This window comes from Ascaphus truei, chromosome 4, assembly GCF_040206685.1.
Source record: "Ascaphus truei isolate aAscTru1 chromosome 4, aAscTru1.hap1, whole genome shotgun sequence".
NCBI classification, from domain to species: domain Eukaryota; kingdom Metazoa; phylum Chordata; class Amphibia; order Anura; family Ascaphidae; genus Ascaphus; species Ascaphus truei.
In genome coordinates, this window is record NC_134486.1 from 303,393,361 (window position 1) to 303,465,449 (window position 72,089).

Here is a 72,089-nt window from a genome sequence, read left to right on the forward strand (position 1 = left end):
CACATTCCCACACCCTCCCAATAGAATACCAGTGCTGGCCCAAGTGGGAAGCCCTAGTGATGCTATTGGATTTTCTTGTTCCCACTAGTCATTTTTATTATAATATTGCCCTCATCGTTCTCAATTAGACAATGGTCCCTAGTTGGTATGCAGTGCAGCCACCTCCTCTTTGTCAGGGAAGTTTAAAGATGTAATCATTAGGATGGCACTTAAAGCAGAACTCCCCAGGCCTGTCACTGCTTTTACGTGAGTCTCGCTGGTTTCTGATATACATGCTCCCACTGACATCAATTAAATCTCACTGATAAAAACTCGTAGATTTCACATACAAAATAAAAAAATATTTAGCCAAATAGACACGTGTGCATGCGTGCGTTTGTGTGTGTGTGTGTGTGTGTGTCTATTGGGGGAGAGGTGGGTATTCTGTGTTTGGAGAGTATTAAGTGTGATGGAGAGTATTATGTGTGATGGAGAGAGGGTGATGTGATCAGGATGGGTTTCATGACACATTAAAGTGCCCTTTTTATTCATTTTTTCACTTTGGGTCCTTCCTGCTCCATTTGGTTCATGCGCTCCTCTCATTCTTTTCACTTCTGGTAAATCATCATTGGAAGCAGCACAGCCTGTCAGCCATCCAAGGATATGTGAGTACTTGCATTCATTCAAGGGAACCTGCCAATGAGACTGATTGTGGGTGGGCTTGTACTACCTACCATCTGTCTTCAGGAGGATAGTACCCATTCTGGTTGTTATATATCACTACCATTATTACTCATACGGATACCTTGGGAATGTGGTTTTGGCAATATTATATTTTATTTTTCCTGGCATAGAGCGCTTTTGCCAATTTTTCTATCTGGTTTCTGATATACATGCTCCTACAGGCATCAATTACGTCTCAATGATAAAAACTCGCAGATTTCCCATACAAAATAAAAAAATATTTAGCCAATAGACACGTGTGCGTGCATGCGTGCGTGCGTGCGTGCGTGTGCGTGCATGCGTTTGTGTCTGTGTGTGTGTTGGGGGAGAGGTGGGTATTCTGTGTTTGGAGAGTATTATGTGTGATGGAGAGTATTATGTGTGATGGAGAGAGGTGAATGTGATGTGGGGAGGTTGGTATTGTGGGGGAGGGTGTATATTGTGTGTGTAAGAGATGGGGGTATTGTGTATCTGGGATGGAGGGGGTATTATGTATGTGGGTGGAGGGTATTGTGTGTGTGTGGAGAGTACTATGTCTGAAGGGGGAGGGAGGTGTCTCACAAGGCAGCCAACACTGGGGGTCGGTGGGGGGGGGGGGGGGTTGGTGGGGTGTGGGAAGGCCCAGTGGAAACTGTAGTCCTGGGCCCTGGGAAAGCTGTCTGCGGCCTTGCCCCCCCTAAAAAGGCTGTCCACAGGTCCATTGAAGGTAGCATAGGGATTTAACATGACATGGAGAGAGATTCTATTTTTTGTAAAGAACCAGGTATACAATATGTGAAAAGATACCTGTGAGCAAAACTGAACACTCCTGCGATACTTTGGAAATATGATAATTGGCATACTGTATGCAAAGTATTGTGCGCACTCATCATTATACACCATAATAACCCACATTAGTGTTGATCATATTCAGTGGTCTCTGTTCATAAACCAAATGACTTACTGTATATACCCCCCCCCCCCCCCTGTGAACAAAACAACACACCTGGGACTGGGAAATATTCAAATTGGCATATGCAAAGTATATTACAATTATGTAAATTACCATATTTCCTAGGAACAGTATCTAGCGTGTGTTCAGTTTTGTTCACACATATCTCCACGCGTATTGTATAAAGGAGTGTTTGGGGGGGAAAATAAGTCATTTAGTAGTTTATAAAAATATAACTCATAGGAAACCTATATTTGATGAAGCAGAGTGTCTCTGAACCCCATTAATTTCAGCTGGGGGGGCTGCTTCCAGAGATACTTAGTTCTGTAGGGGTATATTATATGTTGATACCTTAACCAAGCTACACACAAAACGATGCTGGGAGATCTTTGCAGTAGGGGTGTCTCCTGGTATTGCTTGCATGTATGTATTTATAGGAGTGCAGAAACTATTTTTTGGGTGTGGGTGCTGTACATACACAATCACACACATATATATATATATATATATATATATATATATATATATATATATATATATATATATATATATATATATATATATATATATATATATATATATATAGCAACATTGTGGCGAGCTCATATTGGCCCAAGCAGCACACTTGTGGTACTAGGTGGTGAGTAGATTTTTTGGGTGATTTGTCGACGTGTGTGTGTGTGTGTGTGTGTGTGTGTGTGTGTGTGTGTGTGTGTGTGTGTGTGTGTGTGTGTGTGTGTGTGTGTGTGTGTGTGTGTGTGTGTGTGTGTGTGTGTGTGTGTGTGTGTGTGTGTGTGTGTGTGTGTGTGTGTGTGTGTGTGTGTGTGTGTGTTGCAGAATAAATGAGTTCTCCAGTATTCGGTGATACCTTTTTTATTGGACTATTGTATACTGATATACAAGTATATATTCTGCAGCACCCCTACTTCCAGTCCCTATATGTATTGAGCATTTATCCCGTATTGAATCTGTGCAACTATTGAATCAGGATACCATGTTTTTATTTTAGCTTGTAAATCTCACTCAATGCTACATTACTTTAAATGATTACTTAGTATACACGTAGCTCACTGAAATAGATGAAGAAGCTACATTGTGGACACTATATCAAGTGTCAGCTTGGCGTCAGAGAACTACAGAGGGTTGGATGGGCTGCGTGCATAATCCTGAATCCAACGACTGAGAGAAGTCCAGCAACCATTGGATGTCCCTGTCTCCTCCCTTCACCTCGCATAGAGATAACATAGGGTGGGTGAGGGGGAGTGGGTGCCGCAGAGAGAATGGAGGGAGTGCTGAGCATGGAGCTGTCACTCCTCCGTGGTGCTGATTAGCTAAGAGCCCAGCTCTGACTGCACCAGGCGTTTGTGCAAGTAGCCAACTCCGCCGCATCCTCCTGATTAACCATTTCTGATATCTGGGGATGGAAGGAGTCACACAGACTCACGGCTGAAGAGGGAGCTGCTGCGTGAGGAGAGGGGGGGAGGTAAAGATAAACACAGATACGCCATGCTGCGGCCTGGGGCTGCTTTTTGCTGCACACAACACTTGCTACCATCTTGCTTCTTGCACCCTCTCCTTGCAAAACGTTTCCTAGGCCCATTGAACCTCAACGGCTGCTTATAATATACCACCAGACTACAAGAGAGAGTATTAATAACCACAGCGCATAGGATCCTCTTTGGAAAACGATCTGAGGATTATTTTGCTCCTTTGGTCAGCATGATATACAACTTTCCAGCTCAGCAGAAGCCAGTGTGGGGCGTTAGGCCTCTGATCTCCTCCCTCAGCCTGCTCTGCCTGCTCCTGTGCTGTGCTATAGGGGGCTGCAGGAGGGTGTCCTTGGGCTCCCCTGCCCCTCAGCTGACAGATCTCAGGTCTCAGATCTCCGGGGTGGAGGAGCTGCTGGAGGAGTTCCGCAAACAGCTGCAGCAGCAAAGGCATCAACAGGACCTGGGGGAGCAGGGGCAACAGGAACAAAGGCTGCATCAGCACCCAGATCAGGGGCAGGAGGCTGAGGAGGGCTGGGGAAGCATGCATAGGCACAGACCGCTGCAAGAGAATGAAGGCCAACGGGATGCGATGCAAAAGCAGCCACCGGAAGGTACAGATGAAGAGGAGGCCATGCAAAAGCAACTGCAAGACGTTGGTGTGAGGCCCGGGGGTGATGTGGTTGGGGATGATTTGTGCAAATTTAACCTGCTGGAAGACTACATTATCCGTACCAAGGATTCGCTGGAGTCCGGTGCCACCTTCCTGAAGGCCCCGGGCGAGGTGTCCAGCTGGAAGCAGTGCCTGGAGGTGTGCTGCTCCGAGCCTGGCTGCTCTGCGGCCGTGGTGGAGAGATCTGGCCGGGGGTTGAGCTGTTACCTGTTTGACTGCACGCACCGGGGGCGCAACGTGTGCAAGTTCTCCCTGCACAGGGGCTACAGCAGCTACACCCTGTCCGGGCGCAATGCAACCACAGGCTGGGCTGGGGGGAGCCCCCTGCAGACGCTGGCAGGAGCAGCAGACCAGGGTAAGAGACATACGGAGGTTTATTTACTGTGATTTCCCGGTTGTAAAAACAGCACCATGTTTATCAAAGAAAAGGAATCAGATTGAAAACAATTAAGATAACCCCCCCTTAGTATACACGTAGCTCACTGAAATAGATGAAGAAGCTACATTGTGGACACTATATCAAGTGTCAGCTTGGCGTCAGAGAACTACAGAGGGTTGGATGGGCTGCGTGCATAATCCTGAATCCAACGACTGAGAGAAGTCCAGCAACCATTGGATGTCCCTGTCTCCTCCCTTCACCTCGCATAGAGATAACATAGGGTGGGTGAGGGGGAGTGGGTGCCGCAGAGAGAATGGAGGGAGTGCTGAGCATGGAGCTGTCACTCCTCCGTGGTGCTGATTAGCTAAGAGCCCAGCTCTGACTGCACCAGGCGTTTGTGCAAGTAGCCAACTCCGCCGCATCCTCCTGATTAACCATTTCTGATATCTGGGGATGGAAGGAGTCACACAGACTCACGGCTGAAGAGGGAGCTGCTGCGTGAGGAGAGGGGGGGAGGTAAAGATAAACACAGATACGCCATGCTGCGGCCTGGGGCTGCTTTTTGCTGCACACAACACTTGCTACCATCTTGCTTCTTGCACCCTCTCCTTGCAAAACGTTTCCTAGGCCCATTGAACCTCAACGGCTGCTTATAATATACCACCAGACTACAAGAGAGAGTATTAATAACCACAGCGCATAGGATCCTCTTTGGAAAACGATCTGAGGATTATTTTGCTCCTTTGGTCAGCATGATATACAACTTTCCAGCTCAGCAGAAGCCAGTGTGGGGCGTTAGGCCTCTGATCTCCTCCCTCAGCCTGCTCTGCCTGCTCCTGTGCTGTGCTATAGGGGGCTGCAGGAGGGTGTCCTTGGGCTCCCCTGCCCCTCAGCTGACAGATCTCAGGTCTCAGATCTCCGGGGTGGAGGAGCTGCTGGAGGAGTTCCGCAAACAGCTGCAGCAGCAAAGGCATCAACAGGACCTGGGGGAGCAGGGGCAACAGGAACAAAGGCTGCATCAGCACCCAGATCAGGGGCAGGAGGCTGAGGAGGGCTGGGGAAGCATGCATAGGCACAGACCGCTGCAAGAGAATGAAGGCCAACGGGATGCGATGCAAAAGCAGCCACCGGAAGGTACAGATGAAGAGGAGGCCATGCAAAAGCAACTGCAAGACGTTGGTGTGAGGCCCGGGGGTGATGTGGTTGGGGATGATTTGTGCAAATTTAACCTGCTGGAAGACTACATTATCCGTACCAAGGATTCGCTGGAGTCCGGTGCCACCTTCCTGAAGGCCCCGGGCGAGGTGTCCAGCTGGAAGCAGTGCCTGGAGGTGTGCTGCTCCGAGCCTGGCTGCTCTGCGGCCGTGGTGGAGAGATCTGGCCGGGGGTTGAGCTGTTACCTGTTTGACTGCACGCACCGGGGGCGCAACGTGTGCAAGTTCTCCCTGCACAGGGGCTACAGCAGCTACACCCTGTCCGGGCGCAATGCAACCACAGGCTGGGCTGGGGGGAGCCCCCTGCAGACGCTGGCAGGAGCAGCAGACCAGGGTAAGAGACATACGGAGGTTTATTTACTGTGATTTCCCGGTTGTAAAAACAGCACCATGTTTATCAAAGAAAAGGAATCAGATTGAAAACAATTAAGATAACCCCCCCCCCCCCCTCTATTTCATTTGCTTCCAGAGGGGCGAATCAATGCGGTGCTAGCCACTTTGTCAGTGAAGAGGTTAATAAATCTGGTACAGTTATTTTTCGCTGGTTTCCCCCAGTTTTGCAGCCGATTGACTTTAGTACAATAACCCCACAGCGTCCTCATTATCTCTGTTAAATATTAACTTCTTCAGTGTCCTGGAAAAGTGCAGCTCATGCCTTTGATGGTCCTACACTTCCCATGGCACTGAAGGCGTTTCTGTGCATCATGAGAAGACTGTAACACATTAGTAAATGTAATCATTTATTATCAAAGGAAACTGGAGGAATGAGGTGCCCTCGCTTGATCAGATGAAGAGAGGAATGCATCAGGGCTGGGAGGTCTGCCCTTAGAAGGGAGACAATATCATTATATAGAAAACAGCTTTCCTAAAGAAAGTACCGACACACCACAGGTCTTGCAAAAATATAAACAATATAAATATTTATTCAGGTGGTTCAGTGCAATGTTTGTGTCTAGGCTGAGGCCATGCTAGGTGACATCACGCGTACCTGCCGCAGAAGCGATTTCAGGCCTAGGGGAGTCGCGACCGGGAGGCGTGGCCGTGATGTCACAGCTGTTTTGCCAACATTGGGCCGAAACACTCAGGTGACCCGGCCGTCGCGCGACAAAATCAAATTATTTTGTTGCGCGAAAAATCGGCCGTGCCATAGCGCTCTATCACGTGAACCGACGCGCACACTATGGCCGTCCTCATTGGTGAACAGCCTTTTGTTCGCGCCACGCGCACCGTCGCGCTCAGCATGGACGCGGCCTAAATCAGACCACTGTCAAGATTAAAATAACCACCAGCAATGATACTTATATACACATAGTGAACTAACAGACATATTCCGGGTGAGGTCTGCGTGCCTAATTGGCATTTGTTTGGTGTTATCATAAAAAGATGCTTGTCAATAACTAAATTAAACCTGGAAGTTGAGCTAACCAACTCCACTGTGAATCAATTGTGTTAGTGTAACAAATAACTGTTACACTGATGTTAAGATACATGTGAAAGTGTAACATAAATAAACATACTTGTACAAATAAACGTAAAATGTTAAATCTATTAAGTGTCGCAGACTATGTGTAATATCTACATTAATATATTAAATCCCCATGTGCTGATGAAATGACTTCACAAAGGAAATGCTGACAAGCAGCAAAAATCAAACCACAGGGGTTCACAATAGTTGCTGGTATATCATATCTGTCTCAATGTCACCATATCAGGATTTACTTAACTCAATTTCTCACATAAACACACCCTGTACGACCTATTATTTATACACTTCCTAAAATCCATAAATCACTTACTAATCCCCCAGGACATGCTATTATTTTGGCACTCGGTCCACACAACCCCTTTCACAATTTTTAGATTTTTGGGTGTAGCTTTTGGTGTCCAAACTCACCAGCTATTTAGAAGACACAACAGATTTTCTTCATTCTATCAGTCACATTTGCAATATCACACCCAGCACTTTACTGGTCACTATGGATGTCATTAATGTATACGCAGTAATTCCGCATACTGGGGGTTTGAAAGCTGTGGCTGATGTTTTGTTGCAATCAATAGAATATAATGGGCCACCTGTACAATTCATGCTGGAATGACACAATCTGTTTCTAACATGTAATTATTTCACATTTGAAAAACTTTTTCACTTACAGTTTACAGGCACAGCAATGGGGTTTGAATGTAGCCACTGCGTTTGGTAATTTATACACAGGGAACTGAGATATAACATATTTTGAATTCAGAACAATTTAGCCAATACGTTACAATAGATTCATAGATCTATTTTATTCTGTGGTCAGGTATGGAAGGTCAACTGATGGACTTCTATGATTCATTAAATACATTGTCCGGATCTGTTAGATTCCCTATTAACCATAGTAGTAATATTATTAACTATCTAGATGTCCTGGTCACTAAATTTGACACAAATTTGGACACTCCTTTTGGCATCAAGCTTTAAGAAAGGCTTAACTTTTTCACAATTAATCAGGGTTGCTAGAATCATTAGCAAACCAGATCAAAAGATTGAAAAGATGCATATTGTGGCAGACACATTTTTATCTAGGGGCTATAGGCAGAAAGATGTAAGTAACAATTACTAAGAGCACTTAAATTGGATTGAGAGACATTGTTATTAAGACAGACTAACGTGACAAACACCAGACTCCCTGTTACCAAATAATCAGAGATTTCAAAAGACCTTAAAAGATCATTTTTTTAAAAATGGCACATCCTTTATATAGATAGGAAATTTGGGCCATCTACTCAACAAAATACTATTATTGCATATCGGCATAACAAAAGTCTACGAGACCTCCTAATCAAAAGGGATTCAATTGAGAAATATGCAAGTTACTCACCATACAATAGGTTGAGTCCTCTCAGAAATGGCTGTTTCGGTTGTAGAAATTGCATGACCTGCATGAATGGTCTTATTGGAGGGACACAGTTCAAACAACCACACTCTGGCAAATCTCTAAAGCTCAAACATCATCTAACATGCCACAATACATCCTTTATCTATTTGATCATCTGTCAATGTGGACTTAGCTATGTTGGGAAAACTGATTGGACATTTTGTGAATGGATGAATGAACCCTGGTCAAGTATTTGGTTGGCACTCTACAGAGGAGCCATTGATAAACCATTGGCAAGTTACTTTTTTTTTACCAAGGGACACCAGCTAGCATCCTTATGATACATGATTATCAACCATGTGCCTATCCCTAATAGAGGAGGTGACATGAAAAAACAATTATTACAGAGAGAAGCCACGTAGATTTTTGATTTAGATACCGTAATTCTGCGGGGACTGAACAAAGATGGGAAATTGAATTGTTTTCTTTAATTATCTTCTTTATATTGTTTCTTCTAGATGTTGATTGATAGACACAAGTTGTAGTCTCTTACCAAGTCCAGAATATACCTTGCCATAGTAAGTCACCGGAAAGATATCGTGGCATATGATGCACAGTTGACAATCTATCTGCAGCCACTCATCATATTATATTTTGTTGCTGTCCTAGACCAACAACATTGGGCACGTGACTTAAGGCACCATATTTTGGTGAAGAAAAGTTCTGTCCATATGGGTTACATTCTAATATGAAACGGAAGGTACTTGTTCTTCTAGTACTGTCCGAAAACCCTGAATAAAGGGCTTTGTGACAAAGTATTGCACATTGGTAACACAAGAAAGTAAGACCAATAGTGCTTAAATCTGACACGGTAACTAACCAAACGCCTACTCCAACTTAGAGGTACCATAGCCATGGGTCTATCCTTTAGTATAATAAAGATGGTTTTTCATTGATTACACTTTTTGATTGCTTTACTGGAGAGCTGAGCATCGCCTTCCTCTCTACATATCTTACCTTTTTGGCTGGAGCACGTCTATTCACACGAACCGGGATCCTGGCTGTTTTCCCTCACCTCAGTGTCTGAGCAGCTAAGTGTCCATTTGCTGCTGTTCCGGAGCCTGCGTGTGGTAGCAGGAATAGTGGAGGTTGCGGGTTGGTTAGGTTTAACACACTCCGGTCTCTCACTTCACTTGTGGGGGATCCGAGTAGTTGTTCTTCTTTTCCTCCGTCATATTCACTCCCCACCTGTGTTTATGTCCCACACCTTCATGATATTTATTTATTTATTTATTTATAAAATATTTTACCAGGAAGTAATACATTGAGAGTTACCTCTCGTTTTCAAGTATGTCCTGGGCACAGAGTAAAACAAATAATACATGGTTACAAATACAGTTACATAAATGAACAAGGTATACATTTATATACAAGACATTGCATGCACAGTTAAAGAAAATATATATTATGAGCGTATGAAACAGTTACAGACCAGATTAAAGTGTGAGACAGCCTTAGATTTGAAAGAACTTAAGCTGGTGGTGGATATGAGAGTCTCTGGTAGGTTGTTCCAGTTTTGGGGTGCACGGAAGGAGAAGGAGGAACGTCCGGATACTTTGTTGAGTCTTGGGACCATGAATAGTCTTTTGGAGTCTGATCTCAGGTGATAGGTACTGCATGTGGTAGGGGTGAGGAGCTTGTTCAGGTAGCTGGGTAGCTTGCCCAGAAAGTATTTGAGGGTGAGACAGGAAAGGTGAACTTTGCGCCTAGACTCTAGTGATGACCAATCTATGACTCCGTAGGGATTATTATGCAGCCTACCTGCATTGTGATTATGGATATTATTAGACTGATTTTTATCTTATACATTCTGGAGCGCCAGTCACGGAGGTTAACCCGTTCATGCACCTCCTACTCAGTACACCATCGAACCTAAACACCTAGAATACTTACAGTATATACCATAATAAAAGCATGTCCTCACAATCTCGAGTAGGTCCAGAGTAACATGTATTCATGGAGTAACTGTATTGTCATGCACCTCTATGGTCTCAGCAATGTTATACACCATGTGTTGTATTAGGCCTCGACCAGGGTGGTGCTGAGCAGGCGGGCGCGCTCACGCTGGCCGCGATGAAACACATTGCGGCAATGTTTGTGGTCAGCATGAGCAAGCGCCTGCTTAGGCGCTTAGCTTCTTGCAGAGCAAGCAAATTTTAATTTGTCGCCCACAAGCACGTCACGTGACGGTGAAGGTGAACCAGCTCCGTGACGTCATGGCCACAAATCTACTGGCCGAGCAAGGAGCGTGACGTCACCGCGCATGAGCACCAGCGCGCTCGCTCCCTGCCTGGCCGCATGTCAACTGCAGGTAATTAATTTATGTTTATACGATCGTTTCAAGTAAATCCTGATATGGTGACATTGAGACAGATATGGTATACCAGCAACTATTGTGAGCCCATGTGGTTTGATTTTTGTTGCTTGTCAGCATTTGCTTTGTGAAGTAATTTCATCAGCACATGGGGATTTAATATATTAATGTAGATATTACACATAGTCTGCAACACTTAATAGATTGTACATTCTACGTTTATTTGTACATGTATGTTTATTAATGTTAAGAAAAATGTGAAAGTGTAACTGTCATTTGTTACACTGATGCAATTAATTCACAGGAAAGTTGGTTCTCTCACATTCCAGGGTTAATTTAGTTATTGTCGGGCATCTTTTGGAAACACCAAACGGATGCCAATTTGGCACACAGACCTCACCTGAAATATGTTTGTTAGTTCACTATGTGTATATAATTGTCATTTGTATCTTGGTAAAGATCTGTGTTAAAGACACAAATGTCGAACTGAACCACAATTTTTGCAAGACCTGTGGTGTGCCGTACTTTCTTTAGGAAAGATGTTTTCTACATAATCATTTATTCTAATAGATAGCCTTGCACAGTACAGCAGTGCAATGACAAACAGTAGTACAATGACAGTACATTTTTACCACCAAAGAGCTTGAATGATCACTTCCACTTCTAGAATCAGTCACGTATTCAACATTTAGTGACATGGTCTTTCCCGTGCTTGAGAAGAATTCTGCTTTATTCAAATACAGAAGCAGGAGATATTACTCCCAATTTTGCATGGCAACACACAACATTGCGCAATTTCTATGCACCATTTTGCAATGTTGTTACTTGGGGTTCCACACCAATGGTAATATGAGAACAGGAGGAATAACGCCCCTCCCCTAGTGTGACTTGCCTGCTACACATGTATAGAGAGCTACCTTTTTTGCTAAGAAAGTGGAGTATGGCAGCACAGCAAATTAAATAGGGGCAACAGAGAGATAAGATCAAGAAGTTATAGGGAAATTAATCTTAACAGGTCCATGTCACGGGGGACCAGGAATTTACACCTTTATACTGGGATCATATCACTTAGCAAAACCAAGAAGTAAAACAAATTGTCATTTATTCCATAGAAACAGATGTACACAGTGAATTAAAACAAATAAGAGGAAACATACTTACTGGGGGTCTGGGCTACAAAACTATCCTTTCGTTGTGGTAATAGCGCAGATAACAAAGTCTTTACAAAGTCTTTTAGATGACCGGGACTAAGCCCGAAAAGTCCTGGAACCGAATCGGCATGCAGTTCCTGACACCACCGCTCTTTCTGCTCTGGAGGTGCTGAAATCCTTTGACCAGGAGCGAGTACCAAACATCCTGGTACTCTTTTCAGCATGCAGTTCCAGCCAGGACTGCTACGAAGTATTCTGAGAACTTGACCCCGAAATGTGGGACTTGAAATTTCTGAAGCCGGCTCGCGTGTATTTCTCCCAGAGCATCTTTTGGTCAGTTCAAATTTTCCGCTGTTGTCTTGGCACTTAGAATCTCCTGAGCTTATTGGCAGCTAGGGTTTATTCCCATTCATAGAATACCTCAACCCATCCGAGCGTGGGAATATTTCCACCAGCCTATCAGCTATTTGCCAGTACCCTGAAGCTGGGCGGGCACTGATTTCAATTCTGCAAAGGGGCATGCACCAACCTGGCACCTCTGCCACTTAGCATATTGAACCCCCTGCTGAGCCAGGCTCATCAGAGTCTGGAGACAGGCAAATGGTCACCGGATAGCCCTTTTTCATGCCAGGACGTGGGTACTCAAGCATAACTCCGGTACTCCGCCGGCCCTAACACCTTGGCATCTCTGAGACTTTCAAGACGGGGCCTGAGCAGACTAGGTGGTACCAAGCCAGTGGCTCCAAGCCTGGTGGCCATCTGGTCTCTCAGAATCAAGGACTTGGAAATTCCCCAGCTCATATACAGTGCATAAAACATACATACCCTTATACACCATGTTAATAAAAATCTCACAAAATTCTTCTAAGTCCCTCGTCTCCTAGGATCTACTGAAAAGATGTGCACGTTCATTTTCAGAGCTCTTAGACCTTCCTATAAGAAGTTTGCTAAAAAGTTGCTCCAAATAACGCTTAGGTTAAGTTTAAGAGTTGCTTCTCTTGTACCAAAGCTGGACATAAAAACATGGATCAGGGGCAACCAAGGGGGTTTGACCTTTATTAGTGAGCCTGGTTACCCCCTCACTGTCACAGTCCACTTTCTGTCAACTTCCATGCATGGGGGTTATGATACTGAGACACTACAGAGGAGCTCTGAGCTGTAAAGCAGAGAGGTGGAACCAGCTTCTGGAAACTTTATTTCTGTCCACACAACAGGGTCTCGTGATCGGCATCTGGACTCCATTCTTTATTTACATAGCATGCTTAGGCCTGTTATCCCTTTTAAAAGAAGAAGATAAGGCTTTTTTTATTCCATTGGTTGAATGTCTACAGGTGACTGTCATTGATATGGGCAATGGTATTCCTGAAGTTCTGTAATATTGTAACAGAAAGTGCTCATATAAAGGGGAGCATTGGAGCAGTAGCTGAAGCATTAAATAGTGAACTTGCATCAATAACCAATGGTCAAAGTGTGATCGTATCCAGGGGTATGAAGTACCACTTTATTGACAGAGTAATGGTTCCATTTTTTTATTTAATAAAATATTTATTTAATGAAAGCCTTTTTCTGCGTTCTAAGCACAAATATTGTATACATCTTTCTAACCTATAGTAAGACTACATTTCCCCCCAATGCTAAATACATTTAGAGTGTTTTAAGGCCGGCACAGTTAGAATATTTGCTTAACCACTTTGACCCTTCTCAATAATGAAACTGTTGGCAAGGGCTATGGGGTTCACATGCCATGGTCACAGGGCACAACAAATACTTATAATTCGGTAAGATTGATATATTTAAAGAAAAAAAAAAGAACCGTATTAGGTGATTTTTTAAATGTTATTTAGACTACCAATTGATATTGTAGGACTATGTTTCGAGAGTTAGTTCTCTGCCTCAGGACAAACAAATTTATTAAAAAATTCCATGAGTTTAACACTGATCCAGAATTGCAGTCTAGGACAGATGAAGCGGTAAACTGGTATCAGCTCCTCACACCATTAATCCTTCCCACACAATATAAATAAATCCATATAAAAAGTTTCACACACAAATCACAGTTGTTGTACAAATGCCATAAAAATATTTTTTTTGCTAAAGTGCTTGCATATATAACCAGAGTAAAATTTCCTTTCTTTGTAACAGTGTGGATAATGTGTGCCGTGTCCATATTATTCAATTATATTGCTTTCACCCAACATTCACTTTCAGTGTTGGTTTGCTCTTAGTCAGTTGTTGTCCACAGCGTCACTCCCTTTTGATTCTTCACACCAACCGGTGCATAGTTTTTTGTTGGTGTTTTTATTATAGCACTGTTTATGCATATTGTATGACAACAACTTCTGTGTGGATTTCTTTTTGCAGGCAGCTTAGTATTGCAAAAATAATCCACATATAGCAATATATTTAGTCACAGTTATGAGCTACATTTCTAGCCTTCATAACACAATTTATATTTCCCCTGCTCATGTGCTCTAATCACATTTCCTGGGTATATGCCAACTTCTTATGCTGACACTCTGTGAGAGCCTGCACAAAGACATCTTGTTATCTTAAACGTTCTTCATATCTGCCGTTTCCTGGTGGTCCTGCTGGATTTATGTAGAGACCCGGAAGAAGCTCTGGGGTGTGCAGGCGATACAATGTTTGTTTGCCAGCAGAAAGTAACAGCAAGAATAGACAGGCATCGTGAAGCGATATACAGTACATTAAACACAAAATGAGCTACAGTAATACAGCCTTTTGTTATATAGTGTGTGCGGCCGGGCGCGCGCGCGCGAGCCAGTGCGAACGCGCGTTGCATGCTTTTTGTGTGTATGCTGTGAGCTGTGAGCTGAGAAGGACCTGTGTATTTATGTGTGTATGTATGTATATGTGTGTGTATGTATGTGTAATTTATTATTTATTTAAAAAAAAAACACATTGGTAAAAATAAAATATTTATTAACATTGTGCAGACACACATACATACATACACACATACACATGCATTCATATATACACACACATACATACATTTCAGCGCCGTTAGCAGCGCAAAATCATTCTATTCCCTGTGTTCCCTGCAGTCGGCCGGATGCACGCTCAATGCCGTGCACGCGCGCTGCCCTTGTATAGAAGGGCTGACTAACCTCAGCCAATTATAAGTGCCGCGTGCGCGCACGGCGTAGCGCAAGCGGCCACTATATAAGAGCCCTTAGAAAAGCACACGTGAGCCTCGGTGATAAACAGTTGTGGAGAGCCAGCAGGAGAAGGTGGAGGGGACGCCCCCTATACCTAGATCCAGCAGGGCTACCATGGAGTGACAAGTATAAAGAACTGTTAAAGATAACAAGAGCCGTGTTTGCACTTTCAAATTTCATGGTTCAAATCCTAAATTTCCTGTTTTTTCCTGGTCAAAAGAAGTCAAATATTCCCATCCAAAAACATATTTGTAAGGAGATAAGCAGATTTAACAGCATTTTTAACTTGTAGGAGGACAAGAGACACCTTTGTGCAATTTCCTTCCTTCGGGCTGTTGTTCTAGAGTTAATAAACTTGCTGCAGTCAGTGTGCAAGTCACAGTGTGTCCCCTGTGGGCTGACTAACTTAAACTGAGTGACATTTAAGTCCTATCCTCATTTCACCATGGTTATATATAATAAAACATCCGTGTGTGTAGCCAGTTCTGTGGCTGTAGGGCATTTTGATTTGGTGGTGAGTACTAATCATAGGCTGCGAATTGCGCGGCACATCACCAGAACAAGCAAGCACCACACAAAGTGCTGTGTGCCACAGAGGCACTATATACACCAACCCAGAGTATATAACCAGATGGCACTATAGACCAAGCCAGAGTATATAACCAGATGGCACTATAGACCAAGCCAGAGTATATAACCAGACTGCATTATACACTGAAACAGTACAAGTTGGAGGGAAGTGAGGGGATACAGGGGTGGAGAGGGGAGACATGAAGGAAAGTGAGTGACGGGGACACAGTGAGTGACAGATGGGGTTGACAGGGAAAGACAAGTGGGGGGGCACGGAGTGACAAGTATGGAGGGAAGTGGGTGATCCATACCTTCTCAGTGCTGCAGAAACTCTCAGCTCAACAGGGGGTAGTGGGTGATGGGGAGGACAAGGGGGGTAGTGGGTTACATGGGGGGACAGGGAGTGATTAATGGGGATGAAGACAGGGAGTGACAAGTGGGGGGGGGGGGGGGGGAGTGGGTGATCCCTACTATCGTCGTGCTCCCCAAACTCATCTCAGGATTGAAGTCCCCCCCATCTGGGAGGTTTTGCCTAGGCTACAGGTACGTGTGGTGCTGGTTACCTGTGAGGGTCCAGGAGAGATGAGCTTCTGCGATGTTGTGGGGAACCGGACAGGCTTTAGGTGATCCTCAGGTTCTTTTCATTGGTGACAGCGCCTCCAGTCACAGTAGGCTCCAAAAGTGCTGGAGATGGTCCCTACAATGACAGTCTTTTCTCCTATACTTCTGTTCAATAGACTGCGACTTAGTCAGATGTATATAAAAAGGATCTTTATTTGGTGCAGCCACTGCAGATGGTATAACAGCGTTTGCATCCTGTCACTGCCTGTAGCTACTAGGGCTTACCTGGCAGGAGGGCAAAAAGATAGCCATGGCTTGTCCAGGCTATATGTGTATTATATTTGCAATGAACTGCCTGAATTAAACTGCCTGCAAAAAGAAATCCACACAGAAGTTGTTGACACACAATATGCATAAGCAGGGCTATTTAAAAAGCAGTAAAAATACAACTATGCACCTGTTTGTGTGAAGAATCAAAAGGGAGTGAAGCTGTGAACAAACAACTCGTTAAGAGCAAACCAACACTATTAAAGTGAATGTTGGGTAAAGGGAATATAATTGAATAATATGGACACGACATGTAACCCATTATCCACACTGCTACAAGAAAGGACCGTTTGCTCTGGTTATATATGCAAGCACTTTACCCCCCAAATATTTTTAGAGCATTTGTACAACTGTGATTTGTGTGATTTGTATGTGATCCTTTGTGTATGAATTTATTTATATTGTGTGGGAAGGACGAATGGTGCGAGGAACTGGTACCAGTTCAATATGGATTTTAATGTATGGATTTTCTGTAAAAATAAAGGACATATATAGTTTTACGATTCTGAACTATAATGATAGTGTTTGGAGGGGTTTATTATCATTAACAGTTGAATGGAAAGTAACAAGAGTGCATAATAGGTTCCACTATTTGTCTTTGACAATTTTAGTTTTTTGTGAAAAAAATATTTTCAAGCTGTAGTACCACCCAAAATATTGTGTGGGTCAGGACTCCCATTAGATACAACATATAAAGGTTTAGAGTGCAAACTGTTCTTTTTGTTGATGTATGAATACATTGTTAAAGTTATGACGATATGATCACTTTTACTGTTGGTACTTGACCAAGTTATTTCCTTTGTAGAAAATGACAAGCCTCCTCATAGCAACGCAGGACAAGACGTGGTACTTCAGCTGCCTGTTGACTGGGTTATTCTGGATGGCCGTGAAAGCAGTGATGATCATGCGATTGTTCGATACGAGTGGAGTTTGTTTCGGGGAGACCCGTTAGTTGACATGAAGGTATTGGCATAATTTAATTCCAAGAGCATTTTCATTAGAAGTAGTGTGGTGAACATGCGGAAAAGAATAGGTTGCACTAGGGCATGAGCACATTAAGAAACTGTGTAGGATCACAATATTGTCAGGAGCCCCTACTCTGTCTGAGACATTGATAGGTAGAAATGATCCATAAAAATGTAATCAGTGTTATACTTCAATAATTCTTTTGAAGGCTCTGTGTACTGTCCCCAAATATATTTGTATATAGTTATCATATCCCCTCTTAGATGCCTCTTTTCTAATGTAAATAAATATAATTTAGCTAGCCTCTCCTCATAAGTTAGATTGTCCATCACCTTTATTAATTTGGTGGCTCTTCTCTGCATTCTCTCTAGTTCCATAATGTCTTTTCTAAGGAGTGGTGCCCAAAATTGTACTCCATATCCAATGTGTGGTCTTACTAATGCTTTATAAAGGGGCATAATTATGTTTACTTCCCTTCCATCCATTGTTCGTGTAGCCCATATTCCCCCCCTCCTTCCCTCTGGGAGATGTTGCTGCTACATGGAGTGTGGTGGTGCACACCTGCTGGCTCACAGTAAATCTGAGTCTCCCGCATGGTGGTAGGGGATGTCAGAACAGGCTTCTGGGGCATAAACTGATTCGTACTCAGGGTGACAGCGCCTCCATCTCGTGCAGTCCCCGGGGATGAGGGGAGAAATCCTTGCAGGAGAACTTCTTTACTTTTCTCCCTGATAGATTTCAGTCTCAGGCAAGAAGCTATGGTGAAACAGTAACACTTTATTACTCCTTACAGATGTACAACTTATACACCAGCAGCAATAGACCTTAGGGCCTTCAAAATACACAGTTTCCCAACAAGCTCGGAGAAACCCCAATGATTACCCACCACCCCTCCCTGCCCTTCACCATACCCCCAACCCCTCCCTGCCCTTCACCCCACCCTCCCTGCTCTTCACCTTTACCCTCCCTGCCCTTCACCTTTACCCCTCCCTGCCCTTCACCTTCACCCCTCCTTGCCCTTCACCCCTTCCTTCACCCCTCCCTGCCCTTCACCCCCCTTCACCCCTCCCTGCCCTTCACCCCCCTTCACCCCTCCCTGCCCTTCACCCCCACACCCAACCCCATCCTCCCTGCTCTTCACCTTCACTCCACCCTCCCTGCCCTTCACCCCTCCCTACCCTTCACCCCTCCTATCCTTCACCCCCACGCCCTTCAACCCCATCACCTCCCTGCCCTTCACCCCCCCACCTTTCCCTGCCCTTCACCCCCCCACCCCTCCCTGCCCTCCAACCCCCCCCCCACCCCTCCCTGCCCTCCACCCCCTCCCTGCCCTTTACCCTCCACGCCCTCCCTGCCCTTCACCCCTCCACACCCTCCCTACCCTTCACCCCTCTACACCCCCACACCCTCCCTGCCCTTCACCCCTCCACACCCTCCCTGCCCTTCATCCCTCCCTGCCCTTCACCCCCCACATCTTCCCTGCCCTTCACCCCCCCACACCCTCCCTGCCCTTCACCCCACCACACCCTCCCTGCCCTTCACCCCTCCACGCCCTCCACCCCTCCCTGCCCTTCACCCTCCACACCCTCCCTGCCCTTCACCCTCCACACCCTCCCTGCCCTTTACCCTCCACGCCCTTCACCCCTCCACACCCTCCCTGCCCTTTACCCTTCACGCCCTTCACCCCTCCACACCCTCCCTGCCCTTCACCCCTCCACACCCTCCCTGCCCTTCACCCCTCCACACCCTCCCTGCCCTTCACCCCTCCACACCCTCCCTGCCCTTCACCCCTCCACACCCTCCCTGCCCTTCACCCCTCCACACCCTCCCTGCCCTTCACCCCTCCACACCCTCCCTGCCCTTCACCCCTCCATACCCTTCACCCCCCTCTGCCCTTCACCCCCCTCTGCCCTTCACCCCCTTCACCTCCCTTCACCCCTCCCTGCCCTTCACCCCCCTCCCTGCCCTTCACCCCTCCACACCCTCCCTGCTCTTCACCCCTCCACACCCTCCCTGCCCTTCACCCCTCCACACCCTCCCTGCCCTTCACCCCTCCACACCCCACACCCTCCCTGCCCTTCACCTCCTCTACACCCTCCCTGCCCTTCACCCCTCTACACCCTCCCTGCCCTTCACCCCTCCCTGCCCTTCACCCCCCTTCACCCCTCCCTGCCCTTCACCCCTCCCAGCCTTTCACCCCCCTCTGCCCTTCACCCCTCCCTCCCCTTCACCCCTCCCTGCCTTTCACCCCCCTTCACCCCTCCCTGCCCGCCCTTCGCCCTCCCTGCCCTTCGTGCCCGCTTCGCCCTCCCTGCCCACCCTTCACCCGCCGCCCTCCCTGCCCTTCGCCTGCCCCCCGTCCTTCCACGCCCTCCCTGCCCTTTGCCCGCCCCCATCCTTCCACGCCCTTCCCCCGCCCTTTGCCCCCCCGCCCTTCCACGCCCCTTGCCCCCCCCCCCCACCCTTCCACGCCCCTTGCCCCCCCCCGCCCTTCCACGCCCCCCCGCCCTTCCACGCCATTCCACTACATGCCCCCCGCCCTTCCACAACCTCCCATGCAAGCCCGGGCAACGCCGGGTATATCAGCCACATTGGTTTAGACTTGTTTCTTTTTATACTTATTCCACAAGAGTATATATACACTGGTAAGTGCACTTATCTAATAATGTATTATAGACTGCTCCTTTTCTTTCACCTTTTATCCTGCAAAAATGTCATCCCAATGTATTCCTTGTAGATTATTCCTGCCCTTCACCCCTCCACACCCTCCCTTCCATTCACCCCTCCCTGCCCTTCACCCCTCCCTGCCCTTCACCCCCCACACCCTCCCTGCCCTTTACCCCCCCCCCCACCACACCCTCCCTGCCCTTCACCCCCCCACACCCTCCCTGCCCTTCACCCACCCCACACCCTCCCTGCCCTTCACCCCCCCACACCCTCCCTGCCCTTCACCCCCCCACACCCTCCCTGCCCTTCACCCCCCCACACCCTCCCTGCCCTTCACCCCCCCACCACACCCTCCCTGCCCTTCACCCCCCCACCACACCCTCCCTGCCCTTCACCCCTCCCTGCCCTTCACCCCTCCACACCCTCCCTGCCCTTCACCCTCCACCCTCCACCCTCCACACCCTCCCTGCCCTTTACCTTCCACGCCCTCCCTGCCCTTCACCCCTCCACACCCTCCCTGCCCTTCACCCCTCCACACCCTCCCTGCCCTTCACTCCTCCCTGCCCTTCACTCCTCCCTGCCCTTCACTCCTCCCTGCCCTTCATCCCTCCCTGCCCTTCATCCCTCCCTGCCCTTCACCCCCCACACCCTCCCTGCCCTTCACCCCCCCCCACACCCTCCCTGCCCTTCACCCCACCACACCCTCCCTGCCCTTCACCCCTCCACCCCTCCACACCCTCCCTGCCCTTCACCCCTCCACACCCTCCCTGCCCTTCACCCTCCACACCCTCCCTGCCCTTTACCCTCCACGCCCTTCACCCCTCCACACCTTCCCTGCCCTTTACCCTCCACGCCCTTCACCCCTCCACACCCTCCCTGCCCTTCACCCCTCCACACCCTCCCTGCCCTTCACCCCTCCACGCCCTTCACCCCTCCACACCCTCCCTGCCCTTCACCCCTCCACACCCTCCCTGCCCTTCACCCCTCCACGCCCTTCACACCCTCCCTGCCCTTCACCCCTCCACAGCCTCCCTGCCCTTCACCCCTCCACACCCTCCCTGCCCTTCACCCCTCCACACCCTCCCTGCCCTTCACCCCTCCACACCCTCCCTGCCCTTCACCCCTCCACACCCTCCCTGCCCTTCACCCCTCCATACCCTTCACCCCCCTCTGCCCTTCACCTCCCTTCACCCCTCCCTGCCCTTCACCCCCCTCCCTGCCCTTCACCCCTCCACACCCTCCCTGCCCTTCACCCCCCTCCCTGCCCTTCACCCCTCCACACCCTCCCTGCCCTTCACCCCTCCACACCCTCCCTGCCCTTCACCCCTCCACACCCCACACCCTCCCTGCCCTTCACCCCTCCACACCCTCCCTGCCCTTCACCCCTCCACACCCTCCCTGCCCTTCACCCCTCCACACCCCACACCCTCCCTGCCCTTCACCCCTCCACACCCCACACCCTCCCTGCCCTTCACCCCTCCACACCCTCCCTGCCCTTCACCCCTCCACACCCTCCCTGCCATTCACCCCTCCACACCCTCCCTGCCCTTCACCCCTCCACACCCTCCCTGCCCTTCACCCCTCCATACCCTTCACCCCCCTCTGCCCTTCACCCCCTTCACCTCCCTTCACCCCTCCCTGCCCTTCACCCCCCTCCCTGCCCTTCACCCCTCCACACCCTCCCTGCCCTTCACCCCCCTCCCTGCCCTTCACCCCTCCACACCCTCCCTGCCCTTCACCCCTCCACACCCTCCCTGCCCTTCACCCCTCCACACCCCACACCCTCCCTGCCCTTCACCCCTCCACACCCTCCCTGCCCTTCACCCCTCCACACCCTCCCTGCCCTTCACCCCTCCACACCCTCCCCGCCCTTCACCCCTCCCTGCCCTTCACCCCCCTCTGCCCTTCACCCCCCTTCACCCCTCCCAGCCTTTCACCCCCCTCTGCCCTTCACCCCTCCCTCCTCTTTACCCCTCCCTGCCTTTCACCCCCCTTCACCCCTCCCTGCCCGCCCTTCACCCTCCCTGCCCTTCACCCTCCCTGCCCTTCGTGCCCGCTTCGCCCTCCCTGCCCGCCCTTCACCCGCCGCCCTCCCTGCCCTTCACCTGCCCCCCGTCCTTCCACGCCCTCCCTGCCCTTTGCCTGCCCCCCGTCCTTCCACGCCCTCCCTGCCCTTTGCCCGCCCCCATCCTTCCACGCCCTTCCCCCGACCTTCGCCCCCCCGCCCTTCCACGCCTCTTGCCCCCCCACCCTTCCACGCCCCTTGCCCCCCCTGCCCTTCCACGCCCCCCCCTGCCCTTCCACGCCCCCCCGCCCTTCCACAACCCCCTCCCATGCAAGCCCGGGCAACGCCGGGTATATCAGCTAGTTCCTTATAATTTTGACATTATGCCTACATCCCTTCTCACTTTAAGAATGGAAATGCCCGCCTCTTCCTTTCTATTTCTTCCCTACCTGTTTGTTTAGCCACATTGGTTTAGACTTGTTTCTTTTTATACTTATTCCACAAGAGTATACACTGGTAAGTGCACTTATCTAATAATGTATTCTAGACTGCTCCTTTTCTTTCAATTTTTATCCTGCAAAAATGTCATCCCAATGTATTCCTTGTAGATTATTCCTTAGTTTATTAAAATCTTTGTTGAACCCGTGCAATATGTTTTTTTTTTTTTTTATAACTTTCATCTTTATTTGGTTTTACAATGCATACATTACATGTGCAATATGTTTTTGATCATTTATTTCAAATGAAACCATGTTATAATCACTGTTTCCCAAATGTTACCAGACTTGAATATTTATTACTTATACATTGATTGATATTCCCAAATCCAATAATGCCGCCTTCCTGGTTGGTTTTGTTGTAATGCTAATCTCATTGCTCCAGTGTACAATATGAACGGATAATTAAAATCACCCATTTTGCAAAAACATGACCTCGTTTTGCTGCCTTTTGCTGCTCCATTTGCAAAGGTATTTTGGCTTCCTCTATCTCACAGATTTGATGGTGTATATAGCATATCCCTAGATAATTTTTTTTTGTACTTTTACCTCCACTGCTAATTTCTATCCACAAAGTCTCTACATTTTCATCTATCCCTTCATAAACATCTTCCCTTATAATAGGTGTAGCCCCCTTCCAGTAGGGAGTTAACAACTTTAATGGGCTAACCAGGTGGGCTCACTTAGGTTATCTTTTCCTCCCATCATGTGCTGTAGGATGACTTTGCAGAAAGGGTGGCCACTCCCCCGTATATGTCTTGTGACCAGGGATGTCACAATAGGGAGATAGAAGGGTATATATAGATCCACTCAATATTCTAGAAGCAGGTTCCCCTGAGTTCTGGGAGAAGGTCTCACTGTGAGTCTTGTAAATATGTTTAAGTGTATAGATATGCATTTTAAGAGTGTTCTGCCCCTGTTTATTGCTTTCAGTTAAGGGACGGGCCTTATATAATTAGTGCCTATATGAATGGCCCAAGATTGTTCTAATTTGGGAAGAGGCGTGAGCATGTGATTATCAAGCGGTCAGAGTAGAAGCCCCAGAGAATAATTGGATTTGCCCCCCCAGAAGGTCCTTAGTAAGCTCCCAATCCAATATGCATGGTCGAGGTAAGCAGTACACAGTGACAGGATACTCATCCCAGGGAACAGTATGCCCAGCATGGGCTCTCTTGAGATGAGGCATTATTGACACTGCAGGAGAGTGACAATCTAATCAATAATAGGGAAACAAGCATAAGAACCCCCTAGAGATGGGCGAATTTGTTTTGCGGATTTGGATTCGCCTCGGATTGGCGGCTCCTTTGGTCCGCGGATCACTCCCCAAAAGAGCAATCCGCAATTTCAGATTTTTTTTGAGAGAGAGAATTTAATGTGTGTCGCCAGTTGTATTTATATTTGCCCTCAAATGTCCCTCCAAATAAATTAGGGAGACATGCCTGTGCTGAAAAATGAGCACACCTAGGGTATCAGACTGGGAGATATGCTAATGGCTATGCAAAGAATATTTAAATCAGTTCCATTCCACACTTCCTAGAATGATTTCCATACCAACTATATAGAGTTGATAATAAGCCTAAGGCATCAAGCTAATGGCTGGAATTGTGTCAGACCCAATTGGACGAGAACCCACAACCTCTGCTTTCCTAGGCCACAGCTCTGTATGGAAATAGAAACAGGACAAATATTTTTTTTTGTGTTTTTTTTACACACTGCTTTCTTTTCTGCATGATACAAATCAGTATAAGAATACAATTTCCAAAAGTATGCTTGAAGTGTTTTCTTTTATTTTTATCTTAATATAATCATAATAAATTTCACTAGACATTTAAAATATTTGTATTCCTCAGACGGCTCTGCTGTGAGGTAATGCAAAATAAAATAGTTATTTTAAGCCATAGTTTCAACTTTGTGGTTTGTAGTTTTTGTAATACTATTCACCTACCCTATGAATGATATGCCAAATAGTCAAAATGTATCTTATTCTCTTAAGTTAATGCGTCTTTATATACAATAATGAAAAATTATCTTTATAGGCACATGTTTTTGATTATAATACAAAAAGGGAAAAATCCACAGCACTCTTCCTTCTTTTCTTTTTTGTATCTATCTATTTTGTTGCTGGAAGGTGATCCTGGCTGCACTGCAAGCATCCTGATCTACTTAAATAAGTTATTTGTCTTACCTTACCCATATAGAGTGCCCTGAACATTTTGTGTTATGTGTATGTGTTATATATATACATATATATATATATATATATATAACACTTAGTTAAGTTATGGTGGGTAAAAAAAGTGACAAAAACCCTCCACAGTAAAGCATATAGCAAATGGAAATATTACTGTATGCTCATTTGCATGTCTTACTGTGGAGGGTTTTTGTCACTTGTTTTACCCACCATAACTTAACTAAGTGTGGTGAAACCTATCCCTGCTTCATTTTGCAAAGCCAGTATAACCAACCCCACACTGAGGAGACCCATTAAGGTCGAAACAGCTGTCTGTGGGTGGGTCTACTGGCTAAGCATCTTAATCCAGGCTGTGCTCAAAGCTGTGAAATGCAGCAAGCTTAAGCTTATAGGGGACCATGTTAAATGGTTTTGATGCAAAAGGTGGCACTGTGTGCTCAGTTGCATGTCATTTCCCAGAATCCTTTGCTGCAGTGGAAGTGCTGTGTGATAATGGTGAAAGGCAGGGTTGCAGACCTGTCTAAGGCTGTGGCCACAGTACCTGCGCTGCGCGTGCAGCCTATTCCCCTGGTCTGCAGGGAGCTGCAGACCAAAAGACAGGGGGGGGCGTGACGTCACTCGGCAGGTTCGCCCTTATTGGCTGAACCGCCGGGGGGTGTGGCTTAGCGCTCCGTCGCGACTCCTGATCACAGTTCTCTTGCGAGCAGGAGTCACTGTCGGCAGAGCGCAGCGCCCCCCCCTTTGCAGCGGGCCCGGTCCCATTGTGCAGCGGCTATTGTCCCTGCAGCGTCCCCAACAGCGGGCACTGCAGTAGCCAGCGTGGACCTGTCCTAAGACATGCAAATGAGCATACAGTAATATTTCCATTTGATATATATATATTATTATTATTATTTTTTTTAAATTTCTTAGGCCACAAACTACTTGTAATTAGATTGAATGCAGGCTAGAAGGTGACAGGTTGACATTTCTGCTTTTCTGATATATTGATTAGGTTCCTCAGCCTGGAACTCTGAAGTTGTCTCGCTTGCAAGAAGGAGTCTATACACTCCAGTTGACAGTGACTGACACATCTGGCCAGAAGAGCTCAGACAATGTCACGGTCAGTGTCCTCCCTGCAGAACGTCATGGAACAGGTAGGTCAGACATTTACTGTGTTATATTCAATATATGTACTTACCTACATTATGCACACATTGAATTCTTTTATAATACATTACTTGCATTAGGAATAATTAGAAAAATTGAGCACATTACATTACTTTAATTTCTTGTTAAGAATGATTATCTTAAAAAAAAGATTTAAAAAAAAAAAAGAAATCTGCTGGGGACGTGGCCTGGAGCCTGGCAGAGATAGATGTGTTTATCTGAAGCTCTCTGATACAGATATCTAATCCAGAGCAATCCTAGCTCAAAATCAGCCAAAATAAAACAAAATGTGTTAAATTTGGATGCCCCCTGAGAAGGAGATCATTTAGAGCCCAAGATAGAGCACTTTATACAATATTTTGCCAAAAAATGTAAAGTGGTAACTTGGGGCCTAGTAGATAGGGGCCATGCTCCTCGTCCCCAGATTGCGGAGACCCCCTCGTGGCTCTGGAGCGACGGATCCCACTCTATCAGACCAGAGCCATCCACCAGGACGGGCAGCCACGAAGGAGACGAGAACCGGGGGACAAGACTCAAACAACAAAAAGTGTGAGTAACTGGTTCCCTTCCCCAGTTCAGACTAGCCAGAGGCAAGTGCCGAGGGGCCGCACTCCCAAAATCAATAATCTTATTGCATTGTCCTAAGCCAGACACACAAAATAAATAAAGAAACAAGCACTAGCCACAACCATAAGCGGTGGGTGCCAAGAGGAGCCCCTCACCTCCCCCACCCCCCGGCAACACTGCAAACTGTTACCTACTCATGGCGGATGCGAGAGTCACCTCCTCTGGAGCTTCGGAGCCACTGTGGGGTCCCGGTGGCTAGGAGAAGCCCTTCCTGGGTGAGTAAGATCTCCGGTTGAGAGGGAGAACAACGTGGGAGCACTCGATCTGAGTCAGCCCTGGGACAAGATGACCACCGCTGCACAGGGTGAAGGGGGAGGCGGCCATCTTGAGTGGTCTCTGGCAGAGCCTCCAGACTTACCTCTCCCTTGGGCGAGTGAAAGACCCGGCGCATGGCGTGGTGTAAAGAAGGCGCGGGAGGGAGACCGGAGCTATGGGATCTCTGCGGGGGTTTGAGCAGGAGCAGAGCGGAAGGAGGGGGACGGGGAGAGCTCTGCGATGGCACAGAAGGAGAGATGCGGTCCTGGTCCGTGTGTTCCAGCCAGATCCAAGATGGCCACCGCCGGCCAGAATTAAAGGCACAGAACACACAGGCAAACTCATCTGTGGGAGAAAAATCAAAAAAACAGAGCTCTGAGTTGATAGCTCCCTCTTCCTTCAACTATATAATCAATAAAATTGATCCCCTTTCACCCCCCACCCAAAATAAAAAGAAGAGAAAACAGTAAAATAACTACTTCCAAAATCCAAACATGGCGCGTGGAGGGAAAGCTCAAGCCTCAGGATCCAACTATGGCTCTTACTTAGAGAGAGTCAGAGAGAGAAAGAAGCGTAAGCACAGTGAATTGGTCACAAAGAGTGATCTGAAAAATGACCCCAATAAACTGTTTAACGATTTAAAGTCCCTATTCCAGGCAGAACTGAAAGAGCTGCGAAGGGATATTACCCACATCGGTGACCACACCGAGGAGCTGGAAAAAATGGATTTAACCATCAAAGCTCTCCGTAAAAATGAAAAAACAACGGCGTACCTAAAAACTCAAGAAGACTCTGAAAACAGAGACAGACTAAGTAATATAGGGCTTAGAGGGGTCCCTGAGACTATTACAGATACCGAGGAATTCATCTCAAGGTGGTTGACTTCCCTGCTTCCCGCCAAAACGGAAGCCAAATTCTAACTAGATAGATGTCACAGGGTTTGAGATCCATGCCGCAGCCTGAAGATCCACCAAGAGACATAAGTATGTGCTTCCATTATTTTAAAACCAACGAGGAACTATGCCAAATTACAAGGAATGTCCCATCCAACACATTTGAGGGAATTTGAGGGAATTAACCTGCAAATCTTTACTACGCTAAGTAGACGAAGGCAGTTACAACCGATCACCAAACTTCTAAGGGAAATAGGTGTCAGATATAGATGGCTGTTTCCTTTTGGCCTGATGGTCCTAAAAAACGGAAAGGCCTTCTCCATGAAATACATGTAGGACAGCAAAGAATTCCTAGATAAAATAGGAATAAAATCCGACTTCACTCTTGAATGAAGAAGCTGCCTCACCTGAGCAGTCCTGGTCTGAAGTGAGGAACTCGGCACAAAAGAACAAAGAAAAGGCGGCCAACTAAGGCCGTGCCTATAGTGCCGTCGTTGGCAACGGCGACACGGCGGGTGACGTCGCCGTCGCCACTGGCGAAAGTTATGTTTCGCCGGGCGGCCGGGTCATGGGATTCCGGCAATTTGATTTGTTCAAGGGCCGTCACGTGATGCGACAGCCCTTGAAAAATCTAATTTTGCTGGCTTCAGGTTCTCGCGACGGCGACGTCACTCCATCGCTTGTCGACGTCGCGTGCACAGTAAGCGCACGCGGCGGCGGCAATGTATTTGTTTTCGGGCGACGTCGCCGTCACTATAAGCGCGGCCTTAAAGACAATTAACGATTTAGGGGGACGGAGTCACAATTACAACCTCATACCAGAATCTTTATTTAGTTTTAAAAGAACTGTCTGAGGTTATGTGCAACATAGACCCTATAGGCTTAGTTTAGCCTTAGATAAATATCACGTTAAATACACTCAGTGTAACAGTTACTGTTATATATAACCATGTTTAGGAAGGATTACATTGTTAGAGGATTACGATATTCCAGGGGGAGAATTACCTGTGTCAAGCAGCATGAGCATAGTACTAAATGAAGAGGGGTGTAGGTCATCTTTCCGACACTGAGGATCCACCGAGACCTGTATTGAGTATATTTAGGGTCTGATTTCATAATTGTAAGTTGAATGTAAAAGACAATTTGAGTCAGAAAGGAATGAAGTTTTATTAATACAAGTTATTGAAAATGTTTTGCCGGGGTCAGAGGAGGAGAGGGCCCCAATCTTTTACATGTTCCCGTGGAAGGGAGGCATGGGTCTCACCCACGCTACCAAATAAGACCCTTGGGACCTTGCGTGCTTTTTTTCACGGAAGTCACTGGTTCCTATATTTCTTGGGACTAGTAGATTCTTCCCCCCCAAGGGCAGAGGAGTCATGGTCATATTCGACCATATATGGCTGGTTCTTGAATTTTTTTTCACCCCTCCCTACCTGTTCGTTACCTCTCCCTACCCCTTCCTAGTCCAACTGGAAGTTCGGAGTTCTCAGAAGACGGTCGCAGCATCTCCATCAGTTCGGGACTCTCCTGTGTGGTCCACACCATGGTGCAGAGTCGGTTAGCCAAAGATATTGTATGTTAAGATGTCTGTAAACATTATCTCACATAATGTGAAGGGCTTTAACAGCCCAAGCAAAAGATGGTTAGCTTTAACAGATTACAAACTGAAAAAGGCCGACATTATATTATTACAAGAAACACATTTTAGCAACAGCAGCTTTCTTAGGTTTTTTTGATAAACAGTTTAGACAATGCTTCCTTTCCTCGGACACCGTCAAAAAGAGAGGGGTGGTTATTTTATTCCACAACAGGTTCCCATTCGTAGTGGAGCAGACCAAAAAAGACAAAGATGGTAGATTTATGATCCTAATCGGAACTATACATGGCCAGTACCTAACTAATGGTAATGTATATGCACCATGTGAGTACGACCCGTTAATATTTACATAATTTTTCAATACATCAAATAAGGTGACCAAAGGCTACACAATTCTAGCGGGTGATTTAAACAAAGCTTTAGACCCTGACCCAGACAAATCCAAGACAGTAAGGAGCAACAGAAAGAGAGGCATTGGCTCACTTATCAATGGATTCAGACATGGGTGAAGTATTAGAAGAGGAGGAATGGGGTGAGATTTTTTCGGTGGTGGCTAAGAGCTCGATTTGCACGACATTAAAGGAGAATGCATATAAGGTGTTAATGAGATGGTACCTCACCCCACTAAAATTATCAAAATGTATTCCGGGTTACTCACCATTGGTCCTTAAAACAATGTGGAGAAAGAGCTGATTTGCTACATATGCTGTGGTCTTGCCCTCAAGTTGTGCTATTTTGGCAGCAGATTTGAGATTGGATACAGAGGATATTGTGACCCGTGCTCTTCCTATTGAACAGACCAACTTGGGGTTTAGCCAGGGTCGAAATTAAACTGGTTGCTCATTTGACAACAGCAACAAGATGCGAGATTGCAGCATTATGGAAGGAAAATGAAATTCCATCTATTATTCCAAATCGAAATAGAATTTTGTTTGTCTGCCAGATGGAAAAACAACCCAGCTTAGTAAATGACACTGGCGCTAAATTCCAAAAAGTGTGGCTACCGTGGCTGGCTCAAATGCATATCCCAGGGGTGAACGGTGCCACAGTTATGCTGTGATAGAAATAAATGCGTTCTCCTCTTACTGAGGGAATCATAGTTTAAGAAGACATAGAAGATTAGGGTGTCAAAACCAGACCCTTGTGACGATAATAGGTGTTCGAGACCACACAGGAGAGGATAAGGCACAAGATGGCTGAAAGGATATGACAAAAGATCGAAGACCAAAAAGATAAAAGAGAACCCCCCCCCTCCAGGGATTTTGACGGGTTGTGATCAGTGGATATTGTTTGTTGATTTCAAAAAATGAGATGAGTTTTAATGTTATCTGGATGCTTTATGTAAACCCAATAAAACTTTGTTACAAAAAATAAATAAAAATCTAGAGCTACTGTATTTTATTTTTGTAATGAATAATTGTGGACTAAAAGAAAAATAAGACTTTAGTTGTTAGTGTTTAAATAATCAAATGGATCAAATAAAAATAAACAACACATTGTGCTATATTTAAATCAACTAGTTTTATGCTACATTGTAAAACATTGTTATTGGGTTTAATTTGTCAAATAAAAATAGCATTCACATGTATACAGTTGTAAAATGTTACAAAGTTATTCTGTTGTATCTGAATATGACCCAGTTACACATTGCAATATCCTGTCCTACCTTTCTAAAAAGGAGTTGATTTTTCTTTCTTCCGTGGGTAGAAGGAACATTAAAATGTCTTGTTTTTGTTGAAATTATTAGTGAAATAAGGGTATGTATTTTCTGGTGAAACATTTGCTATGAAAATTCTGGAACATAAGGATTATTTTAAAAATCTAGCAATGGTTTCACCTTTACTTAATGAACAGTTTTGATACATTTTGCTTGCCATGGGGTTTCTAATATAGACTACAACTTAATACTTAGGCTGCAGGCAGTAACATGGAAAATATATACTGCAAATATTTTAACAAACATCAAAGATACATCCAAAACACATTTTGACCTTCCCACAAACTTGATTTGAATAATAAGGATATCAGTGTATGCTGCTTTCATAGTAAAAGTACACACAGTTCTTTGTTAACCATAGAACATTTAGATGACAAGACTTTGGCCCCTATACCGTACACTGAGAAACCATCGCAGTGTTGGCAAGTGGTTAGTTCCATTGAAATAAATAGGAATAACATTTTCTCCAGCACAGGGAAACCAGCTTCACAGCATATTAAAAAGGGCCTTTGAATTAGTCTTGCAAGAAGTTCAATAAGCTAAACCCTTATTTGACCATTAGTTCTACGATTGTATTTTAGGATATTTATCTGCCTTTAATATTGTAATGTACAACAAGCATTCCATAGAAGAAAAATATGCCTTTCTAACTTCATTATATCATGTATAATACACTTTCCCTTTGATTTATAATTATCAGCACTACATATAGAGATTCTAATGCCGAGATATACAAAGCTCAGTTAACTCAGGGCTCTTATCGTCATGTTATCAAAATCAGTAATGGACATTATGTTCCCTGACGCGAACGGGAATCCACAAAGCTAAATATATGCAAAAACAACCGCAGTTAAGTTATCTCATTAGCAGAGGCTTAATGTCATGTGAAGTTAGCACTGTCTTGTGTTAGCTTCAAATAACATAGCGTTAACCCGGTGTTACTTCCATCAAGACCCTGAATAAGTGTTTAATTCAAGTTAAAAAAAAAAAAGAGAACACAGGAGAGGAAAGAAAACCTTTAAATAACAATATGACTTAAGCCTCGTTAAGTCAATAACAGAGCTTTATGGATCTGGACCTACGGTTTTTATTTTGTATCTAAGCTACAAAAATATTATGCGATAGTGATAAACATGTAACATTTTACCCTTTCAATGTAGCCTTTGTGGGTGTATTTCCAAATTGCTGAGACAGGGATAAGAACTAAGAAGCTTTGCCCTGAATGTACATCCTGTCCACATATTATTCTGAGTGTAGACCTCTTTCTGCTTTCAGTTTGCACAGGAGTCTGCTCTCGCTATCAGTTTATATGTGATGACGGCTGCTGCATTGATATCACTTTTGCCTGCGACAGAGTTGTGCAGTGTCCTGATGGCTCTGACGAAGCCTTTTGCCAGAACTGTGAGTAATTTCATACTCAAAACACATTATGTTTTGTAATTCAATATTGATTTAGGCACTGCGGAATAAGTGCTGCTCTTTAATTCTGTAATGCACATATTTTAGGAGTAAGGAAAATAAAGGGGTTATCGTATCTTCCTTTTTTAAATTCATTGTTTAGATAAAATTCTGGGAATTTCTTTAGTACCTAGTACCTAATTTTTAATTTAAACAATATATTTATGGATAAAAATTCTCTCATTTGCCAGACTGTTATTTTACACTTCAACAGCATGTCGAATGTGCTATTCAGCTGCAAGGGAAGAAGATGGTATATTAATGCATTATTGTGTGATTTGCAAGTCAATGGCATGACTCCATTGTAGTGAATTGCAAATTAAACTGGCACCAGTGGAAACATGTTTTTGTGCGAAAACAGGAACAAGAACATTGGCTGCATCTGCTTTACTATAGGACGGGCATGGTGATCAGCTTTGAAAATTGTTTTAAGTTGCATCTCAAACTGATTGATTGTGCTTGTTCAAAAAGCATTTCACAGTATTCCAAAAATTGTAATTCAATTATCTCAAGAAAATATGTAACTAGAGAGCCATTTGTTTCGTTCACAAAGCGTTCTGTGTGTAAAATGTATGCTATGCTAATTTATTTTTCCACAAATTAAAGAACCCACCACTGTATGATTAGCTGCAGTATTGGGATTTATTGATAACATCTTGCTGGAGACATTACTAAATTGTCTATGCATTTATTGGTGCAATATACATAGCTAAAATGTTCATAAGATTAGCGTGGAGTAGGAGATAATTTGACTTGATTTCAAGCTAATGATTAAGGGGCTGTATATACAGTATCTAGGCGAAAAATGTGCACCATTTTAACTCTACATTAGTTTACATTAATTTATCATGGTGCTTTGATTATGCTCCATTTGTAAGCATCATTTTAAGGAGTAGTTACAGGAAGAGATAGGAGAGGAGATAGTCAGTGCCATATTATACCGGGATGTACCACAATTTGTGCAGTTTTGATTTCTGTGGGTCAAATACATTCGCCAGGTGGCATTAAACTCTACTATTAAAACATCTGAGCCAATTATTAGAAGTAAAATTACAAACTTCATACATATGCACACAAATGCCTGGAAATGCAACTTGTACTGTCTTGATACAGTAACTATCCCCCAAATAATAATACCTAATTAACACCTTACAAAACAAAGTAACCCCTAAGGTATGGGCTATACATGACAAGCTGACCTAAGTGGCATACAAGTAGGTTAATGCAGAGTTTACCCCAACAATAATCTCACTAAACTCTACAAACACCTTTTTTTATCGCATAATGGTCTCTTCTGTAGTCAATGCATGAGACTAACAGAACACTATGACAAACCGCATAACAATATAAACAGAGTGTACAAAACATTTAAATAAAACATTTGATACAATGCGTTAGGACTATACAGGGTATATTAGTAGAAGTGTGTTTACAGCGCGGGCAGCTGCCTTTTTATATGCAAGGTCACCGGCAGAAATATGTAAACAAGTGCCAGATGCATTGTAATTTAAATACGAAGTTAGGTAAACATTGAATTAATATTTCCACTTTGTATTTCAAGAAAAAATTATTTATTTTAGTAAGCCTCTCTTCTTCTCTGCTTTCTAAGCAGAAATATCCCACGGCTTCCAGTTGTGTTTAAGGTAGAGGTGGGCACATTCGAAAATGTAAAAAAAAAAAAAAGTTTGAAGATTTGAAAAGAAAATAGAAAGTAAAATAAAAAAATATTTGAAAATGTAAAAAAAAAAAATAAATAATAATAAACACCTCCAGAAAATATTAGACAATTTTAAATTTTGCCCATCTCAGAGCCGGAGGAGTAACTCGGTGGTAATGTCACTGCCTGTGAAGTGTGTGTGTGTGAGCCAGGTTCTAATCCCAATGTCAGGTCTCCTTGGGCAAAACACGCAATCTACCTGGGGCACCAAATTGTGACTGCAATCTCTGAGGCAGGGACTCCCTGTGCCTGCACAATTCTATGCACTACGTAAGGCTGCGGCCACAGTGACGCTGAGCTCGCTGGCGCTCAAGCGTGGCGCTCATCTTTCTTGGGGGATTTGTGGCCAGCCAGTTGCGTGCTTGGGGGGGTTGGCATGTCGGGGGGCGTCCATGACGTCACAGAGCTGGTTCGTCCTCATTGGGCGAACCGCTGACGTGACAAGCCAGCAAGCGGCAAAAAAACAATTTGCTTGTCTCTGCAAGCAGCTGAGTGCCGTGCGCTCACGGGAACATGCACGCGCTTGCTCAAGCTAGACAACCACATTGCTAGCAATGTGTTTGATCACGCTGAGCGCGAGCACATGCTCAGCGTCACATTGGTTGCAGCCTCAGAAAAGAAAGACAAGGGTCAAACAGAGTCTAAACTTTTGCAGCAGACAGAAAAATGGGCAGACTGTGGGCCAAGTGGTCTGTCAAATTCAATGCCCAGAGCCACAAAACACTGCTAAACGTTAGCACACCTTTACTTCCATTGATATGAATGGGAGCTGAGGCATGTTAAAACTTAGCACCCTTTTGTGGATCTGGGCCTATATTTCTATTCAATCAAAATAGCCTTTTCCCAATGTAAATTACATTTGATTTGTTTAGGTCAGGCACAGGACTACTACTTTTTAAAGCCAATTCAGGCCCTGTAGTTTGCTACTCTTATTAGGCTTAAAAATACCACCAATGTCTGCTTATTGTTCATAAATATGGTATTGCTTACATTTACAGTATTGTTACTTGAGATACAAAACAAATAGGTAGCGCTATATCCTAAAGTGTAGGCAGCCTATGATATATCCCTGAACCCCAGTCAGGTATCAAACAGTACAAAAATTATATATCAATGGCGCTCTGCACTGGTAAAATATAAACATATAATATATAGTAATGGAAATATACAACCAGTGGCGTGGATGTTTCTCCTGGGAATGGATGTTCCACATGTGATGGGAAAACATGTAAGGGAAAAAAAAATCACAACATAGTGTAATACTGTGAGACATACATACAAACATATAACATAAGACGGACGCTGGGAACAACAAGTGACCAATTACAAACACATTTAATAAAGCATATCATTAAAAATACATAAAATACATAAAATAGAAACTGTTAGGGCACTCCAACTCAGGTGGGGGTACCTGCTTACCAAAAGTAAGAAGGTATCAGGCAGTGGATATATAAGAGTATCCCCTCTATGGATGGCTGCTGCTGCACCGGACTGCTGGGCTCACACGTGTGTTGTTAGCCGTGGATAGTGCTTGCTCCCTCTGTTTGTAGCATAAGCCTCTGTGCGCCCTGGACACGGAAGATTCTTCCTGCTCAGCTGTTAAAAGCGCGCCAAACGGAGCTGTAGTGAACGCGGATGGATATCCGCCTGGATTCGGCAGCCAACGGACATCTGCTAGCAGGTTCCAAGGGGGACAGGATTCACCACCGAGTCTGGAGGACCTCTTAGAAACACCCTACGCGTTTCGAAAGTCTAGCTTTCTTCCTCAGGGGTAAACGTCTCAATCACTTGTTGTTCCCAGCGTCCGTCTTATGTTATATGTTTGTATGTATGTCTCACAGTATTACACTATGTTGTGATTTTTTTTCCCCTTACATGTTTTCCCATCACATGTGGAACATCCATTCCCAGGAGAAACATCCACGCCACTGGTTGTATATTTCCATTACTATATATTATATGTTTATATTTTACCAGTGCAGAGCGCCATTGATATATAATTTTTGTATTGTTACTTGAGATGAAATACATTACAAAAGAAAATATCTATTAAAATAAAATTACTACTGTATACCAGCTGCAATGGGGAAATTGACTTACAACTCATTGTGTTTCATTTAGTTAGCTCTGACCGGAAGACAGTGACTCGTATTTCTGACAGCACAGAGCATCATGCAGACACAGGAGTCATGCAGGACACAGGAAAGAATGTGCATATGGAAAACCCTCGAGTCCCTGCAGCAAAACAATCTCATCTGACCTTGGATGCAGACAAGTCAAATCAGTCACTTACTCAGGAACTAAAGGACAATAGGATCATTCCAGGTAAATAAGTTATGCAATATACTATCTGAATATGGCCTTAGTCCTGATTATAAATAATCATACTTAACGCATGTTTAAAAAAAAAAAAAAAAAATGAATTCCAAGGGCATATTTCCTTTTCTTCAGAATGTTTTTGTCTGATTTTGATAAATTATCTTGTGCATTTTTTTAATTTCCTGCATCCCGCCTTTCCTACCTGTGTGTCTGCTCTATGCATGAAGTAAGTCTCAGGCTTATACGAATGTTTAAAAAGTAGAAAACAATGTGTTATCAGAATGGCGCCTAAACCAAAATAAGTGCAGCTCTTATAATAAGACATCACCCAGTGATACCAGTGATTATTAGAGTGAAATTTGTGAGAAATACAAGTGCAATCTAATCACAACAAATCTGTGATGTGCGATAAAATAATAAGTGATAGCCGTTGATTGCAGCTAAAACCCTTTTCCAGATCTTGGGGAGTGCAGACGTATATGAAAAATACAAAATAACACACAAGCATTGTGCAATATGTTTGTGGCAGTACAGGGGTTGTACTCACATATTCCCCTTTCTTTTGTACATATTCCAAATCAGTGACAATGATGTGTCGTTCTGTGCCCCTGTACGTCTTGGTGAAGGACCTTCGTGAATAAGGTAAAAGACCAATAGTGCAGACTGATATAGAATTTTTATCAATAAATTGATAAAAATTATACACTCACATGGTGTCAGATAGTAAAGTCATATGGGGCATAAACGAGTGCAGCAGACTGGGATCCTTGGCTTTCTCACTGCTCCTCTCCTCACTGTAGCTTCAACTCCCGTACTTTCGAGTTGGATCCCCGGATGATGAGCAGGAGAACAGGTAGGACTGTGTTGGCGTCCTACACAGTGATTCACAGCGATTTCACTCAACGCGTTCACCAGCCAGCGGTTTCATCAGGAGTGATGTTTGACGTATCTACTGCCTATAAATACCCTCTCAACTGTTCTTATTGCATATAGCAAGAGGATATTGACGTGGGACCTATTAAATTACTGATTCTGTGTTACTGATGGGTAACATGTGAATTGAAACAATGTGAATATAAAATGACACAAATTAAAATGGCACAATGTCTAAAAAGCGGTCTGATGTTGGCTGCAGGCTTATACCGCTTTGGCCAAATGTTTTAACTAAATGACCATGACTCATGAGCAGAATAGCACTGAAATATTGTACTATATGTTGTGTCACTTTGTATGTTGCGCTGGCCTTTCTGTTTTTGTTTGTATATTTTGCCACGCTCAGTAGCACTGCTTATTGACACTAATATATATGCTGTATATGTGATGTGAGGGTGGGTTTTGGGGTTCTGGAGCTTACTGGGTTATTGCAACTATTGTTGTTTGGAGGTGTGGCCCTCCTCCCCAGGATTTTAAGTTCGCCCCCCCCCCTTTCTAATAAGCAGTTTTTATCATGTTCCTGTGTATCACATGCCCAGTATGGTTTTTCTCCCTCCAGCAAAAAAAGAGAGGTACATAAGAATTTTACCAGGTAATGTTAAGACCTGCAAATTGATCATGCCTTGATGTTGGCTGTAGGCTTATAACGCTTTGTCCAAAGGGTTTAACTAAATGACCCTTACTTATGAGCAGATTAGCACTGAAGTATGTTGCGCTGGGCCTTTCTGTTTTTGAATGTCTAAAAAGCACGTAATGTGTATAAACATGAATGACATAAGATTGATCCTCAATATAAACCCATTTAGAGGACCAAAGTAATGCAATAAATTGAATTGACATTTTATATAATACATAAAATCCTACATCTATCTAAGGCTGCGCTTATAGTGACGGCTACTGATGATGTCACCCGTCTCTGTAGCCCTTGCAAAAGTTGTAATTTGAGTTTTGAAGACATCTCTTGCTACAAGGGGAGTGACGGCAGGCAAGGGGGAAGGCAGAGGAGCGGAGACAAGAGCAAGGGGGAAGGCTGAAACGGAGGGGAGTTGTAATTTCTGTTTGCATGCTGGATTTACTTTACTTTTACGTAAAATTACGGGAGAATTTACTATTTTAAAGTTGTTAATATAGTGTGTTTCACTTGACAGACACAAACACACAATCACACAATCACACACACACAATCAATTAAACACACAACACAATCACAGACACACATCCCCCCTCTCCCTGAATCAGAAGCTATCTGATTGGTTTATAGCCTGTCACATGGTGAGACCGTCACTGTAAAAATCTAATTCTACTAACTACAGAGATTCACGTCGCTCCGTCGCCCCTACTATAAGCGCATGTGACAGATTCAATGCATTTGTTTTGATGCGCCGTCACGTTGCTGGCACTATAAGCGCAGCCTAAAGCAGGGATGCACAAACTATTAGAACTGCGCCTCCCCTACCTTCTCCCTCCTGTGCTCGAGCCACCCTCACCTCTTGAAGCCGCAGGGTCACGTGATGTAATGTCACAGGACCTCGCGGTGTAATTTGACACCGCATTGCCATGGTGACGCGTCACAGCAGCCTTCTGAATCAAGGTAAGTTCAGGTTGCAGAGGCCTCACACGATCCCCGGCATTAAATTTAAATGTCTTGGGGAAGAGCGCGGGGCCTTTGCAACCACCGCACCCCCCCCCCTCCCAAAAAATCTCGCGCCACCCAGTTTGCACACCCCTGATCTAGAGGACCAGAGGATAAAATAATTTTCAGAGGCTGTAATAGATAAATAAAAACAAATGTTAATACACATAGCATACATCAATTGAATCAGGATAAGAGAAAATATATTGGACAAGGGATGAATATGAACAGTGGAAATGCATAATCCTAATTATATGTGGAAAAATATATAAAATATTCACTCAAATTTATAAAAATGTATATAAAAAGATATTCATAAAAATGCACTGAGGTCAATATCAATGTTTAGACCTGCTAGTGTCAAGGAGCCCAGTTGGTGAATCCAAAAGGTGTCTCTTCTAATCAAATCTGTGTTCCTATTCCCCACTCTCCAATGTGGCAGGACATTCGCTATGCCCATGTAGATTAACTCTTTCGGATCAGCATTGTGTTCCATAGTTTCAAATCCAGCATTACTGGGAAAACCTTTAAAATAAATAGGCACATAAATTGCAGGACTAGATTTGTAGTTTACCTCCTAGAATGCCCATGTAGTCTCCAATATGTGGGGAAGACCATTTGCCCACTAAGCACTACAATCTTGGAGCATATAGGAAATATCAAAAGGAAATTACTGACGCATAGCGTTTAGAAACATTTCACTATGGTACACAATGCCGACTCCAAAGGGTTCATCTACATGGGCATAGAGAATGTCCTGCCACATTGAAAAGGGGGGAATAGGAACATGGATTTGATTAAAAGAGAGACATTGATATTGATCTCAGTGTATATACACAAAGGATCTGAGTACACAATCTAAAAAAAACTGACAATTTTCGATTGAAATTTAAAGAATATTTTGAAAATTGATGTAATACACAAATGCCCCCATAAGAGGCATGGAGGGTACGTCTCACAAAACAGAGCTAAACAGTATCAAAAATATGGAGGGAGAGGGGGAGGAGAAGCAAAAAGGGGAATGGAAAACACACAAGGAGAAAACAAAAAACTATATGAAACAAACATAAAAGATGAGGTCATATAAACAAAGGTGTGCAACGTTTCGAGGCCTAAATCGCCCCTTCTTCATGCCCGTTGCCACAGACCTTTTGAGTCTATGGTTCTTCCCTCATGTACCTCCTTCCAAAAACCTCTAATCTAAATCTAGCATAAATGTGGGGATATGTAAACCACATAAACTTGTAATACACGTTCTTTAACAAAGAGAGAACTGCAAGGACTATCTGGAGACTCAAAATAAATCAAATAAATGTAGCACCTAGAGATACACTGTAAACCATATAATGGATTCTGTATTGCTAAATGTAACCCTCTATGGCTAAAGAACATGTCTTTGGAGTATCAAAATCACTCCTAATGTAACCAATAGCTGTGCTGCAGGAAAATGCCCTATAAAACAAATCTTGGTGGTTTAACACCAATGATGGACAAAACAGCCACACACACACTAGAATAAAGAATGGCCAGACATCATTTCACACCACAAACCACTGAGGATTCGTAACGTAATTTTCTCTTGCTATTATAGCCATTCTTTATTCTACAGGACTTTTGTGTGTGGCCGTTCAATTGACAATTGTCTGTGTTTTTTTTTTTTAGATTGTGTGCTGAGAACCTTTGTATATATCTGTAACGTTTTTGGGGGGTTTTGAGGTTCCTTCCTGTTCTTGTGCACCACAACATCAGTATTATATTTCTTTCATTATCCCTATTCTCTGGAGTGCTACCTAACACACATACTTTGTATATTTTTATATACATTTTTATACATGAGTGAATATTTTTCTACATATTTAATTAGGATTATGCATTTCCACCATTCAAATTCACCCCTTGTCCAATATATTTTCCCTTATCACGATTCAATTTATGTATGCGATGTGTTTTAACATCTGTTTTTATTTATCTATTACAGCCTATGAACATTAGTTTATCTTCTGGTCCTTTAGATAGATGTAGGATTTTATCTATTATATGTCTATGTTAATTACATTTATTGCATTATTTTGGTCCTCTATATGTGTTTATACAGTATTGAGGATTAATCTTATGTCATTCATGTTTATACACATTATGTGCTTTTTAGACATGGTGTCATTTTAATTTGTGTCATTTTATATTCACATTGTTTCAATTTAGATGTTACCCATCAGTAACCCAGTAATCAGTCCACGTCAATATCCTTTTGCTATATCCAATAAGAACAGTTGAGAGGATATTTATAGGCAGTAGATACGTCAAACATCACTCCTGATGAAACCGCTGGCCGATGAAATGTGTTGAGTGAAATCGATGTGATTCACTGTGTAGGACGCTAACACAGTCCTGCCTTTTCTCCTGCTCATCATCTGGGGATCCAACCCGGAAGTGCGGGAGTCGACACCAGAGACGCAAGCTACTTTGAGGAAAGGAGCGGTGAAAACGCCAGGGATCCCTGCCTGCTGCTCTCATTTATGTCCAATATGCCTTTACTCTTCGACACCATGCGAGTGTATCATTTTTATCCATTTATTAATAAAAATTCTATATCAGTCTGCACTATTGGTATTTTACTTTATTCATGAAAGTCATCCTACATCAAGACGTACAGGGGTACAGAACACATCATATGCACGGATTTGGGTTATGCACAAAAGAAAGGGGAATATGTGAGTACATCCCCTGTTAGATTAAAAGACCGAGCCCCTGGACTACCATAAACATATTGCACTATTGTGTGTTCTTTTGTATTTTTCATATATATATCTGTGCTAACCAAGAACTGGATTTTTTCTTTTCTTCATATAGTTTTTATTAGTTTTCCACATAGTACAATTAATAGACATAATATATCCAACAATATGACTGTATAAACATTATCCTCTATGGAATAATAGTATTATTAAGTAGACATTCAAAACATTCTTAGAAAAGCACTACTACTCCAGTTATACATATGTTGCAGATAATTTAGACCTCAGATCCCGCATATTTCGGTCCACGTTGAAGGATTGGCTCTTACTGGGTAATATATATATATATATATATATATATATATATATATATATATATATATATATATACTTACTTACTATGTTGGGGGAAGAAAGAAGCAGAGAAAGGGAACGTCAACAGAAAGAAACGAGATGACAAAAAGGAGGGACTAGAGGAGGGAGGGGGGGAGGGAATGGGTGGAGGTAAAAAGGGGAACAGAGGGGGGAAATTTCCCTTTCCCCCCACAACCGCCTCAGACATGTTTTTAATATTTTTTATTTCGTTTTTGGCATATTACAACTAATTAATTAATTGATTTCCAACCATGGGCCCCATGTTTTATGTAACTCGTCGGTTGAATGTTCCAGGAAGGCCGTCATTCTTTCCATCAGCATCACCTCGGTTATTCTTATTTATACAGTTCACCTTGAGGGGGTTGCTAATTTCTTCAGGACGCCGCCACGGCGCACCTAGCAGCAGTCAGTATAAATTACACTAGTCGTCTCATGGGCCGGCTTATATCTTCAACTGGTTTTGCCAGGAGAAAAGTCAATTGCTCCACAGGAATAGAGAGGTCTGTTACATCTTTAATAATATTTTGAATGATGGCCCAATATTTCGGAATCTCTGGACATGACCACCAAATGTGAACCATGTCACCTCTCTGCCCATAGCCCCTCCAGCACAAATCTGATGCTGCCCGGTAGATCTGCTTCAGACGACTCGGTGTGAGATACCAATGATATTGGATTTTGTAACTATTCTCTTTGATTGTAGTACAGATAGAGGTCTTTGCGGCAAACTCCCAAATATCCTCCCAGTCATCTCTATCAATTTCTATGTTCAAATCGGCCGTCCATTTGAGCATGTAAATATGATTGGGCGCATCCACTGCGGACTCCATACCCGCATATATTTTTTTGATCAGGCCTTTTTGATAGGTACCTTTTCTACATAGTGCTTCAAAGTTTGAGAGAGGAGGTGCTTCAAAATTTGAGAGAGGAGGAAATTCTATCTTCGGGGAGATTTTTCATAGAAAATGCCAAATCTGTAAAGTATTTAAAGATCGAGAATTCAGGAGTCTCGTATTTGGTTTGTAGCTCCTGGAGAATAAGACATTTCCCATTATATAATAAGTCGGCAATTGTATTAATGTTTTTCTCTTTGAATTGGTCAAATTGTTTAGTATGTCATCCTGGGGGAAAAGTTGGATTATTAAAAAGTGGGGTAAGTTGTGAGGTGGTTGATATTAATTTGAATTTTAATTTATTCCATACTTCCCATGTGCACCTCAACGGACACCCAGCTCAAACAGTTTCGTCTGTAGATCTTTTTTTTTCTGGGGTCCACAGTGACATTTGCAGGAAAGACAATCTGGCATACTGAGATTCAATAGCCAACCAGCAATAATGTGCTGGATCGGCATTCCACATTACAACTTGTCATAATTGAGTGGCTTGGTAATACTTTAAGATATCTGGGACACCCAGACCCCACCTTATCTTCAATGTTATCATGACTGAGCAGGGAGGGGGGGGGGGGAGAGAGGGCAGTCGGCATCGCGATCTTCTCCAGAAAAGCAGCAGGTAAGTTGGTGTGAAGGTTGACAGCCCCAGGAGTGTATCAGAGAAGCCATGTGTGTCTGACAGCATGTTTCCGTCCTGACTCTTCTTCGCCTGTTAGGAGTGTAAATGCTTACAGGACTCCAATCTCCCCTATTATTAAATAGGGGCCTCTTCTGCTCCAACTGCACAGCTCCTCTCACCCACTTTCAATTGTACCCAGGCTGAGATAGGATCTTGAAGTTCCAGGGGAGCGTCGCCGTATGCACATAAAAAGAAAAAAACAGTGGATAGTGTGATATTGTAAAAACAATATAAAGTGTAAGTGAATAACGAGTTCCTACTCACAAAAGTAGCAGGAATATAGGCATGTGAGTGAATAATACTCTGTGATGCAGCTCGTTCCGGAGGTTTGGTATATGGGTCAGCACATCTTGGAAAAATAGAAAACAGCCATAGTGTAGATGGAAATAAACTTTATCTAATAAGTAAGACAATTGGAGGCTTACGGCTTTAGAAGGAAATACAGCATTGGGGATATTGTCTCAGATGCAGCATAGGTCGTCTCGTCTGCTTCTACCCGCTGGCCACTCCTGAAGACGTCATTACGTCGAAACGCGTTGAGTCGGGCTTTCGTCGCCATCTTGGTAGAGGGAAAGAAGCAAGGGAACTCTCACGATCCTTAGCTCCGGCAGGAAGTGACGTCACGATCCGGAAGTGACGTTTGCGGACGCCGCCAGCGGGTAGAAGCAGGTTCTAGGACTTATATACTCTATTGTAAATTTAGGGCTCATTTTGCTTTTTTGTGCGGTTTATTTCTTATGTGGTGGTGGAGCAGAGCTAACCAGCAACCACTCTCCTTGAAGTCCTGGGCACGCCCCCTGGAACTTATTTTAATGTTTGTTGGCAAACAGGCTGCTTGTAGATCTGCAAATGTATGTTTCTGCAATGATTATTTCGAAGATTTAGTATCTTTCAAGCTAATGGGTGTATTTCTAACCTAAAACAAATCTCTTTGAATACAGACAAGTTTACAGACTGTAAGCACAAGTGCTCACCCAGACATTCAATACATTTATGTCAACCAAAATCAAGGGGAGGGGGTACTCAGAAATTTGACTGGCTATTCTCTGGGACACAGCTTTATACATTTTTGCCTCGGTATCCAAGAATCCCTTCATCAGTCATTTCACTTCCAAATGTTTGGATGTTGATAGCTAAAACTAGCTCATCAATGATTAACACAACCCTGTAACAAAAATCTTGTATATATAATTTCTATTGTCAGGAGCAGTCCTTCAGCACACTACACAGGACCCTACTGGAGACTTAAACACAGTGCCAGGTCTGGTGCTTATTTTCACTTTTATCCATCTATAGATACTGTAAGATATTTTAAATATCCATAATTTTATGCATGCTGCTGTGTTGGAAAATATAGGAATCAGATAGTTTGACATGGACTGTATTTTCCCAAATACTTTTTAGTAGATCAACATGAACATAATAGGGTGTATCAAGGAAAAAATGGTGCAATTCTGGGGCAAAAATCTGCCTCTATGTATCCAAGAAAAATATCCCATTTCCCATTAAATGCAATAGGATTTTTTCTTGGATACACCTAATACAGTTTATTTTGCCACAGAATGGTACTTTGCCACTTTTTCCTTCATACGTAGGGGGATCTATATAAGTTGTACATGCTCTTTTGACACCTTTCCATATGTCCCTGGTCACCATGAGAAGTTGTTCATGTAGTTTTGATGACATCTAGGTACAGATTTCATAATGTCCAATAAAAAGATTTCACAAGCGATGTCAAATACAAGGGAGCAATAGCTAACACAATTCAGGGTCTGACAGATGTAGTTACAGTAATGCCACCTGCAGTTATTCTAATGTGATATATCCATATTCTGCGCCAACAATACCAGTGAATGCTGTAAAAAAGGCTGCAATATTGTAAATACGGACTTACTGTATTTCACGTTGGGCATTACTTGCTACATCTTCAGGTTAATAATTCAGTAATAACATTTTGACAAATATGTTCCTGTTTCAGGTACTGCTTCATCAAAGATGGATGAAGATGCAGAGGATACAAATCAATTTTTAATCTCAAAAGGCATTCCACTTGGGAGTGGACATCCTGTCCCAGAGAGAGGTAATTACCGACAAGTCTTTGCAAATAGACAACTACTGCCCTCACAATTGTGAAAGAAAGGATTAAATATTAATTACATTAATGGACATGTTTAAAAAAAATGCCAATTAGAATGAACAATTACAAGTTTAAGCCATCAGAGTGGAGGCATAAGTAACGTTTAGGAAACATATTTTTCTCAGGCATTAGTTTTGTGATGTAGGCAGATATCCAGTACTATAGTGCATTAAATTAAAAGCACTATTAACTATTACCCGAAACAGAAGAGGTGTACAGTATAGTGCACTATGACCTGAATGTATCTATTTCTATGATGTCCTGTAAAAAGCAGCATCACTTAATATGCCCAGAAATTCAGAAATGACTTCTTAGGGGATTTATACTAAGCTGGGTGAAAATGTCCATTGCTAAATAATTGGTAAAATGCAAGTGGCAAATGTTGGCATTACTATTATACAGCTTGTTAGGTGTGTGCATATACAGGCATACCCCGGTTTAAGGACACTCACGAGTAAGGACATATCGCCCAATAGGCAAATGGCAGCTCGTGCATGCGTCTGTCAGCACGTCCTGAACAGCAATACCAGCTCCCTACCTGTACCGAAGCTGTGCGCAAGCGGGGAGACTATAGAGCCTGTTACAAATGTGTTATTTACATCAGTTATGCACGTATATGACGATTGACGTACAGTACATGCATCGATAAGTGGAAAAAGGCAATGCTTCACTTTAAGTACATTTTCGCTTTACATACATGCTCTGGACCCATTTGGGTACTTTAATGCAGGGTATGCCTGTATAGCTACAACCAGAATGAAAAAGTAGAAAAGCTTTATAATAACTAGCATGGAAAAAAATGTATATAAAATATAATTGTGACCTGTGACATCTCGTTTTAGGAGCAGTCTTGCCTCTTGCCCTTGGTTTAGCAATCACTGCTCTGCTGCTGTTGATGGTGGTGTGTCGCCTTCAGCTAGTGAGAAAGAAGCTCAAAAAAGCCCGTCCCTTAACATCCGAGGAGTCAGACTATCTCATTAATGGCATGTACCTCTAGGAGTATGTGAGACGATTGTTCTAAGATACAATTGCGACTTTTGTTATTATTGGTAATCTACTTCAGCATCAGGAAAGACACTAAACATTAAAAGAAAATTTTTTCTTTCTTTCTAACAATTTGATTTCCTCTATTTTTTTTATGGGATTACAACACAAATAAATGGTAAATATAGAACATTCACAACAGAGCTTTAAACAGTGGTCTGTCAAAAGAAAAAATGCACGTGAGCAGTTGCATTAAAGCCCTGTGTGCATATACATTTGCAGAAAGCCTTGAAAAATGTAGCCCTTTACCTCTGAGAAACTAATGGTGAAAATAAAGTGCCATTAGTGTAGACCACAAGGTCTCTTACTCTTCTTTGTCAAAGATGCAGGGGTAAAGGCATTAAATCTGGTCTTGGATAAATACAGGATGTTTGAGCAGTGCCAAGTCATATACAAATCTATTCAGTGAGATTGATAGATTCTATATTATATATGTATGCATCTGGCACTGTGAAAGTAGACAGATAACTCAATTTGCCGAGCCGTAAATTGGGTAATCACATTTGGGAGAGGGTGGGGAGATTCATTTAGCTCCAATAAGGGGGATCAGAGCTTGATTCTAAAAGTGCCATACAAGTCAATGGCAATTAATCCCAGATCGGGCTTCAATACACCTTATTGGAGTTTAGTGAATCATACCGATTGTTCCCTTACCTCTTGGAGGTTACCATGCAGACCACAGTGCCACAAATGTGCTACCAAGATTTCACCTCAAAAGGTGGCTGCATGAAATCCTTTGAAGTACAATTGTAATGTAATTTGGTAGTGAAGGGCAAACAAGTGATTCATAGTGTAGACATACAGGAGGCATTTTAATCAAATCAATAGTCTTTGTTGCTGTTTAAAAATCTGTTAGTTACACATACAGTAGGTACTGTAGTTTCTTATGCTTTGTTCTTTTTCAGTAGAGCAGGGACAATTCTATTTCATTTTATAAATGTAGGAATTGCATTTTTTAAACTTCTTGTTAAGTACGGTATCTGATTGTAAAATATTTTTTATGTACAGTAGTAGAAGCCAAAGTCTGCAGCAATGTTTAAATGTATAAATGTAAGCCTAAACAATTCAAGCATATTTAGAATGCTACTAAAGAACAACATTAAAATGGAAATTAATATACTACAGGAAATATGAATACTCGTTACACCAGTGTTTGATTTTTGGACATTTAGTCAGTGACATTTCTACTCTCTTTGAAATGATTAATTAGAGCCACATTAATCAGTTAATGGACCACAAAGTGTTTTATGTAATAGAATCTCTTACTATAAATATGGGCTTTGTGTTTTCACAAATCAATGTGCTATTTACTAAAAAATAAAAAAATAAAAATGTTTTTTTTTCAGTCCTCCATATGAATCACAAAACAAACATGTAGTTAAACAGGCTACAGTCCTATTACTTTTGGGATAGGAAATGGCAGCCATATTTTCTAATGTAAAACTAAGGACTGTGGGAAGGGAGTGACTAGTTTACCCGAGTACTCTGAAGTCTTTGTACACTCTATCTTGAGTATTGAGTACATTTGAAAGCTCTGTGCGCCATAATGTCACCTATCAAGAACGGTAATATTTGTCAGTCCGAGGGTATCAATAAACAAAGAATCTGCCATTATCTAAGACCAACACGGCTACTAGAACGTCAAAATATTATTATGTAAACCATTGTTAATAATTTACAGCCTTATGTCCCATAAGCAAGAAGAAAGCTCCCTAGGAAAGCTCCACTGATGCCATGAGTGGTGATAAAAAGACAAGCATTCAAACTGTAGGCCTTTGTTTCCAACTGCTAAATGTTCAGTTTATTTTTATGTTCAGGCTAATGTGAAAAATGACAATAAAATCTGGCAGTGCCGGATGCACATTATCAAAGATTAATTTACCTTCCATTGGTTCGAGGGCCTTATCTTGTCAACTAAGGGAATAATTTAGTAAACAATGGTTGCTTGGCACACTTGGCTCGGCCAAGTAAAATAAAACAAATTACCTGAACTCTTGCAGAGGTGGTGATTGTCAGGATGATCAATGCCTTCTCCACCCCAATCGAGAACACCACAACCCAGGCATCTCAGTCACTCCGACTGCAATTGACTGGTCGTGCTGCAATCCGAGGTGCTGCAAGGTATCTGGGGAACATCTCTGTTGGGGTTTCAATGTTCAAGAAGAACGGAGAAGGCATTGATTACCCAGACGATATCCACCAACCAGCATTTAGGCTTTTTTTTTTTCTTCAAGTTCTGCTTGTATTATTTACATTGGATAACTTAAAAAACAAAAATGGTTTAACTGGCCCTTTAAAATTAAGAAATGTACTGCTTGCAGTACAACTGGTACGGTTTTATTAATTACCTCAATGCTGTTTTTTTCCCCCGTTTGGTAACGTTTTACATTTGAGAATTTAATGTAAAACAGGTTTAAGCTATACAATTTTTTTATATTTTGCTATTAAATGAATTACATCATACATTTTGTTTTTCAATGTTTTTCTCCCTCCAATATATGTCCTCTTATGACAATTTATTTCACTTGTTGCTGAAAAATAAATGTTAAAGCAGCAGTCCACACTGGTCGCCATTGTTTTAAATATGCACTTTAAAAGATCCTGTCATGTCCTTTATTTAAATAAATCTGCCACTTTGTTTGGGCGATATGACTAGTTTAAAAATTACGTTTCTGGGAGGTCAAACTGGATGACAGTAAGCCGGCACTTCTGGTAATATCACAGTAACGCATTATGCACATTCTTGATCTCCCTCTCCTGAGAGCCTTGGGAAAGCACATGGAGCAGTAGGTGATTGGTTTCAGAGGAACTTGCATGGCCAACCCAGTCTGAGGTAACAATAGTAACCTCATAGTTGGAGATTCCAAAAATAATTTTAGACTAAAAATGTAAAAACAGAAACAGGAAATGCTCTAAGGGTAAGACTAGCATTATGAGTTAAAATCCTATAGGCTTCTGGGGGGGGGGGGGGGGGGGGGGGAGAGAATTGGTGCACCTTGGACTACTGTACCAAAACATCTAATTTTCTGGAAATAACTACCAGATAAAGGTTGTTTTGAACAGCCAGGTTGCCTGATTTTGTATACAAACCGAAAAATACATTAAAAAAAAAGCTAGTAGCTTCATTGATTATTTTATGCAGTATATATATATATATATATATATATATATATATGTATATATATATATATGTATATGTATATATATATATATATATATATATATATATATATATATACACACACACACACATATATATATATATATATATACACATACACACGTTTATCTTTGCGCACAATCTACATCTTCACTCAACTCTTTCATAAATTCTGATAAATGATTATACCCGATAATTACATTTAACAGATTTAGAAAGCAGATACAGATGTTGCAAAACTTCCTGTCCCAGGCGCCACGGTTGAAAAATAGTTTGCGGTGCCATTATCAAGCTGCATACTTCCAAATTGGATGACCCGCAGCATTAATCCTCCAGTGCCATGACCGCGGGTGGTGGCGGCACCAAAGACACTTAGTTTTGCTACATCTGTAAAAGCCACTTGACCCACAGTGTCTGTTATAAACCCTAGATCCCATCTCATTTTTGGCTTTCAAATTTAGGATAGCCTTATGTCTATTCCAATCATGTTTGAATTCCCTTACTGTATCATCCCCTCCCATGTCTGTTGGGAGACTATCCTCAAATATACTGTGAGCCTGTCACCACCCTCCAGCTTCAGAGAACGACCATTTTCTAGCACTCCTCTTTCCTTGGAATAATGTAGTTTCTAGGTGGACAATGATATCTCACACACCCTTCAGTTTGCTGCTTTAATTCCCAGAATGTGTCGCCTATCTCTGAGCTGTAACTCCAGGTAGGCACCTTACAACCGCCTTCTCCCCAGACTGTCTACTCCCAAATCTATACCTCCTACAATGGAATTCCCCAAGAGGAGTTGCTTCCTTTTCTGGGACCCCATTTTCCTCAACTTCCTTCTTTTTAATTCCAGAAGCCCCACCACCTCCTCCACTGCAGTAGGCACCTCTGTGGTGCAACGCTGCCCTGCTAGTGCAGCATAGGAGATGAACAACCCTTACCCTACCAAAGCCCAGAGTGGTCAAGAATGCCCGCTTCCTGGGAGGCCTCCGAGAGAGCAGTGGCCTCTCAGGTGGTGCCTGGGTGGGACAAGAGGATACATGAAAACTGCCTATATAATAGCCTTCTGCCTAGCAATCTCCTCCTGCAACATAGAGAAGTGCCTAAAGGTGAGAGTACCTGAACCTCCAGAATGTCTCATGGAACAATACTGCCTTGCATCCACTGCACTTAACACCAAACATTGTATCAAATGTATATGCTGTATGCAGCTCGTTCGGTGTTCAAACACCTGTATGTTTAAAACTCTTAAACTCTTAAGTACTTACAAAACTAGATGGCACTTGAAATAGATGTTAAATGATACAGTAGAAAGCAACCTCTCCATCTGGTTTAGTTTAGGTGGACTGACATGCAAACTCAAATTATTTTAAATTCTATATACAAATGATTCAGCACAAAAAGCAAGAATACAGAAAAAAAAAAAACTTATTTTATTTGATAATTTAAGCAAGCAAAATTAGACAATGTGGCTGAAGTTGCGAGAATTAGAGTACATTTGAATGGACCTTCTGAGAATTTCCCCTTTCATCAGACAAGTGTCAGGAGCTTTGGTATGGTTTATCCCAGAAACATAAATCAAAGCAATTTTAGCACCTATTGTAGAATTTTTTTTGGGCTCCTACATTTATTCTTACATGGCATTTGTAAGAAACTCCAAGGGCCACCTCTGCTCTGCTAGCCACGTACCGACTTTTACTACACTTCTCAACTGATCACAACTTGTGCTCCAACAACCTCCACTCCTCCTCGTCTTGGTCTACGTTTTTCCATTTCCCTCTGGCACTGTGCAGCTGGAAAAGCGAAACCAAGGAACAAGGCAAAGCAAGAGTGAGGGAGTTTGGAGTGCGAGATGCTACTGCTTGAGAAGTACTTTGTGGGTCAGTATGTGGTTGTAACAGAAGAAACTCAGCTGTGCTGAAACCCACAAATCAATGGTGCCTCTACATGGACAAGTGTATCCTCCCATCCTACACCACTTAACTCTCCTCCTGCCTTCCTCAACTCTTTCCGAAGTCACAGAGGATGTATCATTGCTGATCTCCTCTTCTCCCTCTACCACTTGCCCTCTTGGCCCCATTACCTCCCATCTAATAAAACCTCTTGATCCTATTATAATCCCTACACTCGCACACGTGTGGCTGTGTGCATTGACTGACGTGGATTGGTTGCTGAAGGGTCATGTGACCCTTCAGCGCACTTGAAATTCAATTTGCTCTGTCTCCAAGCACCTAGCTTGGGAGAGCATACGTGCACAGCCATACAGATAGATTTTAACTGAAGTGCATGATCAGCGGAAGCGTCGACGCAGCCCAGGGAGTAACAGAAGAACTTCTTTACTACACCCTCAGTTAACAAATAATCCCATGCGTACAACACAACGGTGCACAAATGAAAGTTATTGCACAGATACAGGTGGTTTTTGCTTTGTACTTTATTTGGCAAAGCCGAACTGCATAAAATGTTCAGTAAGAAGAACATAGCTTAGAAAGCACATGTTGAATTCTTATGCACAGCAGTGAACTATAAACTGTGTCAATAGAAAGGAGCTTGGACGTAGCATAGGTTGCCAATAATTACGTTGCCTGAAAAAGAGAATGAAAACTATTTCATAAATGTCCAATTTGAACAGCATCATTTATATGGATTTTTACTCTGGTGTACTGAAGACTCCAGGACAATGTGCTTCAATTCCTGACAGCACTGGAAGGGTTAATACATACACATTGCTTGGTAGCAAGATAAAGCTGTTGACTGCATCCACAACATGCTATTTCACAACACGTCAAAAAAAGCTCAGAAAAGGAAGCTCATTTTTATGTTTAGCAGCATTTAGCATGAACTTCATGTTGCGTGTGTACTGTAGTGTAATTTGGTGACAATTTGCAAATTTAACAATGATACTGAACATTGCAGTTGAAATCTATCCAGAGAAACAAAATACGTGCAATTTAAAAAATTAAATAGTTCACAATGTGAGTTGTTTGTCTGCATTAAATTGGTTGCACACAACTGCGTTAACAAATGCATAATAATAAAAAATGCTTAAATGGTGAGATTTTCAAATAAGATTTGCAACTTTTACAGTTTTAAAAAAGCCAAAGAAAAAAACACGCATTTCCATGCAGCTTTTAACAGTGTAACAAAGTCCAAAACAAGCTGCGTTGCTGATGTTCAAAAAGCTTTTTAGGAGTGCAGTAGAGCTCTGCATTGTAATACTAGGTTTGGATCGGAGTGATGGAGTGGTTACAATTCATCCCTGCAGAGAGAAAAAAGGGAAATGAGAAGTTAGGATTTTTCCCTCTGTTACCTGCAAAAGTGTGGCGATGTCCACTAACTCACAATGTTTGACACCCATCCATATAAACCAGCCAAAACCTCAAGCAATCCAGCATTAGGTCTTTTTTGGTTAGGTAACAGAAAAGCATGCATGAATAAGAACGAAATACACTATTTATTAACTCCACACTTATTAAATCGTGGATTTCATGCATCATGAATGTGATTGTTAATTATATCTACATATCCTAAATATGTATTTTGAAACACAAATTCAAAGTTGCAAAATGAAGCTATAAACGGTATATCCTGAGAATGTAACACACCATGTTTTTGGTAGTGGTTGCAGATCTTCTTTGTGATTCACTTCATCAAGTCAATGGGTCTTTTGTTTAAACCACTTCAATGACAAAAGGGTCCTTAGAAGTCTTTGTGCAAGTGAAGAGGTCAACTCAAATCACATTCAATATTTATCCAACATTCTTGCGGGTATTGCCAGAAAAATACATACTGTGGACATACTTCTACATACATCACAGTCTACAGTAACACACGGAAAGAGGCGTCTAAGAGGTGATATGATGACTATATGCAAATATATATTCGGGGACACTACAAGGAGCTTTCAAAAGAACCATTCATCCCAAGGGCAGTACAAAGGACTCAGGGCCATCCCTTAAGCTTGGAGGAAAGGAGATTTCACTTGCAACAAAGGAAAGGGTTGTTTACAGTAAGGGCAGTTAAAATGTGGAATGCATTACCCATGGAGACTGTGATGGCAGATACAATAGATTTGTTCAAAAAAAGGTTGGACATCTTTTTTAGAAAGAAAAGGTATACATGGATATATACCAAATAAGTAAGCATGGGAAGAATGTTGATCCAGGTAATAAACCGATTGCCAATTCTTGGAGTCAGGAAGGAATTTATTTTTCCCCTTATGAGATATCATTGGATGATGTAACACTAGGGTTTTTGTTTGCCTTCCTCTGGATCAATAAGTAAGTATAGATATAGGATAAAGGATCTGTTGTTTAAATGTAGCATAGGTTGAACTTGATGGGCGCATGTCTTTTTTCAACCGCATCATACTATGTCACTATGCTATAACATACTGTACGTGAAAAGGGTCACAAAAAGTGCTCATGGAAAAGAATACTATATTAGAGTATGTGCCTTTTGTGTAGCACTAAACAATCTTTCAAGTTGCAGTTTTGGTGAGTGAAAAGAAATACAAGAAACCTTGACTGAATACACATTCACGGGGTGGCTGCAGCTTCAAATAATGTACTCATTTCGATCGGTTTTAAAATCTCAATGACACAGTGTTCATTACTTCAATTTATTTAATTTGTGTGCACTACTGAATTTTTATTGGCCACATTACATTTGACACTACATTATTTTGTTTGGCACAGTGACAATTCGTAAGTATGGTTTTATCACACATGTAACTCTTTAGGTCTACTAGAAACATACCCTATAACATTTTACACTCTGGGCCTATAAAGGTGGACTAGACCTATTTATATGTAATTTTTTTAAATCCATTATAGCTTTTTGTGAATTTTATCATAATTAAAAATAATAATAATAGAATGAGACTTCTAATTGGCTCTGAGAAAGTTACAGCTTTTCATGTTGAAGACCATGCACAAACATAAGTTGCATTTTGTATCAGGTAAAATAGCAAGAAAAGGATACTACGAAGCAGCCTTTAAATTTTCAGATTGTTCTGCTCCAATGAGTAGCTATTAATACTTGGAGATCAGTGTACACGAGACAAATGGCCTTGGCTCGGAACATCTTATGAAGAAAGCTTCTCACTCAAAGTCTAGAACCAATTGACGTTAATAAGGACAGAGTTGGAAGAGAGCGAGACTCATTCATACAGTCTGACATGGTGCCAGCAGGGCTCTGTATTTGTGATATTCAAGCTTTGTCCTTCCAGTAAAAAAGGAGCAAATTGAACTTTTAAAATCACCTGATAAAGTCAACTATTTTAGTTATTTAAGAGTACTCGGATCAGGTCCTTGACTCAGTGTGTTATTTAGATATATTATGCAGCCTACAACATCTCAAACCACTCTCTGACCAACAAGGAAACAATTTTACTCAGATTTTACTCAGTCATGTAAGAGGAAATGGAGCTTGCATTATAAAGACACCTACTGAAAGTAATATAGGGAAAATTACACTAGCTGGATCCTGTATATTATAAATCAAGCATTGTGTAAATGAATACTAACATTTTCAGACATACATTTTGCAACATTATAGTCACACACATTTGTATTATATATTAATGCTATTGCACGGTGTGTAATTTAAATAACAGATACAATAGCCTCATAATTTACATATGTCAAAATAGCATTTAATGTTAAAATAAAACATCCCCTTCTAAAAAAAATGTCACTAGTAAAAATGAATAAAGATGTAAGCAATGCAGCTGAAAAAATAAATCGGTATGTGGAAAACAAACCATATGTACACTTTGTTTAACCCTTTTCAGTGCTTGTAACACATTGGTACCAAACAAAGTTAAGAAACTCAGCCATGCATTAAATTACTGAGTGATAAACCCACTTCCCATTTGCTATTTAAATGTGTCACATCATGCTGATGTGGCTTAATTTGTAAAGCCAGTGTTAAATGGTATGGAAGTAGCAGAGAGCAGTGACAGCAGCAAAGCAGCCATTCCAGTTATCTGCTAAAATCCAGACCTTTCACCTTTTGTGTATTTGGAAGGAAAAAGAGTGGAACAGAAAATCACTTCCACCTGGACCATTGCTTGTCTTTGTCTGTTAAAGGCACATAGATAACTCCCATCAGAGGTTTCATTTTAACGCTTCCATCTTCTAGCTTATCGTACTGTTCCAACATTTGGTTTCCACCAGCAGGGCCGACTGGCAGTATTAATCTTCCTCCAGGTATAAGCTGATCTATAAGCTGGAATAACAAAAAATAAGAAACTGCTACCATCAAGGAATGGAATGGCGGTTGTAAGAGGTATATACGATTACTTAATTTCCTTTATGACTCAGAAGATAAATCTTAATGATGGATTGTTGTCCGGTCCCAGTAAGATTTGCCTTTGAGCATTACTTTTGTAACATGCTTGGATAATGACAGTTTCCAGTGTAGACTAATTAAACCAATGTCAGTTTTCCCATTAGGCCCAGGCTAGGGCCCCCAAAAGTTTTCCGCCGCCATGTGCTTTTGCCACACTCTTGGGCCTATCGGACCTAATGGGAAGGCACTTGGCTCTGACTGCCACGTCCGTGCTGACGCTCTGCTTCTCCTTTGGAATCCAAGCGTCAAATGATGCCTCGTGATGTCACAGCGTCCGCGTTGCCATGCGACGTCACGTTGGTGATGTATGCAGCGTCATTTGACGCTGGGATTCCAAAGGAGAAGCAGGGCGGTAGCAAGGAGGCGGAAGTGCCTAGGGGTGGCAAAATTGAAAATCCGTAGCTGGATTAAAGGCTTTCAGAGTTTAACAGTTCTGCAATGCATTGTTCTGCATTATACCGCTGAGGAAACAAATTATTATCATTCATATATGGAATAAAACCCTTTCACCTAAAATATAAATATATATATATTTTTTTTTTTAAACGCCTGATTACAACAAAAAGTTGGGCTTCTGAAATAACACATTTTAAAAATAACTTATGGAAAGCCACTGGAACTATTCAAACAGAGTTGGATACTGAAAATAAAGTAGAGATTTTAACAGCCCTTTCTACTACAAAAAAAAATAAATGTTAGTGTATGATAAAACATACTATATTTGTAAAGTTAAAAACTGAAAAACCTATTGTATAGTTAAAAAATAGAAAGTGTTGAATGCCATCTACTGTTGTATCTTGGTAAATGCAAATATTTTCACATTTGTATTATGCTCATTTTTGATACAGGATTACAGATTTTAATGCAATAAGGCATGCTGAGCCTGTACTGCTAAGAGGAGCACGGGAAAAACAGAAGGGACTTTAAAAAAAAAAAAAAAAAAAAAGGATTTGGCCGGTGTGTACAAATGCTTGCAGTTTGGGAAAGAAAATACCAAAATTAGTTGCAAATGGATGATTTGTATATTGTGGCTATTACAGAGTCATGGTACAATGAAAATTAGGACTGTGACATAGCGATACCAGGTTACACTTAAGGGACGAAAGCGAGTAGAAGTTGCCCTTTGTGCGACAGAACTGGTGAGAAAATGGCCTATAGTGGGGTTCTCAACACTACTCAAGATCCCAACAGGTCAGGTTTTCAGGATATCCCTGCTTCAGCACAGGTGGCTCTCAGTGGCTCAGTCAAAGACACAATAGAGCCACCTGTGCTGAAGCTGGGATATTCTGAAAACCTGACCTGCTGGGGGTGTCTTGAGGACTGGTGTTGAGAATCCCTGGTCTACAGACCTCCAGGACAAGAAGGGGAATTAGACAGGGTTCCAATAGAGGACATCACTAAGATTGCAGTTAAAGGATAGGTAACTGATGTGGGAGACTTCAATCTGCCACATGTGGACCTGCATTTCAATGTTGCAGGTTCAGCCAGAAACAGCAACATCCTGGATTCATTGCAGGGGGCATCTCTAGCAATTGGTGAGGGAGATCACTGAAAAGGTAGAAACACTGGACCTAATCTTACAAATTGGGTTTAAGTATCAGATGTAATTGTAGGGTGGAAGCTTAGGTTCCAGTGAGCATCAGTGTAGTTTAGTATAAACCATGCCCTACCACACAAATCAGGTTTTAGTTTTTAGGATGGTTGACTTTTCACAGATGGGAAAATATTTAATGGGTGGCAGGCAAAGCTATGCTTATAGTGCCCGGTTGCTGGAAAATCAAATAGAGATGACTTCCAGCGATTGCGACCAATCCGTCACGCTTACTATAAGCGCACGCGACGGCGGCACTCTAAGCGCAGCCTAAGGCCTCGGCGAGGGTGGCACTGGGCGGGCTTACGCTGGCCACGATGAAACACATTGCGGCAATGTGTGTGGCCAGAGTGAGCAAGCGCATGAGCATGCTCGGCGCTTAGCTGCTTGCAGAGCAAGCGAGTCACATGAGCGGTTCGCCCAATGAAGGCGAACCAGCTCCGTGACCGTGCTCCCAGACGGCCACGAATCGCCCGGCCGAGCGCCAGCTCCCTGCCTGGCCGCAGCCTAAGGGGTAAAAGTGAGGAAGTAGTTTGCGGTGGATCCACGGAATAGCCTCCCACAGAGGTGGCAAATGGAAATACTTTAAGGGAATTAAAAAATATTTGGTACCAACAAAGCATCAAACGGGGTCAGAAGTTTTACATCAGAGAGGAAAATGGACAGACTAGGTGGTCCAAGTGGTTCTAAATCAGTCATTAAATTCTATGTTTGTAATACTGTACCACACTAAATGTTTATGATAACAAATGTTTAAGATACTATTAAATCCAGGTTGCTGGCTAACAAAATACGTACGGCTTGGGGCACAACAGGTGCTGCAGCTCCTACATGGATAGCGTCATAAGGAGCTTCTTCTGGATACCCCATCCTGCCGTCTCCAACTGATTAAAAAAAAATGTGTATTATACATAAAGCTTAAAGTTAGTGAGTTGTTCTTTATTACTAGATGTGACATCATTTTAGCATAGTTGGTACAGAGGTTATTTTTTTTTCTAGCCCAATATGTATAAAGATGGTTATTGCTGGTTTCCAGATTGCCCAATAAGTCATATTTAAGAAATTCAAACGTTTCTTTAAATTTAGAGAATGATATTTCAATATGCATGCAAGTCCGAGTACAGTTTACCAGAAGTTACATACTTATGTCAGGAGCTGCTATTGGATTCTGCAATAAAATAGAACCAATATCCTCAGCAATATTTTAAGGTGGATTGTAATAAGAATTTTTATTTTTTACTTTTTCCAATTGCATCTCCAATTATTTTTTACACACAATGTGCTGGACAAAATGGGTTTGCCATTATTGGTCATATGTTTGCCATGTTTATGAGAAAGCAATTGAAGGCTTCTTAAAATACTAAACAGGCTGTAAAACAAGATAGAGCTGGTTCTATAGCTGAATGCAATAATTTTATTGTAACGCCTGCACACCTTAGTTACTGGCACTGCTTTTGTAGTTGACTTTTCTAAAATTCGCAGCATAGAAAATGTTACAACTGCAGGTATTGCCCAAATGGCAGAGGACCCCCACAAGGAACATTAGAATAGAAAAACAACAAGATCTCCAATGCATAAATAAAATAAATACACAGTAACAAAATCAGCATCCTACTGGTAGCACGTAGCATGCATAAAAGTTCTACTCAATAAAAAGTATTACTTAAACAAGGTACGGTAGTCGTGGAACATTAATTGCCTGGACTGATGCATTAGACCAGGGGTGCACAAACTGGGGGGCGCAGCAGTTAGAGGCCTCGCGCTCTTCCCAGGGGACTGCACGAGGCCTCTCACTTACCGTGATTCAGCCGGCTTCGGATGACGCGGCGTCATATGACCCTGAGGTGTCATATGTGCGTTACTGGCATAAACGTTTGGGGGTGGGGGGGCGTAAGCATTGAGGGAGAGCAGACAGGGAGGCGCAGCACCCAAAGTTTGCACATCACTGCATTAGACCAGCGGTGTGCAAAGTGGGGGCACGAGACTCGCTGCGGGGGCCGCGGGGTTTACAGAGGCCAATGCACGCTACCCGAATGCATTTAAATGAATGCCGGGGGAGCTGCAGGGCTTCTGTAAACTTCTACTTACCTTGTTTCAGATGCTCCTGGTCACGCAATAATAATAATTAGAGACATGCTCGCAAATCTAGTGCTGTAAAAAATGTTTTTACTACTAAATCAGCACTAAGATGTTGCAGTGGGCTATGCATAATGTGTGCATGTGTATAAGGGCTGTTATATACAGCATGACTACTGAACAACGCAAGTTTAAAAGGAAGTTCAAAAGAAGTGAGGAAGAAGTGGACACCCCAACAGGCCCTGATTCCTGCATTTGAACTAAGCTGGAAAGGAGGATATCATCTATGCCAGATTGCATCATTACTGCTGTGATGCTGCCTTTACCATTTATATTTGCTGTGACTTCACTTCTCAAATTATGCACTTCTTTTTACCAGCATCAGTATGTCTCTAACTCCATTCATATATCTCCATCTCTCCTTCCTTCACCACTGCTCTGTTCACATGAACTCCTTTCTTACCTGCGTCCTCTGACACCACACAGCTATATCCCCTGCACTAAAAAACACCCCTACAAATCATCCTCACACATCTTTTCTATCCATGCTTCGCCTCCTTGCTTCTGGGGATATCTCTCCCAATCCTGGTCCCGGTCTTATTCCTACATGCGCTCGTCCTCGTCTGCCAATTGCAACCTCTACTCCTTCTGGTGTCAACCCCTCCAACCTCATACCCATCCCCTGCCACCCTCCCCCCTCTCTCCCTTTCTCCTGTGCCCTTTGGAATGCTCGCTCCCTTTCTAACAAGTTCTTCTCTGTACATGACTTTTTTCTCACTCACTCTCTGCTCCTCAGTCTGACTCTGCTCTGGAAGCTGCCCTCTCCTATGGTGGCCTTTCCTTCTCCCACACTCCGCAGGGCTCCTGCTCTCCTCTCTGTCGTTACCGAACCCTTCCTATTCCTCCCTCTCTTGCTTTTCCCTCCTTTGAGGCTCACACTGTCCAGATTTTCTCTCCTCTCCCTGTCCATGTGGCGGTCATCTATTGCCCACCTACCTCTACTCATCCCCCTTCTGCTTTTCTCTCTCACTTTGAATCCTGGCTCTCTTTCTTCCTCTCCTCAGACTCCCCTGTTCTTCTCCTTGGGGACTTCAATTGCCACATTGATGACCCCTCTCTCCCTTGGGCTTCCCGCTTTCTTTCTCTAACCTCTTCTTTTGGCCTTCAACAGTGGACTGCAGCCAGCACCCACAAGGATGGCCACTACTTAGACGTGGTTTTCACTAAGAACTTCTCTCCGATTTCTCCATTTCCCCTTTTCCTCTCTCTGACCATCATCTCATCTCATTCTCTCTCTCTCTCTCTCTCTCTCTCGCTTCTCTCCTTCTCCATCTACCCCCCGGTTCTGCAGAAACCTGCGCTCTATTCACTTACCTGACTGAGTCCACTTTACGCTCCTCCCTCTCCTCTCTCAGCTCTGCTACAGACCTCGACAACCTGGTCAGGAACTACAACTCTGTCTTGTCCTCGTCTCTTGATCTACATGCCCCGCTTTCTCTCTGCCGCACTCGCCCTTCTAACCCTAGACCCTGGCTAAATTCACACACATACACGCATGCTGCGTTCCTCCACTCGTTCCTCTGAACGCCTCTGGAGGAAGTCTCACACTCTCGTAAACTTCCTTCACTACAAATTTATGCTATCCTGTTTCAACTCTGCCCTCTCGCAAGCTAAACAAGCCTACTTTTCTGCACTAATCAACATGCACAAGTCTAACCCACGCCGACTGTTCTCTGTCTTTGATACTCTACTCAAACCACCCTCAGCTGCCTCTCCTTCCTCCATCTCCGCTCAGGACTTTGCTGACTATTTTAAGGAAAAGGTGGAATCCATACGGCAGAACTTCCCCTCTGTTTCTTCCTCCCATCCTACACCTCTTCCTAACTCTCCTCCTGCCTTCCTTGACTCTTTTTCCACTGTCTCAGAGGATGTGTCGCTGTTGATCGCCTCTTCTCCCTCTACCACTTGCCCTCTTGACCCCATTCCCTCCCATCTCCTAAAACCTCTTGCTCCTACTATAATCCCTACGCTCACACACATTTTTAACACCTCCCTCTGCTCTGGAACCTTTCCATCCTCCTTCAAACATGCAACAGTCATACCATTACTCAAAAACAGCAAGCTTGACCCTACCTGTCTTTCTAACTATCGACCTGTCTCCCTCCTGCCTTTTGCCTCTAAACTCCTTGAACGTCTTGTATTCTCTCGATTGCTCCATTTTCTCAACACCTATTCTCTCCTAGACCCTCAACAATCTGGCTTCCGCACTGCTCACTCCACGGAAACAGCCCTCACTAAAATAACTGACGACCTCCATGCTGCCAAAGACCGAGGTCATTACACTCTGCTCATATTACTCGACCTCTCTGCAGCATTTGACACCGTGGACCACCCTCTTCTCCTTCATATTCTCCATACTCTTGGTATTCGGAACAAAGCTCTATCCTGGATCTATTGATCTCTCTGTGGGGGTACCCCAGGGCTCTGTCCTGGGACCTCTTCTCTTTTCTCTGTACACACACTCTCTAGGTGACCTAATAACATCATTTGGGTTTAAATATCACCTCTATGCTGACGACACACAAATATACTTTTCAACACCCGACCTTACACCTGCTGTACAAACCAAAGTTTCTGAATGTCTCTCTGCTATATCATCCTGGATGGCCCTCCGCCGCCTTAAACTCAACATGGCTAAAAACAGAGTTCCTCATACTTCCTCCCAAACCTGGCCCTACTACCTCCTTCCACATTACTGTTGGAACTACGATCATTCACCCAGTAGCCCAAGCACGCTGCCTAGGGGTCACACTCGACTCCTCTCTCACATTCGCCCCTCACATTCAAAACATTTCTAAAACTTGTCGCTTTTTCCTCCGCAATATAACAAAGCCCTTTCCTCTGTTGCTCGACTGCTAAAACTCTGACTCAGGCCTTCATTCTCTCCCGTCTTGATTACTGTAACCTCCTGCTGTCAGGCCTTCCTGCCTCTCACCTGTCTCCCCTACAATCTATCCTAAATGCTGGTGCCAGAATCACTGTACTCTTTCCTATATCTGTCTCAGCATCTCCCCTCATGAAATCCCTCTCCTGGCTTCCGATCAAATCCCGCATCTCACTCCATTCTTCTCCTCACTTTTAAAGCTTTACACTCTTCTGCCCCTCCTTACATCTCAGCCCTAATTTCTCGCTATGCACCATCCCGACTCTTGCATTCTGCTCAAGGATGTCTTCTTTCTACCCCCTTCGTATCTAAAGCCCTCTCCCACCTTAAACCTTTTTCACTGACTGCCCCACACCTCTGGAATGCCCTTCCGCTCAGTACCCGACTAGCACCCTCTCTATCCACCTTTAAGACCCACCTTAAGACACACTTGCTTAAAGAAGCATATGAATAGCACTGTGAATATTCTGAACACATGATACATAAAGCTTGGCCCCCTGCAGACGCACTTACCAGAATTCCCTCCTACTGTCTCTGTACGTTCTCCCTACCTACCAATTAGACTGTAAGCTCCTCAGGGCAGGGACTCCTCTTCCTTTATGTTACGTTTATGTCTAAAGCACTTATTCCCATGATCTGTTATTTATATTATTTGTTATTTGATTACCACATGTATTACTACTGTGAAGCGCTATGTACATTAATGGCGCAATATAAATAAAGACATACAATACAATACAGCATGCAGCCGTGCGTGCCTATGCGAACGCGCGTGCACGTGCCGCATGCTTTTCGTGAGTATACTGTGTTGAGTGTTTGTGTATGTGTGTGTGTGTTTATGGATAAGTACGTCCACCAGGAACAAAAAGCGGAGCACAGCTGTGAAGAAACAAGGGGCTACACACCAAGATAAAAATAAAAGTACCTTTATTCCATGGTACACGTGGTGACACGTAGGTAAAACACTCTGACGCGTTTCAGGCCATAGCCCTTTATCAAAGAGTGAGTTCACGTCTCGCCAAACTGCTGATCTTATAGTTTGGCGAGACGCGAACTCACTCTTTGATAAAGGGCTAAGGCCTGAAATCGCGTCAGAGTGTTTTACCTACGTGTCACCACATGTACCATGGAATAAGAGGTACTTTTATTTTTATCATCTTGGTGTGTAGCCCCTTGTTTCTTCACAGCTGTGCTCCGCTTTTTGTTCCTGATGGACGTACTTATCCATTGCCTATTTGCGTGATGCACGCACGGACGGACTGTGACACATGTGAGTACTCACCTGTCCCTGTTCATGTTTAGAGGTACTGAGACCTTACATAGGTGCAACTCCAGGGTGACTTCCTTAGTGGCATTGTCATAGAAGATTGATTATCCACCAGACAGTCTGAAACCACTATATGGACTGTCCTATTATTCAATCCCTACAGGAGCTTTTATGCATCAGGTCCTGGGTCTCACATTATGGTATTATAGGTTCATCCAATACCTAACAACTTCCATCATATACAGACTTCATTACAATATATGTTCCTCTGTACTTTTGAGCACCGTTTTTTGAACTTTGTTCTTATATACAGTGTGTGTGTTTGTGCAATTTATTATTTACTAAAAAAAAATCATTAGTAAAAAGAAAATTTTTATTAGACTTGTGCAGACACACACACACTTGAGCGCAGGCAGCGTCGCGAAAAGGTGATTTTCCTCATCTTCGCCGCCGTCTGTCGGCTCCCCTCTCCCTGCCGTGCGCGCGGCCCTTGTATAGAAAGGCTGACTGATGTCAGCCAACTAAAAATCCGCACGCGCCCGGCGTGCCTAATGTTCCAAGATGTGTCGTGAACGAGGATATACAGTAGAATCACGTTAGTGTTTTTATGTAGGATGAATTCCAATAGTTTTTCCCAAGAGTGCTAAAGAATAAAACATCTGCCCAATAAATCCTTTTTTTTTTTTTTTTTTTTTTTAATAAAATCGGTTCTGTAGTATTAGATGCATTTTTACATTTTATTATTCAACTCTTAAGAGTTTTAAAACAGCCTGATTTCTATAGCAGGTTATAACCCACCTCCCAATGTTTTTAACATTTTCCAGTTTGTGATAATTTGTTGCCAATGTTCCCAGCAGTTTGAGCTGTAAACTGTAATAGATGTTACCCTAGTAATATTAGAATACATTGTAGCTGCTGAGTTACACTTACTGAAGACTTCATCGAAACTGAGAGAAGCCATTATGTTAGTCAAACAATCAGGATTCTTACAGATTTATAACAGGAGCACAACATGTTGCCAGCTTAGGTAAGGATGTAGAGTTATACATTGCCACAGGCGTTACATATAGAAATAAAATAAAAAATAAATAAAAAAGAGAGAGGGGGAGAATGATCTGCTGGTTTTTTTTTTATATGTCCAGGAGCTATTGCACCTGTGGGTGGGTTATTGTGTGCAATACGGTGATATTCTGTGTTATCATTGCCATTGAATACTATGGAAAATCGAAGATATTCTGCGTTATGAGCGAGTGCAATAACCATTGCTACACCTGTAGCAAAGTAGAGTTGAACACTCTCCTCAAGCAGCAGCTCAAGGTTTTCAAGTCAATGAAGAGGCTAAAAAGGGTCACATTTATTGTGTTAGCTTTCCGCTCTTCATGCAGAGCAGCGGTATAGGCAGTTGAAACTAATTTACAGTATGATTAATACAAAGAGGCACAGTGAAGGTTATAGGTTGATGAAATCAGGAGTGTTTTTTGTCTTTAAAGTTTTGAATGAGAGAACTCTACAATTCTTTTAATGTCTTAATGGCTGGAACTTTATATAATTAATGGACTATTTTCTTAACGGATTTCAATGCATCTTCCTGAGATTGTATTATATACAAAAGTACAGCACTATTTTATACACGTTTATCCTGTTTTCTTGACATTTAGCGCCTGTAGTATGAGAAATTTTATATTTTGTCATATTCCAAAATAGGGAATAAGCATCACTGTATATGTTTATTTTTTAAGTGAGGCTCCTTGCTCCTGGGTCATATTTTCATTATTGCAGCTGTTCCTTCTCTTAAATTAGATGTAGGCAACTTCACTGCTGGCAATGCAATTAATAGTGGGAATTAAAGACACACCTGGTGCATGGAACACGTTATTGGACAATCCTGTGGGAATACATTGCCGTGATTGAATGGCTTGTCGGCTACGGAACTTGATGGTTCATATCTTGCTTTACGGAAAAATAATCTTGCGACCACAGAAAACATTTCTCACATGCATTAGTGACATTGGATATTGGTAATTATCTTCTTAAAAAATGACATCACGAACTCAGACATCATACTGTAACCAGGTTTGTCTTGCCATACATAAAAAAAATATGCTCAAAGGAGATATACCATAAATCTTGTTTTTGCTATACTGTACATCATTTATATGTTTGCAAATATTAAACTGCTTACCCAACAATTTCACTCGGCCTGAAGATAGCAACGTAGGGTCATCTTTTTTTAAATTATTTATAGAATCATCTACTAACTCCTTGATATGGTCAATTCCTATTACCCGTCCTTTAGGTCCAACCTGGAAAGAACAAAATTACTGAGCATTGATTTCTTCCTTGTGCATGGCACACTTTTTTTTTTTTTTATGATTTAAGCCTTTGTTTTCCCATATCACAATGCATTGTAGAACACCTTTGTACTAAAAGAACCAACTGGAACATCACACTCCTTCAAGGCCACTCCAGAAAAAACACATGGTACTGGTATTATAATGCTGTATGAAATCTAATACATTGCCCAATAAGTAAATATATACAAATATTTAGCTACACGTGCTATTTAGAAGATTTTTTTTCAGATTAGGTATATCATGTCAGATTATGTCCTAAATTTTTTTTGTATTAATGCCTTCATGAGTCTGACAATGCTAAACACTATAGCGTCTCCAGTGAAAGTATGATACACCAGCTTGGAATCAGTGAGGGAATAACAGGAGGCGGCCTTTGAATAGCAGCCATATGGGAGAAGTTGGAAGTTTTCCCTATGACAACCGCAGGTTACCGTTTGTTTGTTAAAATGCTTGCCACTGAAAGTTGGCAATGAGACTGCAATCCTGCACTGAAAGTATTAAAAGGCATGGAGGGAAGAATCAGCTGACATAGCTAGCTCTGGAGGATCGCACTGTGCTCAGCAGAAAGAGGCTATTTATGTAGAGCAATGATTGGAAATATTCTGGTGAAATGAAGCAGCTATGCCTCACTCGAGTCACAAACTATTAATAACATTTAGCATTTTACTGGTAATATATGGTGTCATACAAAGTTTCCCTTCAACCCATCAAATACAAAATCGGAACAAAAATAAATCTACTAAAAGCAATGGTATTCTTTGATTAATCTAGTGAATTCCTTTTAGTGAAACACTAGCAAAGACATGAAATGCTCCAGGTATACAATAGTACTTTGTTTCAATTATTTGCCAAATACAGTTAAACCACTTTAATCCCCCAAAATGTTGTGTGTGAAAACAAAAGCGGACAAGGTTCAAAAATCCACTTTTTAGAAGATGCACTAGAGTAGAAATTGCCAAATTTGATCAATTAGGTAATTCCCATTTGAGTGAATCTTTAAAAAGTGGGTCCTTGTACCTCATCAGTTTTGAGTTTTCAAATGAATTATTTTTAGTATTGCACCATAGGTAAACGGACACACAGACCCCACAAATTTAGTCTGTATGGAAAAAAAAATTAAGTAAACCAAATAGGTCATCTTCAATTACAAAAGCACATTTTCATTTTATTTAAAAAATACCTACAGTATCGTATTTTATACAGATTACTCACCCCCCAGATTTATGGGTCATATTTACTTGGCAAAAGCAATAATGGCCAAAGAATTCACTTGAGAATGGCAGGTGAGTTACAACTCAGATTAGAAATCCAGGTGATGCAAGACAAAAATAAATTAAAAACATGAAAGAAACACTGCGTGTGTTTTAAAATAGTGAGAACTAGTGAGCAAAAGAAGACATTTACTTAAGCAATTCTATTTACCTTTAGGCTTCTATGGCAGCACATGCTACGGGGAAAAAAAAAATCTAATTTTCCTACAGGTACAGTACTTGTCATATTGTGTAAGCAAAGTGGCCACCCAACCTGGACTTTCCCAGATATCCTACCATGAAAAATTCATCATTCATTCATTACTCCCCTTATTTGAATTCACCAAGTAAAGCAGAGGGAAATTACGTACAATAAGATTTATTCACACAAAACAAAAAGGAACATTTCTTAGATGGTGGGAATCATGTGCTGCCATGGAAGCCTACAGGAAAAGAGAAGAGTACAAGTAAATTCCATCTTTCCTGGGCAATCTTCGCATTGCAGCACATGCAATGGGAATTACCAAAGCAGTATGAACAAAAAGAGGGAGGGAGAAAAACATTGATTCTTCGCAGTGGCATCACTGCTGGTCCACACAACTTTTCTCCCGCATGTGGCTTCTGCAGAAAATTGTACATCTATTCTGTAATGTCTTATGGAAGTGTGTAGTGACGACCAAGTTGCTGCTCTGCAGATTTCCTTCTGTGGAACCAATGTCACTTTCTTCCCAGGAAAAGGATGTTGGCATTGTGGAATGTGCTGCGATATCCACTTGGATGCTTATTTACTTGATACACTTTTATAATGCATTCAGTAGTCCAATTTGGAATTGTAGTTTGATGCTTGAAAACCTTTTCCCTTTAATCACAAACTAGGACGAGCAGGTAATCTGTTTGTCTGAATTGTTCTGTATGCTGAAAATAACATTTAAGTACTCTTAGGAAATGCACTTTACAAACCGTTAACGCCCTTTCATTTATTGGGCCCGGACAAAAAATAATAAACAAAATGTATATAAAATGGTAGCATTTCTCCTTGTTCAAACGGAACCTTGATACAAATTTAGGGAAAAAGTTATGTACTGCTTTAATCTGACAAAAAAAAAAAAGAAAAAAAAGGAGATAAGGCTCTACAGGACAGATTGCTATTCGCTGATCCTTCTGGCAGAGGTAACAGCTTCCAGGTATGCAACCTTGTAAAATAGTAAATCCAATAGTCCGCTTTCTAGAGCTTCAATATCAGACTTATCAGCATCCTTACAAACAGTAGAGTCAAAGTTTATATTACCTGAGTAAATGTTGGTTATAGATCAATTACTTTCCTGAAGCTTATTATTTTCTCGTGTTGTGCCAATGGAGTACCATCCACTTTTCTCAGTAATGTCTTGGTGTTACAACCGGTTCCTTCAATGAACTTCTGTCCAACTCTTTTCCCATTTCGGATCGATTCCCACTCCCCATGTTCAATAATATGCATTGGTTGTAGATGGCATTCTTTTTTTTTTTTTCAAAAAAGGTGTACACTACCATAATCGAGTAACCTTTACTTCATAAAATATTCTTCTCAAGAGCCCGGCCTTCAGCATCAAGCTTGCTGACATTTTCAGAAGGTCAGGATACCAAGATCACGTTGGCCAATTGGGTGCTGTCAGAATTACTGGTGCTCTGCCTGCTTTAAGTTTTCTGAGCGCTCGTGGGATCAATGATACAAGAGGATAAACATATGCCTGTTTGAACTTCCACTTTGGGTTTTTTGCAAGTTGATCATTCTTGTTGCACTCTGTGGCCATAAGGTTTATAATGGGTATAGCCAAGATCAAAATTAGTAGTCCCAGTATGCGCTGCATGCAAAAATCACGTAGACAACTTTCCCCTGGGCGGTCACAACAGCAGCAAAGGAAGAAGTGATAAAATCAAAGAAGTATGGCACAAATGTAACAAATTTTAATCTTCAAATAAATAAAAGTCCCCTGATGGGGGTAGATGTACAGGCTCCTTACTCCAGGTCGTAATAATAAGTATACCAACCAAGTCTGCAGAATGCTGTGCAAAACCTCCAGCGTGTCAAACTGCCATTCCACTGGTAGGGCCTCCCAGTCTCTGGTGAACCTGTATAAGAAATGCAGAGTATAATCAATATATATGTAAAAAGGGTATTTCACCACAAAACATGAGGCAGACAAAGGATTAATCAAAGCTGAAAGTACTGTTGGTATCAATGTTGGTAACATTGTCTGAATTACATGTACTGTAGTTGCACACATACACAAAGTTAAAAATAAAAATACAAAAACTGTATTATATTCAATAATAAAAACAAGTATAAAGTCTCACACGACATCCACTGATTTGGTGTTTCACACCTTTCTCAAGAGGGATAATGGTCTGGAAGTAATGTACTTTAGTGTGTATACCTTGCTAACATTTAACCGTACATATACACTGTAAAATCTAATAGATAAATATATACAAACATTTGCAAAGTTATATACAATCAAAAAGGAAAAACAACGGGAATTCTCAATAGAGAATGCAAATTAGTTGAGTGGTAATAACGCCTGCTACAGCCATACATCATATATAAAAGAACGAACAGGGCCAAGTTAACATACATATTACATGTGGGGTGGAACAATTTATTGTTTTATCTTAATATCGCTTTGCCTTGTAATATACTCTGCAGAGAGAGCTTCAAAGTTGACTACCCAAAGTAAGAGGAGTAATGTTTTCTTAAATAGGCTACCACTGCCTTGTTGCCAGAGATCATCATAATTGGTTTCTGGTTGAAAGTCTGAAGTTCTGCTCTCGGACTATATAATGCTCTCGTCTCTAGCAGGTTTATAGGCAAAATGTCCTTACAGAGGGGGATTGAGCTTTCAAGAGGAGAGAGGAAGACTACTCGAGAAGAGATTAAGGTCGCCCTCGCAGCAGCAGTTTGAATAGCTTGATGGGTAGAAAACTGCAAAGCAGGACAGTGAGGAGAAAATTGCAGTATTCCAGATGTGCGAGAATGAGGGCATGCATTCAAATTATAGTAGTAGAATAAACAGATAAAAGGTTGCTCTGTAGCAATGCTAGAGAAAAAATCATTAAGACTTAGCAACAGCACTAATATGATGGGAGAACAAAGAAGAATCAAATATGACGCCCTAACAGGCTTGGGGAACCGGATGGATTTTAGTGTTATTGACTGTGACAAGAAAGAAGCCAATAGAGTTGTATTTAGATGGATTATGAGCGTCAGGTTTTTCACATACAGGCATACCCCAGTTTAAGGACACTCACTTTAAGTACACTATAAGTACACTCGCGAGTAAGGACGTTTAATAGATGTAGAAGAAGTCAGAAGGAATTTCTATTCTGATAAGAGTCCATCTGGTCTTTGAATTGTCTCAAGGCCAAAACTGTGTCTGCCCATTTTCTTTCCATTAAAATCTTGACAGATGTGCAGTATATTAAAGTGTCTTGATAAACCTTGTTGAATACAAAAGAGGGCATCACTTCTAGCTAATTATTAATCTTTAGCATCTATATCTAAAGCTCATCTCAGACAAACATTTCTGCACTAAGTTAGCATAAAGAAGAAGGACATCTCTTCCTTCTCTGATTATTAAAAATCTAATTTGGGGCTTCCGGTGACGTCACCCAACATGGTGGTGTAGTTTGGGAGCTCTGCAGACTCTCCTGATTAAAGATTAACAAAAGCACCCTTCCACCGAATAATCACAATTAAATTTCGGGTCACCGGCTGGGGTAACAACCGGAGAATGTCTAGACAGCAAAAGAAACCAGTGTCCCAAGCGGTAACCAAATATTTCACGCCGCAACAGAAGAGCCCGGAGCCGCAGTCGGAAAAACAAGATGGCGGCAGCCCACGAGGAGAACCGGCTAAACAGGGGAAAGCACCCCGCTCTAAAGAGACCCCCGCTTCAGAGGAACCCCTCACTAGGTCATATATGGAGGAACTGCTGGCGGCAATGCAGACAAAACTGTATACCTCCTTACAATCGGAGATAAAGTCAGCAGTCCATGATCTCAAGCAGGAAATAAATGGATTGGCAGAAAAGACCACCACGCTTGAAACTAAAATGGAGGAGAGCCACCTGCGCCAAACCGGAGCAGAAGAAGAGATTTTTAATCTAAAAGAGGAACTCCAACGGATTAGAGACGCGCTAGAAGACCAGGAGAACCGGGATAGAA

At 42.5% G+C, this 72,089-nt stretch overlaps 3 protein-coding genes across 5 annotated transcripts in view; 2 read left to right on the forward strand and 1 right to left on the reverse strand.

Moving 5' to 3' along the window:
- The first annotated feature begins 2,771 nt into the window (after nt 1–2,771).
- LOC142493567 (low-density lipoprotein receptor-related protein 11-like) lies at nt 2,772–4,267 on the forward strand. Its single transcript, XM_075597775.1, has one exon. The coding sequence runs from the start codon at nt 3,353–3,355 to the stop codon at nt 4,178–4,180; it is 828 nt and encodes a 275-aa protein (XP_075453890.1). The 5' UTR covers nt 2,772–3,352; the 3' UTR covers nt 4,181–4,267.
- Nucleotides 4,268–4,482: 215 nt separating this feature from the next.
- Nucleotides 4,483–48,230, forward strand: LRP11 (LDL receptor related protein 11). Of its 2 annotated transcripts, XM_075597773.1 has the most exons (8): nt 4,483–5,720; nt 17,212–17,369; nt 25,727–25,868; nt 32,246–32,371; nt 36,270–36,473; nt 44,920–44,976; nt 45,694–45,795; nt 46,695–48,230. In XM_075597773.1, the coding sequence occupies exons 1-8, from the start codon at nt 4,925–4,927 to the stop codon at nt 46,847–46,849; spliced, it is 1,740 nt and encodes a 579-aa protein (XP_075453888.1). In that variant the 5' UTR covers nt 4,483–4,924; the 3' UTR covers nt 46,850–48,230. The 2 variants fall into 2 exon arrangements, with proteins under 2 accessions (XP_075453888.1, XP_075453889.1); XM_075597774.1 differs by lacking the exon at nt 44,920–44,976 and having other exon boundaries at nt 4,485–5,720.
- A 4,239-nt stretch (nt 48,231–52,469) lies between these two features.
- Nucleotides 52,470–72,089, reverse strand: part of PCMT1 (protein-L-isoaspartate (D-aspartate) O-methyltransferase) — a 524,500-nt gene continuing 504,880 nt past the window's right edge. Inside the window, exons 5-8 of one of the 2 annotated variants that reach the window (XM_075597778.1) lie at nt 66,468–66,588; nt 58,797–58,882; nt 56,066–56,284; nt 52,470–53,312 (exon numbers count right to left, since the gene is read on the reverse strand). In XM_075597778.1, the coding sequence (XP_075453893.1) occupies nt 56,105–56,284; nt 58,797–58,882; nt 66,468–66,588 (387 nt within the window). In that variant the 3' untranslated portion in view covers nt 52,470–53,312; nt 56,066–56,104. The remainder of the gene's footprint in view (nt 53,313–56,065; nt 56,285–58,796; nt 58,883–66,467; nt 66,589–72,089) is intronic. The other variant, XM_075597777.1, reaches the window with a different exon arrangement.

Excerpts from the sequence above, each read along its gene's own strand:
- LOC142493567 (XM_075597775.1), top strand. The coding sequence starts at position 3,353 with ATGATATACAACTTTCCAGCTCAGCAGAAGCCAGTGTGGGGCGTTAGG.
- LRP11 (XM_075597773.1), top strand. The coding sequence starts at position 4,925 with ATGATATACAACTTTCCAGCTCAGCAGAAGCCAGTGTGGGGCGTTAGG. Across the intron at positions 5,721-17,211 it reads GGCAGGAGCAGCAGACCAGG|AAAATGACAAGCCTCCTCAT; the intron begins GTAAGAGACATA and ends TTTCCTTTGTAG. Across the intron at positions 17,370-25,726 it reads ACCCGTTAGTTGACATGAAG|GTTCCTCAGCCTGGAACTCT; the intron begins GTATTGGCATAA and ends TATATTGATTAG.